The following is a 72,089-nucleotide window of genomic DNA, read 5'->3' as shown; positions in this document are numbered from 1 at the left end:
CTTATGTGGAATTGGACATTCTGCATAAGTTTAAATAGATTGTATTGTATTGGGTCTGAACCTCTAAAATCGTAAGTTTTTTTTTCCTTGTCCTTTTGAAAATGTTTCTGTTAAGGACAATATGCAATTTGGGATATTTTTTCTATGTATTGGGTATTTTAAAAGCAAACTGATTTGTATGAATAATGTTCACTTATGAAACATCTACTTGGATATGATAATTGTTTAAATTATGAACTTATTGGGACAAATTCCTTAATGCTATCAATATAAGGTTATGATAAATATTTGTTTAGAATTTATGTTCTTGCATTTTTTTCTCCTGTAACCGATTTCTAAGATCAGAGCAATAGTCAATAGAAATCGTTAATGCAATTCAATTATGTCATGCCTCACTGTTTCCAGCCTGAATACATGTAATCATTGTATACTAAATACTTGGGCAAATAAGTATTTAGCCTGGTCATCTGTCTGTTCCTGGACAATTAATAGAGGTCTATAAGACCAAAACTGATTTCTAACACCTCTTGTCTCCCTTTAACTTGCTAACCTGAGACTCTCAGTTCTTCTCTTCTAAGGGCAACTTCTGCCTCCTGAAAGAAACACTCAGTGCAGATGTGCTTTTTTTTTTTTTTTTTTTTTTTTTTTTTTTTTTTTAATCTCCTGTAGGAAACTATCTGAGGAGACCCCAGTCTCTGTCCTGAGTTCGAGCAGGAGGGAAACTGGAAAAACTACACCACAGGGCTGAACTGGCCCCCTCAGCGTCCTGCTCCCTGGTAGGAATTTGGGTTCTGGCCCTGTTTCCCTTTATCTCAGGATAGCCTGAATACCTCAGGGGCCGGTATGCTATGCTGATACTGTGCACCCTCTCTGACTTCTTTCATCCCTCCCCCATAAAGAGTGGAGAAAAACTAGGAAGGAAAAGATTCAGGATCTTTGCTTAGTAAGGAACTTACTTTCTTCTTTTCAAAAACAAGCAAACAAACAAAAAACAAAACAAAACAAAACAAAACAAAACAAAACCAGCACAGTTTTCCCAAGATTTCCAAGACCTTAAACTGTATTCTTATTTTGATCTGCAGCCCTGACAATTGGGGATACACCCATCCCTAGACCCTGCCTCACAAAAGAGCAGTGGCTCATTAAGTCTATTAGATATTAAGACCTCTTGCCTCCCCTGACTTCTGAGTCCACACCCTTTAATTCCCAACCCCAGGAGGAATTAGGGGTGAAAGGGCTAGGCTACAAATAATCTTTTCTCTCAGCATTTTCTCCTATTTCTCTTTGATAGTTAGATGGGCCATCAGACAAGCAGCCCACAGAATGGACTTGATGCATTTCTTGCTAAAGGCCCATTCCCTTGAATGTCACCATCTCCATCCTGGATGACACCCCACTTTTAATCTGTTCCCGAGATCTGTTTTCTCTAGGCTTCAAACTTTGGATTCTCAGCCGCCCTTCAGCCTGGAGAACATTGATTGGACAACTGACTGGGGACAACTGATTGGGGACAACTGACCGGGACACTCTCTAAATGCCCTGCTGCCATCCTCCACACCTTACGCCTCACCTCCTGGCATGAAACCCCAAATCTGTACAACCCTTGTCAGTTCAAAGCAGTTAAGAGGAGATCATCACCCCTTTTCCCTCATGTATCTGGAGGTGACAGTTTGAGGGGGGAACAAAAAAGAGGAGACCCTGCTACTCTGAAGATCTTTGGAGAAAATCTTCAACCTTGCCTCAAATGAGGGACACTGCCCCAAATTTTCTTTAAATGAATTTAAGCCTTAACTGTTTGAATGGGGAAGTGATGGGGTTGAGGTCCCTTTAAGAAACCCCCTCCATGGCTGACCTTTGATTTACAAATCCTGGTCATCAGGCCTATCCCAGCCCCCACCGGATCTGAGCCAACTTGGGACATCACCCACAAGCCCCTTTAGATATAAAAGAGCCTGGAGCCCTTCCCTCCCCAAACATGTTATCCTTCCAGCCATGTGAGGGTTCCTGTTCGCCCAGCAACTACCTCTGGCCCTGGCATCTTTTTACCTCTGCCCTTACTTCTTCTTCTTCTTTTTTTTTAAAATTAATTTTATAATTATAACATATTTTTTTTTGACAGTACACATGCATAGGTAATTTTTTTACAACATTATCCCTTGTACTCCCTTCTGTTCCGAATTTTTCCCCTCCTTCCCTCTACCCCCTCCCCTAGATGGCAGGCATTCCCATACTTATTAAATATCATATAGTATATCCTAGGTACAATATATATATGCAGAACCGAATTTTGTTGTTGTTGTTGTTGTTGCAAAGGAAAAATTGTATTCAGAAGGTAAAAATAATCTGGGAAGAAAAACAAAAAAATGCTCACAGTTTACACTCATTTCCCAGTGTTCCTTTTCTGGGTGTAGCTGATTCTGTCCATCATTGATCAATTGGAAATAGATTAGCTCTTCTCTATGTTGAAGATATCCACTTCCATCAGAATATATCCTCATACAGTATCATTGTTGAAGTGTATAATGATCTCCTAGTTCTGCTCGTTTCATTCAGCATCAGTTGATGTAAGACTCTCCAAGCCTCTCTGTATTCCTCCTGTTGGTCATTTCTTACAGAACAATAATATTCAATAACATTCATATACCATAACTTATCCAACCATTCTCCAATTGATGGATATCCATTCATTTTCCAGTTTCTAGCCACTACAAAAAGGGCTGCCACAAACATTTTGGCACATATAGGTCCCTTTCCCTTCTTTAGTATTTCCTTGGGATATAAGCCCAGTAGTAGCACTGCTGGGTCAAAGGGTATGCACAGTTTGATAACTTTTTGGGCATAATTCCAGATTGCTCTCCAGAATGGTTGGATTCTTTCACAACACCACCAACAATGCATCAGTGTCCAGTTTTCCCACAGCCCCTCCAACATTCATCATTATTTGTTCCTGTCATCTTAGCCAATCTGACAGGTGTGTAGTGGTATCTCAGAGTTGTCTTAATTTGCATTTCTTTGATCAATAGTAATTTGGAACACTCTTTCATATGAGTGGAAATTGTTTCAATTTCATCATCTGAAAATTGCCTGTTCATATCCTTTGACCATTTATCCATTGGAGAATGGCTTGATTTCTTATAAATTAAAGTCAATTCTCTGTATATTTTGGAGATGAGGCCTTTATCAGAACCTTTAACTGTAAAAATGTATTCCCAATTTGTTACTTCCCTTCTAATCTTGTTTGCATTAATTTTGTTTGTACAAAAGCTTTTTAATTTGATATAATCAAAATTTTCTATTTTGTGATCAATAATGATCTCTAGTTCTCCTTTGGACACAAATTCCTTCCTCCTCCACAAGACTGAGAAGTAAACTATCCTATGTTCCTCTATTCTATTTATGATCTCATTCTTTATGCCTAAAGTATGGACCCATTTTGATCTTATCTTGGTATATGGTGTTAAGTGTGGGTCCATATCTAATTTTTGCCATACTAATTTCCAGTTTTCCCAGCAGTTTTTGTCAAATAATGAATTCTTATCCCAAAAGTTGGGATCTTTGGGTTTGTCAAACACTAGATTGCTATTTTTATTCACTATCTTGTCCTGTGAACCTAACCTATTCCACTGATCAACTAGTCTATTTCTTAGCCAATACCAAATGGTTTTGGTGACTGCTGCTTTATAATATAGTTCTAGATCAGGTACAGCTAGGCCACCTTCATTTGATTTTTTTTCATTAATTCCTTTGAAATTCTTGACCTTTTGTTCTTCCATATGAATTTTGTTGTTATTTTTTCTAGGTCATTAAAATAGTTTCTTGGGAGTCTGGTATAGCACTAAATAAATAGATTAGTTTAGGGAGTATTGTCATCTTGATTATATTTGCTTGGCCTATCCAAGAGCACTCAATGTCTTTCCAATTATTTAAATCTGACTTTATTTTTGTGGCAAGTGTTTTGTAATTTTGCTCATATAATTCCTGACTTTCCTTTGGTAGATATATTCCCAAATATTTTATACTATCGACAGTTATTTTGAATTGAATTTCTCTTTGTATCTCTTGCTATTGGATTGTGTTGGAAATGTATAAAAATGCTGAGGATTTATGTGGCTTTATTTTGTATCCTGCAACTTTGCTAAAGTTCTGAATTATTTCTAATAGTTTTTTAGCAGAGTCTTTGGGGTTCTCTAAGTATACCATCATGTCATCTGCAAAGAGTGATAGTTTGATTTCCTCATTACCTACTCTAATTCTTTGAATCTCTTTCTCGGCTCTTATTGCCAAGGCTAGCATTTCTAGTACTATATTGAATAGTAATAGTGATAGTGGGCAACCTTGTTTCACTCCTGATCTTATAGGGAAAGGTTCCAGTTTATTGCCATTACATATGATGTTTACTGACCGTTTTAAATATATGCTCCTTATTATTTTAAGGAATAGTCCATTTATTCCTATACTCTCAAGTGTTTTTAGCAGGAATGGATGTTGGATTTTAACAAATGCTTTTTCTGCATCTATTGAGATGATCATATGGTTTTTGTTAATTTGGTTATTGATATAATCGATTATGCTAATAGTTTTCCTAATATTGAACCAGCCCTGCATTCCTGGTATAAATCCCACTTGGTCATAGTGTATTATCCTGGGGATGATTTTCTGTAGTCTTTTTTGCTAATATTTTATTTAAGATTTTAGCATCAATATTCATCAGGGAGATTGGTTTATAATTTTCTTTCTCAGTTTTCAATATAGTATTGGAGTTAGTTGTTCTTTAAATGTTTGGTAGAATTCACATGTAAATCAATCTGGTGCTGGGGATTTTTTCTTAGGGAGTTCGTTAATAGCTTGTTCTATTTCTTTTTCTGAAATGGAACTATTTAGACTATTTACTTCTTCCTCTGTTAATCTGGGCAAGCTGTATTTTTGAAGGTATTCTTCCATTTTATTTAAGTTATTGAATTTATTGGCATAAAGTTGAACAAAATAGCTCCTAACTATTGTTCTAATTTCCTCTTCATTAGTGGTGAGTTCTCCCTTTTCATTTTCAAGACTAACAATTTGCTTTTCCTCTTTCCTTTTTTAAATCAGATTTACTAAGGGTTTGTCTATTTTGTTGTTTTTTTCATAGAACCAACTCTTAGTTTTATTAATTAATTCAATAGTTTTTTTACTTTCAATTTTATTAATCTCACCTTTTATTTTTAGAATTTCAAGTTTCGTGTTTGTCTGGGGATTTTTAATTTGTTCCTTTTCTAGCAATTTTAGTTGTAAGCCCAATTCGTTGACCTTCTCTTTCTCTATTTTATGTAAGTAGGCCTCTGGAGATATAAAACTTCCCCTTATTACTGCTTTGGTTGTATCTCACACATTTTGGTATGATGTCTCATTATTGTTATTTTCTTGGGTGAAGTTATTAATTATGTCTATGATTTGTTGTTTTACCCAATCATTCTTTAGTATAAGATTATTTAGTTTCCAATTATTTCCTGGTCTATTTTCCCCTGGCTTTTTATTAAATGTAATTTTAATTGCATTGTGGTCTGAAAAGGATGTATTTACTGTTTCTGCCTTACTGCATTTGATTTTGAAGTTTCTATGTCCTAGTATATGATCAGTTTTTGTATAAGTTCCATGAACTGCTGAGAAGAAAGTATACTCCTTTCTGTCTCCATTTAGCTTTTGCCAAAGTGTTAGGATTACTAAGTGAGAACTCAGGTTGTCTGGACAGTGACAAGGTGAGAATTCAGGTTTTCTGGACAATTAACAAGGTGAGAACTCAGGTTGACTTGATAGAAGGAGCAAGCTCATTGGCTGAAGTGGTTCTTCCCAGAAGCCCTTGCATTATCCCACGCCCATTCTCTGGGAGGATAAAATGCAACAGTGGGCCTGGAAAGTTAGTCTACATGGAGAAGGATAAGAGCTGGAGGAGATTCAAGGAGAGGACTCTGCACTACATCTGGCTTGACGGGGCTCTCTGCAGGAAGGAAGTCACTTCTAAGGACAAGAGTTAACAGCAACTACATGGAGACAACGGTTCGCTACAGGAAGAAGAATCTGTCTGAGAGATTTGAGTAGACACAGCAGATCTCTTCCCAGAGAGCAATCCGGCAGCTTCTGGAGACGACAGCTCGCTACATTTGGCGCCCAACGTGGGGCAAGGACTTTTGCTTATCCTGACAAGAGGAGCTAGACCAGACCTTCGCAATTTGGCGCCCGAACAGGGACAGACACGGTCCTGATTCCAGTGGAAAAGCCTCCCATCCAGATCTCAGTCTCTCTGACCCAGAACTGTGAGTAACGAGGAAACTTTGTTAAAGATTAAGTGAGCGTGCTAATAGATAAATAAGGAACTTAACTTGTTAAGGACTAAACCAGGAATCTCTTATAGTGAAATGGGGCAAACACCTTCTGTTCAAGTAAAATGTTTAGAGAGCATCATCAAGGTTATGAAAAGCCAAGGATTGATTATAATTTTAGAGGAGATTACTGAACTTTTAAGAACTGTGAAGGTCATATGTCCTTGTTTTTCTCTGGAAGAAGAATTGGATCCAGATGAATGGGAATTAGTAGGAAAGCAATTAGGTGAACACTACAATTCCAGGCCAAACTCAATTTCCAAAGATACAATTCATATATACAATGTAATCCAATTGGCTTTAAACAATGTTATTCTGAAGGAAGAGATGAAGGAGCAAAATGGGGAAGTGTCAACTAAACTAGGTGAAAAGGATGAATCAGATAACAATGAAGTTAAGTACAATTTTGAGCAACAGCAACAGGAGCACCTCCCATCTCCTCCCTCAATTAATCCTTCAGGGGTGGAGCAAGAAGGAGGAGAGGAAGAGGCAGAAACACAAACAGAATTGTCTGTGAAGCAGTCTAAGCCTATGACAAGATTAGAAAAAGCATTGGTTAAAGCTAAGAGAGAAGGACAGGATATAAGTGATTTTATACATGCATATCCTGTGATTGAAGATATTGACTCTGTAGGCCATAAAAGGAGAAAATATACACCTTTAGATTTGAATAAAATTAAAGATTTGAAAAAAGGTTGTACCCTTTATGGGGCTACATCAGCTTATGTCAAAATGTTACTAGATGGTTTGTCTTATGAAGTCCTAACCCCAAATGATTGGAAATCCATAGCAAGGACATGCCTGGAACCTGGAGAAAATTTATTATGGCTTGCGGAATTTCATGAATTATGTAAAATTCAAGTCAGATGCAATTTGGAAATAGGAGTTAACACACAATTCACTTTTGAGCACTTAGCTGGTGAAGGTCAGTATGGAGAGAATTCGGAACAGATTAATTATACCATGACAATATATGAGCAAATTGCTAAGGCTGCAATAAAAGCTTGGGGTGTCCTTCCTGGACAGAAAGATCGTGGAGAGGCTTTCACTAAAATACAGCAAGGTCCCAATGAACCTTTTGCAGATTTTGTGGGACGTTTGCAAACTGCTGTCAAAAGAACTATTGGAGAAAATGCAGCTACAGAAATAATGACCAGACATCTGGCTAAGGAAAATGGCAATGAGATTTGCAAAAGAATTATATGGGGATTAGACAAAGATGCTCCTTTAGAGGAGATCATAAGACGCCGTGCTACAGTGGGAACAAATGCTTTTTACACCCGGACAATGATGAACGTGGAAAGACAGGGTCCCTCCTGGCAAGGGACTTCTAGAGAAACTCGGAGATGTTTTCAATGTGGAAAAATTGGACATCTAAGAGCTCAGTGTAGGTATGGAGATACAGTGAGAAGACAGGGTGAAAGAAGACCTAAAACCCCATGTCCAAAATGCAACAGAGGACTCCATTGGGCATCAGAGTGTAGAATAATTCAGGGAAATGGGATGAGGGGCCCAGGTCCAGGGCCCCAGGCAAAAAAGACTTGGGGCATGATGGCAGCTGATGTTATACCCAAAGAGTCTTTAGAAGGTCAGGACTCTGATTTGATCAACCAGCAGAAAAGCAATCACATGGCAGAACGGGATTACCTGATAAGTGAGCCAAAAGGCAATCAGATTGCAAAAATGGATTACACTTGGGGAGAATACAGGCCTTTTAAACCAACAGGGCTGTGTCCAGTGCAAACAACTCCAATGTAATTGCCAGATGATGAGAAGAGACCCAGAAAGTGGTGAATGGAAGGGACCAGATAGGTTAACTGCCTGGGGGAGAGAGTTTGCTTATATTTCTTCAGATGGAGAAGGAATCAGATGGGTGCCAACGAGTTGTATTCGCCTTGTCCATCAAAGAGAGACAGAAAAAGAGAAAAATCTCAAAATAAAGGAGAAGATCTAAGAAACATCTTACACCGAAAGAGCATGGCTAATAAAAAGACTGTTAAAGAACTTTAAAACCAGCAGGAATCATTGGACTTCCTCACACAAGATGAGACTAATGGACAATGGACTTATGGACATTTATAAATTTTCAATTTATGATTATTTGATTATGTTATATACTTCTAGCATGTGTTATGTTACTGTGTTACTATGTGCTTATGTAATTTATGTATTTATCTGTAATACTTCCCATATTGACGGATTTATGTTTCAAGGTCATTTATGTAATTATCTGTAATACTTCCCATATTGATGGATTTATGTTTCAAGGTCATGACTGTCCTATGTTCTAAATCAAAAGAAAGGGGGAGATGTTAGGATTACTAAGTGAGAACTCAGGTTGTCTGGACAATTACAAGGTGAGAACTCAGGTTGACTTGATAGAAGGAGCAAGCTCATTGGCTGAAGTGGTTCTTCCCAGAAGCCCTTGCATTATCCCACGCCCATTCTCTGGGAGGATAAAATGCAACAGTGGGCCTGGAAAGTTAGTCTACATGGAGAAGGATAAGAGCTGGAGGAGATTCAAGGAGAGGACTCTGCACTACATCTGGCTTGACGGGGCTCTCTGCAGGAAGGAAGTCACTTCTAAGGACAAGAGTTAACAGCAACTACATGGAGACAACGATTCGCTACAGGAAGAAGAATCTGTCTGAGAGATTTGAGTAGACACAGCAGATCTCTTCCCAGAGAGCAATCCGGCAGCTTCTGGAGACGACAGCTCGCTACACCAAAGATCTATCATATCAAACTTTTCTAGTATTCTATTTACCTCTTTGACTTCTTTCTTATTTATTTTGTGGTTTGATTTATCTAATTCTGAGAGTGCAAGGTTGAGATCTCCCACTATTATAGTTTTGCTGTCTATTTCTTTTTGCAGCTCTCTTAATTTCTCTTTTAAGAATTTAGATGCTGCACCACTTGGCGCGTATATGCTTAATATTGATACTGCTTCATTATCTATGCTACCCTTTAGCAGGATATAATGCCCTTCCTTATCTCTTTTAATTAGATCAATTTTTGTTTTTGTTTGATCTGAGATGAGGATGGCTACCCCTGCTTTTTTGGCTTCACCTAAAGCATAGTATATTCTGCTCCACCCTTTTAATTTTATATGTATCACCCTGTTTCGGGTGTGTTTCCTATAAACAACCTATAGTAGGATTCTGGCTTTTAATCCAGTTTGCTAACTGCTTCCTCTTTATGAGGGAGTTTACCTCATTCATATTTATGGTTAGAATGACTAATTCTATATTGCTTGCCATCCTGTTAACCCCTGCTTATGCTTTTCTCCTTTCCTTCTCTCTTACCCCCCTACCCAGTATTAAACACTACTTGCTTTTCACAGCCCTCCCTTTTTAAAGTATCCCTCCCCCACCTTAAAGTTCTTCTTCCTATTTTACCCCTTTTTCTCACAATTTTTGTATTGTATTAGTTTACTCCTTCCCTCTCACTTTTCAATGAAGTGGAAGAAGTTTCACCATAAATAGAATATGTCTATTGATACACACTATGTTCATCCCCCTCCTTTCTTTCTCTCAGATATAATAGGTTACCTTTGCCTCTTCATGGGATGTAGTACCACCACTTTACCCTTTTATATGATATAATTTCCTTTCCACCTCTAGTTTCTAGGGCAAATTATACATGTGTTCTTTACATATCTTTATGGCAGAAATATAGTTCTCAAGATTTCTATTTACCTTTTTAGAAATCTCTTGAGTTCTTTATTTGAAGATCAAACATTTTGTATAGGTCTGATTTTTTTCATCAAGAATAGATGGAATTCATTTATTTCGTTAAATGTCCATCTTCTTCCCTGGAAAACAATGCTCATTTTTGCTGGGTAAGTTATTCTTGGCTGCATACCAAGTTCCTTAGCCTTTTGGAATATCATATTCCAGGCCCTTTGTTCTTTTAATGTGGACGCTTCTAGATCCTGGGTTATCCTTATTGTGGCTCCTCCATATCTGAATTGCTTTTTTTCAGTAGCTTCCAGTATTTTTTCCTTCATCTGATGGTTCTTGAGCTTGGCCAGTATATTTCTTGGCGTTTTGATTTTAGGTTCCCTTTCAGTAGGTGATCGATGAATTTTTTTCAATGTCTATTTTACCCTCTGTTTCCGGGCAGTTCTGTCTGGGCAGTTCTCTTTGATAATTTCCTGGAAAATAGTGTCCAGGCTCTTTTTTTTCCTGACATTTTTCAGGGAGTCCGATTATTCTCAAATTGTCTCTCGTGGATCTGTTTTCCAGGTCTGTTGTCTTTCCAATAAGGTACTTGACATTCTTTTCAATTGTTTTGTTTTTCTGGTTTTGCTTGACTACTTCTTGGTTTCTCCTTGAGTCATTCATTTCTACTTGTTCGAGTCTAATTTTCAATGATGTAGTTTCTTCACTTACTTTTTTTATATCTTTTTGTAATTGTCCAATTGAGTTTTTAAATGAGTTTTTTTCTTCTATGGAATTTTTTTCCATTTCATCCATTTTATTTTTTAGAGAGCTGTTTTCTTTTTCCAGATCACTAATCCTGTTTTCCTTGGAGTTGTTTACCTTTTCTAATTCACTAATTTTATTTCTCAATGATTTGTTTTCTTTATCCACTCTGTCTTTAAATGCATGGAATGACTTCTCCAGGTTCTCTTGCCAAGCTTCCCTTTCCTTTTCCAATTTCTCTTCTAGTTCTCTTGTGAGAGCCTTTTTGATTTCCTCTATGAGATTCTTTTGTATTGAGGAGCAGATCATATCCCCCTTAGGGGATTCCTCTGGAGACAATCTGCTTTTAGTCTCCTCAGTATTTGAAGTCTGCTCTCTCTCCATACAGAAGCTGTCAATGGTTAGAGCCCTTTTAAATTTTTTGTTCATTTTGTCAGAGCGGGAATCAAAGAAAACAAATTGACAAGAGAAACAATTGGTCTGTTTTTTGGGGGGGCTGGGGCTAGATGGTGTTACCAAGCTTACTCTACAGACTGAGGGAGACAGCAGCAAGGCACTAACAGGACAGCGATGGCTATGATCTGCCCTCTGAGGCCCTAAGAATGCGATGAGTCACTCCGGGTGGGGGTGGGGGTGAATGGGTCCCTAGAGACACTAGCTTTCTGGGGTTTTATTATTTACTTCCGGTGTTTACACCTTCGCTGCTCCTGGCTTGCTGCCAAGCTGGAACATCCACACTGGGGTAAAAGTCTTTTCGAAGAAACGGAAGAGATTGCACTCCTCCCCACTCTGGTCCGGGCTGTGTGAGCTGCCTGTCTCACTCTCACTGCCTGCCTTCAGTCTGCGCCCAGTCTGTTCAACCCTCTCTTGAGCAAAAACAGACCTTCTCTGGTGAATTTCAAGGATGTCTCCTGTTGGTGATTTTTTGTGGGTTTCTTTTCTGGTCAAGCATTAATTTTGAGGCTTGTCATGAAGTAAGTCCTGTGAGAAAATGCAGAGCTCAAGCAGCTGTCTGCCTCCATGCTGCCATCTTGGCTGGAAGTCCTGCCCTTACTTCTAAACCCCTACAATAAACCTTTTTTATCAATCTAGGTTTTCGGGCCTATAAATTCCTTTTACAGGGGACTCTGTGCCATCACATGACTATCTTTGTGCCGATCCAAGAGGGGGTTCCCCCTTCCCTAACTCATCATAATGACCTTTTTAAAAATACTCATCCATTGTAAAATTATTTCTTTTTATTATAAGTTTCAAATTGTTCTCTCCCTCCCCTCTGAAACAGAAAAGGCCACCATTTCATATTGAGTGTGTGTGTATGTGAAATCATACTATATATATATGTGTGTGTGTGTGTGTGTGTGTGTGTGTGTGTGAATGTGTATGTGTGTATATATATACATATATATATATATATATATGCATACTTCTATTTTTCAGTTCTTTCTCTGGAGGTAGATAGGTTCATTCATAGGTCATTCAGATCATAATTGATTTGAATATTAACAATACTCAGAATAACTTAGTTTTTCATAGATTTTTTTTTTCAACAAGATTGCTGTTACTATTTACAACATTTTCCTGGTTCTGTTCATTTTGATCTCCATTATTTTATGCAAAACATTCCATGCTTTTCTAAAAATCAACTTGCTCATGGTTTCTTACAGCACAGTAGTAATTATAATAATCATATACCACAATTTTGTTAGCTCTTCCCCAATTAGCTGATGGGCTTCCCCTCAATTTATAATTCTTTGTCACCACAAAGAGAGCTACTATAAATATATTTGAACACATGGGTTCTTTCTCTTTTTCCCTGATCATTTTGGGAAGTATACCCAATAGTGGTATTGCTGGAGTAAGAAATATACACAATTTTATAACTTTTGGGGGGGCATAATTCCAGATTGCTCTCAAAAAAAATCACTTCAGTGTTCCATCAGAGTATTAGTGTCCCAATTTTTTCACATCCTATCCAATATTTGTTATTTTCCCCTTCCATCATTTTAGCCAATCTGATATCTATGAGGTATCTCAACTTTGTTTAACTTGCATTTTTCTAATCAATGATTTAGATAATTTTTAATAAAATTATACATAGCTTTGATTTCTTCATCTAAAAACTGCCTTATTCATATCCTTTGACCATTTATTAATTGGAGAATGACTTACAAATTACAAATAAGACAAAGTTCTTTCTATTTTGAAATGAGATTTTTATCTGAAAAAGCACAAGGCTCTCATAGAAGAAATTTAAAAGGCTCTTACAAGAGAGCTAGAAGAAAAGTGGGGAAAGGAAAGGGGAGTTTTGCAAGAGGGACTGAATAAGTCATCCTACTCATTAAAAGATAGAATGAATAAAGAAATCAACTCCCTGAAAAACAGAATTAATGAATTGGAAAAATAGCTCTCTAAAAAATAAAATTGGCGAAATGGAAAAAAATTCCATAGAACAAAACAATCCATTTAAAAACTCAATTGGACAATTACAAAAAGAAATAAAAAAGTAAATGAAGAAAATAATTCATTAAAAATCAGAATTGAACAAATGGAAACGAATGTCTTGAGGAGACACCAAGAATCAGTCAAGCAAAACCAAAAAAAATGAAAAAATAGGGGGAAAAAATTTAAATACTTACTTGGGAAAACAACAGACCTGGAAAATAGATCTAGGAGAGATTATCTGAGGATTATTGGACTTCCTTAAAATTATTATTAAAAAAAGAGCCTAGACACTATTTTTCAGGAAATCATCAAAGAGAACTGCTTAGATGTTATAGAAACAGATGTTATTGAAAGAAATCATCAATCACCTACTGAAAGAGATCCCAAAATCAAAATTCCAAGAAATATAATGGGTAAATTCCAGAACTATTAGACCAAGTAAAAAATATTACAAGCAACCAGAAAAAAAAAAAAACAGTTCAAATACAAAGGAGCCACAATAAGTATTACTCAGGATCTAGCAGCATCTACATTAAAGGATTGAAGGGCCTGTAATCTGATATTCCAAAAGGCTAAGGAACTAGGTATGCAACCAAGAATAACTTACCTGGCCAAAATGAGCATTTTTTTTTTCAGAGAAGATGGACCTTCAATGAAATAGGTAAATTCCATCTATTTCTGATGAAAACAAAAACAAAAACCTAGAACTAAAGAAAAAGTTTGACCTCCAAATATAGGACTCAAAAGAAACATAAAAAGAAATCTTGGGAACTATATTTCTGTTATGACTATACATAAAGAGTACATGTATAATTTGGTTTTACTGTTATAATATAAAAAAAGAAGCTAGAGTTGAAAGGAAATTGTACCAGAAAAAGGGAAAATCTCATGAAGAGGCAATATCAAAAAAATATCTGAGGGAAAGATAGGAGGGGGATGAACATAATGTGTATCTTACTCTCATCAGAATTGGCTTACAGAGAAAAATATTAGATATTCGATTTATGGTGAAACTTCTCCCACCTCAGAAATTGTAAGGAAAAGGTTTAAGAAAAGGGGATGGATTCTAAGGTGGGAGGAGGGATCCTAAAGAGGGAGGGGTGCATAAGGCAAGTGATGCTCACAAGTTTAATACTGGAGAGGGGAATAAGGGGGAAAGAAAAAAGAAAAACATAATCTGGAGTTAACAAGATGGCAGGAATTAGTAATTTTAACCATAAATGTGAATGGGGTAAACTCCCCCATAAAGCAGAGGCAGATAGCAGACTGGATTAAAAGTCAGAAACTTACAATATGTTGTTTACAGGAAACACATTTGAAGAAAGGTAATACATACAGAGTAAAGGTAAAAAGGTAGAGCAGAATCTATTATGCTTCAGGTAAAGTAAAAAAAGCATCCTGATCTCAGATCAAGTAAAAGCAAAAATTGATCTAATTAAAAGAGATAAGGAAGGGCACTATTTTTTTTGCTAAAGAGTAACATAGATAATGAAGCAATATCAATATTAAACATATATGCACCAAGTAGTTTAGCATCTAAATTCTTTTTTTTTTTTTTTTCCCTGAGTCTGGGGTTAAGTGACTTGCCCAGAGTCATACAGCTGGGACGTGTTAAGTGTCTGAGACCAGATTTGAACTCAGGTCCTCCTGAATTCAAGGCTGGTGTTCTATCCACTGTGCCACCTAGCTGCCCTGCATCTAAATTCTTAAAGGAGAAGTTAAGAGAGCTGGAAAAAGAAATAGACAGCAAAACTATAATAGTGGGAGATCTCAAACTTGCTCTCTCAGAACTAGATAAATCAAACCACAAAATAAATAAGAAAGAAGTTAAAGGTGTAAATAGAATACTAGAAAAGTTAGGTATGATAGATCTTTAGAGAAAACTAAATGGAGACAGAAACGAATATACTTTCTTTTTGGCAGTTCATGGAACCTATACAAAAATTGATCATATATTAGGACATAAAGACCTCAAATTCAAATGCAGAAAATGACCCCCAGTCAAACACTAAAGTTGAAATTCTAAAAATAAAAGGAGAGAATAACAAAATTGAAAGTAAAAAAAAAATTGAGCTAATAAATAAAACTAAAGAATTGGTTCTATGAAAAAACCAATAAAATAGATAAGCCCTTGGTAAATTTGATCAGAATAAGGAACGAAGAAAATCAAATTGTTAGTCTAAAAAAGGAAAAGGGAGAACTTGCCACTAATGAAGAGGAAATTAGAGCAATAATTAGGAGTTATTTTGCCCAACTTTATGCCAATAAATTCGATAACTTAAATAAAATGGATGAATAGCTTAAAAATATATACTGCTAAGATTAATAGAGGAAGAAGTAAATTGGTTAAACAGTTCCACTTTAGATAAATAGAACAAGCTATTAATCAACTCCCTAAGAAAAAATTCCCAGGACCAGATGATTTACATGTGAATTTTACCAAACATTTAAAGAACAATGAACTCGAATGCTATGTAAACTATTTTTAAAAATAGGGATTGAAGGAGTACTACCAAATTCCTTTTATGACACCGACATAATATTGATACCTAAACTAGATAGGTTGAAAACAGAGAAAGGAAATTTTTTTTTTCCTCAGAGAAAGAAAATTATAGACCAATCTCCCTAATGAATATTGATGCAAAAATCTTAAATAAAACATTAACAAAAAGATTACAGAAAATCATCTCCAAGATAATACACTATGACCAAGTACAATTTATACCAGGAATGCAGGGCTGGTTCAATATTAGGAAAACTATTAGCATAATTGATTAAATCAATAATCAAATTAACAAAAACCACATGATCATCTCAATAGATGGAGAAAAAGCATTTGATAAAATCCAATATCCATGGACTTTTCCTTAAAACAGTCAGTAGCATCTTTTTATAACCATCCAGAAGCATCATATGTCATGGGGATAAACTAGAATCACTCCCAATAGATCAGGAGTGAAACAAGGTTGCCCACTATCACCATTACTATTCAATATTGTATTAGAAATGCTAGCTTCAGCAATAAGAGTTGAGGAAGAGATTAAAGGGATCAGAGTAGGTAATGAGGAAACCAAATTATCACTCTTTGCAGATGATATGATGGTATACTTGGAGAACCCCAGAGATTCTACTAAACCACTATTCTTTTTTTTTTTTTTTTTTTTTTAATATTTTAATAGTTTTTATTTACCAGATATATGCATGGGTAATTTTACAACATTGACAATTGCCAAACCTTTTGTTCTAATTTTTCCCCTCCTTCTTCCCCCCCCCCCCAAGATGGCAGGTTGACCAATATGTGTTAAATACATTAAAGTATAAATTAAATACAATATATGTGTACATGTCCAAACAGTTGTTTGTTGTACACAAAGAATCAAACTTTGAAATAGTGTACAATTAGCCTGTGAAGGAAATAAAAAATACAGGCGGACAAAAACAGAGGGACTGGGAATTCCATGTAGTGGTTCATAGTTATCCCCTACAGTTCTTTTGCTGGGTGTAGCTGGTTGAGTTCATTACTGCTCTTTTGGAACTGATTTAGTTCATCTCATTGTTGAAGATGGCCACATCCATCAGAATTGATCATCATATAGTATTGTTGTTGAAGTATACAATGATCTCTTGGTCCTGCTCATTTCACTCAGCATCAGTTCATGTAAGTCTCTCCAGGCCTTTCTGAAATCATCCTGTTGGTCATTTCTTACAGAACAATAATATTCCATAATATTCATATACCACAATTTATTCAGCCAATCTCCAATTGATGGGCATCCATTCAATTTCCAGTTTCTGGCCACCACAAAGAGGGCTGCCACAAACATTCTTGCAATACAGGTCCCTTTCCCTTTTTTAAGATCTCTTTGGGATATAAGCCCAGTAGTAACACTGCTGGGTCAAAGGGTATGCACAGTTTGATAACTTTTGGAGCATAGTTCCAAATTTCCCTCCAGAATGGCTGGATGTATTCACAATTCCACCAACAATGTATCAGTGTCCCTGTTTTCCCACATCCCCTCCAACATTCTGAATTATCTTTCCCTGTCATTCTAGCCAATCTGACAGGTGTGTGGTGGTATCTCAGAATTGTCTTAATCTGCATTTCTCTGATTAATAGTGACTTGGGGCATCTTTTCATATGACCAGAAATAGTTTTAATTTCATCTGAGAATTGTCTGTTCATATCCTTTGACCATTTTATCAATTGGAGATTGGCTTTATTTCTTATAAATTAGAAGAAATTAGACTATAAATTAGAGTCAATTCTCTACATATTTTGGAAATGAGGCCTTTATTGGAACCTTTGACTGTAAAAATGTTTTCCCAGTTTATTGTTTCCCTTCTAATCTTATCTGCATTAGTTTTGTTTGTACAAAAACTTTTCAATTTAATATAATCAAAGCTTTCTATTTTGTGATCAATAATGATCTCTAGTTCTTCTTTGATCATGAATTCATTTCTTTTCCACAGGTCTGAGAGGTAAACTATCCTATGTTTCTCTAATTTATTTATAATCTCATTTTTTATTCGTAGGTCATGAACCCATTTTGACCTGACCTTGGTGTACGGTGTTAAGTGTGGATCAATGTCTAGTTTCTGCCATATTAATTTCCAATTTTCCCAGCAATTTTTGTCAAACATTGAGTTCTTATCCCAAAGGCTGGGGTCCTTGGGTTTGTCAAACACTGTTATTAGAGTTATTGATTATTTTGTCCTTTGGACCTAATCTATTCCACTTATCAACTTGTCTATTTCTTAGCCAATACCAATGGTTTTGGTAACTGCTGCTGTATAATATAATTTTAGATCTGGTATCACTAGGCCACCTTCATTTGATTTTTTTTTTCATTAATTCCCTTGAAATTCTTGATCTTTTGTTTTTCCATATGAACTTTGTTGTTTTTTTTTTTTAGGTCATTAAAATAGTTTTTTGGGAGTCTGATTGATATAGCGCTAAATAAATAGATTAGTTTAGGTAGTATTGTCATCTTTATTATTTTTGCTCGCCCTATCTAAGAGCACTTAATATTTTTCCAATTGGTTAGATTAGACTTAATTTGTGTGGAAAGTGTTTTGTAGGTTTGTTCATATAGTTTCTGATTTTCCCTTGGCAGATAGATTCCTAAATATTTTATACTATCTGTAGTTACTTTAAATGGAATTTCTCTTTGTAACTCTAACTGTTGGATTTTGTTAGTGACATATAAGAATGCTGATGGTTTATGTGGGCTTATTTTGTATACTTTGCTAAAGGTGTGGATTATTTCTAATAACTTTTTAGTACATTCTTTGGGGTTCTCTAAGGTAAACACTATTCTTTAACAAAGTTGCAGAATGCAAAGTAAATTCACATAAATCCTCAGCATTTTTATACATCACCAACACAATCCAGCAGCAAGATATACAAAGAGAAATGCCATTTAAAATAAATGTCAATAGTATAAAATATTTGGGAATCTATCTGCCAAAAGAAAGTCAGGAACTATATGAGCAAAACTACAAAATACTTTCCACACAAATAAAGTCAGATCTAAACAACTAGGAAAATATTAAGTGCTCTTGGATAGGCTGAGTGGATATAATAAAGATGACAATACTACCTAAACCAATCTATTTATTTAGTTCTATACCCAAGAAACTATTTTTAATGATCTAGAAAAAAAATTAGCAACAAAATTCATCTGGAAGAACAAAAGGTCAAGAATTTCAAGGGAATTAATGAAAAAAAAAATCAAATGAATGTGGCCTAGCTGTACTAGATCTAAAGCTTTATTATAAAGCAGCATTCACTAAAACCACTTGGTATTGGCTAAGAAATAGACTAGTTGATCAGTGGAATAGGTTAGGTTCACAGAACAAAATAGTTAATCTATAGCAATCTAGTGTTTGACAAACCCAAAGATCCCAATTTTTGGGCCTGCCAGATATCTCATGACACCAGTCTGTGGACTCCAACCTTTTGGGGTCCCTTTTGAATCTCAACATTTGTTGACTCCATACTGGCTTCCTCTAGCTTGATTCCCCAGTTTTTTTTCTCCTTCAATCCTATAAATGGGATACCCCAAGCAATTGAGAGAAGGTTTTCTGGGTCATTGTGAGCTCCATGCTCAACAAATTTTCCTTGACTGGGGATGCCCAGTCTTGGAAATTCTTGCAATTTTTGGCAAAGTTCCTAGGAACTGTTGCCACTTTCCACCTTCTCTGGGATGCCAATTTTGGCAAAGAATAACTTTCAGAAAAGATGGGACAGGCCTCTTTCATGTCATTTTTATCTGTGTCTGGGTCTCTGTGCAGAATGTCTGTGTCATGTTTGTTCTATGAGCTAGATTTTGCTACGTGGAAAGATTTAAAACACAGTCAGCAAGAAAAAAACTTCTATACTGTAGTAAGAACATTGGAAAAGATTTCTTAACATCCTTGTCTCTCATCGTAAAAGGGGAAAAAGCCTGACTTTTTCCTATGGATCTCAGCTTTGGTCAAGCTGGGGGTAACAGAAATAAAGTTACCTAATTAAAATTAAAATAACATCTTAGCAGATTCTCAAAGTTTTAAGAGGAATTATTAGGAAGTCTAGCAATTATTCATTTTAAGATGGCAAGAAAAATTCCCGAAACATTAGGGATAATTCCATGAATCTACCCTATTCTGAAAGGAAAAAAGAAACAAAAACTAGGTAAGTAACAACTTTACTAACTCTTCCTTGATTCCTCTCTTGTCTGGAATACCCTTCTGCTCCCTTGGGAAAGCACCCCAAAAGGTATTAAGGCACCTCATCCACTACATTCTGGGGAGTCCTGAGTGCATCTCAGTTGTGGGGATTGATAACAAGATCAATATCAGTTCAAATCCCTCTATTTGCTAACTCCTCTCATATCAATTCAGATTAAGAAAACAATGTTAAAGAACTTAAGGTAACTCAAATTCTGCCCCACCTGTGAGGCAGTATGTGCCAGTCAGCCTCTGTGTTTGGTAAGCCCATCTTACTGTTTCAGTTGCAGAAATGTATTAGCTACGTAATTTATGGCAAATTATTTCATCTTTCCAGTTTTCTGATATGTAAAGAGAAATAATTGTTGTTGTGAAGATCACATTATTACAAAAGTGCTTAGCATAAAACATACTATATGAATGTTAACTGCTTTATTGGATATAATTGCTTCATATCTGATAACTTTATATGGGTTTTTAGATATTACCAACATATAATGGCTATGCTGAGGTAAATGATTTCTCTTTGTGCATAAAGTAATTTGGAAGCAAATTCAACTAAATTAAGACCTTCCCAAGACTTGGAGGATAGTGCATAGAGTAAAGAGTCTCTTTTTTCTTCCTTCTCTCCTTTCCTGAATGCAGCAGGGATACATGGATGAAGGGGTGAGAAGGATAAAAAGAAAATACACTCAGTTCAGTGACTGTTATTTGAGATATTATAGTAAATGCAATTTTAAAGGAGCTCTAATTAAAGCTCACTAAAGGGATATGTAAATTGTAATCTTTTTGCATTGATAGTGTTAACAGAATTTGGGAACTTAGGATAACAAAAAAGCAGTTTGCTGCTACTTTAAAAAGACAGGCGACAAAATGTTTGTGGCAGCCCTTTTTGTAGTGGCTAGAAACTGGAAAATGAATCAATGCCCATCAATTGAAGAATGGTTGGGTAAATCGTGGTATATGAATGTTACGGAATATTATTGTTCTGTAAGAAATGACCAGCAGGATGAATACAGAGAGGCTTGGACTTACATGAATTGATGCTAAGTGAAATGAGCAAAACTAGGAGATACATAACGAAACTCTATGAGGATGTATTCTGATGGAAGTGGATATCTGCAACAAAGAGAAGATCTAATTGAGTTCCAATTGATCAATGATGGACAGAATCAGCTATACCTAGAAAAGGAACACTGGGAAATGAGTGTAAACTGTGAGCATTTTTTTTGTCTTTCTCCCCAGGTTATTTTTACCTTCTAAATCCAATTCTCCCTGTGCAACAAGAGAACTGTTCAGTGCTACATACATATATTGTATCTAGGATATACTATAACATATTTAACATGTATAAGATGGCTTGCCATCTAGAGGAGAGGGTGGAGGGAGGAAAGGGAAAAGTCGGAACAGAAGTGAGTGCAAGCGATAATGTAAAAAATTACCCAAGCATATGTACTGTCAACAAAAAGTTATAATTAAACAAAAAAAATAAATAAAAAGAAAAGAAAAAGAAAAGAAAAAGTTTTAAGTAAAAAAAAAAAAAAAAAGACAGGAGACAAACAACCAGCTTTTGAGTTATCTAGGGCCCTGTCAATTAAAAAAAAAAAAAGGTACTTTCCTGGCTCACAAAAGAGAAATAGTTTGTGTGAATTGGAACACAAATAAATGGCAATTCAGTTTGTCTAGAATATTTAATTAGGTTTTAGAGAATCTCATGAACTAATTTTAAGTCAATTTTAAAATCTGCTCTATCTCAATTTTAAGAATTTTCTTGTTTTCTCCCTAAAACAAAAGGGAAACTTATTTAAGGGAATAGAAATCCTCCTGAATACTTCCAAAGCTGCAACAGCTTGAGGACAGAATAAAACAGTTTGCTGCTGCTTGAAAAACTTTAGCAACAAACAGCCTGATTTTGAGTTATCAAAGAGTCAAAATTTTGAGAGTCCTGTCAACTAAAAGAAAGTAGAAAGTTTGTTTAGTCTTGTTTAGTTCCATTTTATAATGCTTTGTAAATGTAACCTAGGAAATTATGTATTTTCACCTTTACTAGAAAATTAAGAGGAAATTACAATAAGACTATTTGGCTATTACTTAGGAAAATTCTAAAATTGTTAATTAAGTTATTTGGAGTTATTGTCATCATGTTAAACCTAAAATTGGTGATTACTGTGTGTAGAGCAAGAGGGATTAGGTGAAAGCCTTATCAGTTTACCTTCTAGTATGAGCTATACAATAGCTTTTTCTCACTTCACAGAGTGGGGAGAGGTATCAAATAGCACAGCCTATGAAACACTAAAAATAGTTGAGGTGAGCAACAGCAAGCTCAGCCCCTTCTCTGGGGTCTCAGTCAATTTCTCTTAATTTGTAAACTTGCTAGTTTTCTTGAAGCTATCAGGGTAAGCAAGGTCATCAGCCCTGAGAAATGAGTCTCTTTAGGATGTATAGTTCTCATATGCTTAGTAAGAATCTATAAGTTTATTTAATGATTGATCCTTTGCACCAGGATAAGTTTATACATATAAAACTTGTTAAAATCTCCTATGTGTGGTAAATTTTTTCCCCCTGAGGCAATCGGGGTGACTTGCCCAGGGTCACACAGGTAGGAAGTATTAAGTGTCTGAGACCAGATTTGAACTCAGGTCCTCCTGAATTCAAGGCTGGTGCTCTATCCACTGCGCCACCTAGCTACCATCTAGCTGCCCCCTAGTCCTAACTTTTAAAAATAATGTATCTAGGGGCCTGACCATGGCACCTTTAATCCCCCAACTCCCCAACTTTGACACTCTCATATAGCTCCCAAGAACAACTCCTTGCTAAAGAAAGGGACTATACCCTTTCTCCTGGGTGATTTCAAACACTTTCAGGCCAACTTCTAATCCCAGAGATTAGTCAGTGAAAATTTTTCTTTAGCCTACACAAAGCTACTCACTTGGGAAAAAATGGTCTCCAATCTCTTGTGAAATCTATTTTCACAATAGATCATAATTGGTCATAAGCTAGGAAAAACAATTAAACAGATTTGTCAGGCCCGCCCAGTTTGTGCCCAAGTAAATCTTGAAAGAGCTATTAACCACCTCATCCTGAAGCCTGTTCAGAGGAATACATACCTGGGGGAGACTGACAGATTTTATACATGTCCCCTTTCAAGGGCTTCACACTGCTTTTGGTTTTTGTTGTCACCTTTATTAATTGAGTAAAAGCCTTCCCTTGTAAGACAGAAAAGGTTCAGAGGTTTTTGCTAAAGGAGATCAAACCCATTTAAGATTAATTATTATCTCCACTCTGCATATCATCCTCTCTACCTAATGCTTAATGCCTCTTAAACATTATGGTGCTTACACCCTAGGCCACTTAAGCACTCCTTTCTCTGTGTATAATGCCACTATTCTACCCATTGCCACAACTCCTTTGAGTAGACAAAAGCAGGAATTTTGGGAAAATGTTCTTTGGTATTTATCTTAGGAAAAGCTATCTGGATGAGAGACATTCATCTACCTCCCAAATCTTCCTTTTAGTGGGGTTCCTGGTTATTGTCCCTGGTAACCACCATACTAACTCCACTTTTAATTATTCCTTTTTTTTTTTTTTTTTTTTTTTTGCTTATATTTGGTCTCTACATTTTTAACCTACTTGTAAGATTTGTTTCCTCCAGATTCCAAGCTATGAAGTTCCAACTACTTGTTCAACCTGAACATCATTGGTTAATTAATTCTGATCCCCCTGGATGCTGCTGCCACCATCTTCAAGTCACATGCCTATCTTACTTAGTCTGGATGCCACTAGGCAGGGACAGCTCTACACACCTTATCAGTATGAAGCAGCTCCAGAAGATGAGAACTCTGTTCCTTTGTCCCTAATGAATTTGGGGTTTAAAGTGCTTGAAAGGGGAAAAATGAATAGAATAGCTTCTAGGGGGAAATACAGCAATAATTTGATCTTAGAGTACTTCTGTTCTAACAATTTGTCAATGATTCTAAAATCTTTTGGCTTTAGAATCAGTGGTGTCTCCCAACTCCCCCTGCTCTCCCTCCGCCTTACAATGCTGTTGTTCTAACAATCTGTCAATGATTCTTAAGTCTTCTGGCCTTAGAATAATCCTACAAACATTACTGACTTACATATAATCTGTTGGTCAGGAATAACCAAGTTCCTGAGACAATAGTGAATAGATCAATTTCAAACCTATCTGTAAAACATAACATTAGCAAATAAATAACATGAAGCTCTGGTCTAACCTTGTCCTAAAAATTTATTTTCTTTCTCTTGGTTCTTTACTAAATTCTAAAGCACTTAGCTTGTTTTAAATGGAGTTACAATTACAATAAACTTTGTCCCTTGATTTGGAGATGGGTTGAAGCCTGTCAATTCTTTTGAGACACCTTGTGATACCGGTCTGTAACCCCAACCTTTTGGAGTTCCTTCTGAACCTCAGTATGTGTACAAATTCCTTTTAATTTAATGGAATCTAAATTATCCATTTTATATCTCACAGTGCTTTACTTTCTATTGTTTATTCATAAATTCTCCTATTCATATAAGAAATGTTTCTTTTTTATGATATCTCCCTTCATATCCAGCTAATATATCTATTTTGACCTTAACTTGGTAAATTATGTAAGATATTGATTTATGTAAAATTTCTGCTAGAATGTTTTTTCTAGCAATTTTTATCAAATAACAAATTCTTATTCCCAGAATTTAAATATTTGCATTTGTCAAATTTGAGTTTGTTATAATCATTTACTACTATGTATTGTGTCTACTCTGTTCCACTGATATATCTTTCAATTTCTCCCCAGCACCAGATTGTTTTGATAATTATCACTTTATAATATAGTTTAAAATCTGGCACTGCTAAAGCTTCCTTTACATTAATTCCTTTGATATGCTTTTTTCTTCCAAATGAATTATGTCATTTTTCTAGTTCAATAAAATAATTTTTAGAAATTCAATTGGTATGGAATTGAATAAGTAATTTTGGTAGAAGTGTCATTTTTAAAAAATGGATTTATATATTTAATATTGAGTTAATATATTTTATAAATATTTAATTTTTCCCCCAGTTACACTCAAAACAATTTTTTTTGACATTTGTTTTTAAAATTTTTGAGTTCTATGTTCTCTCTCTTATCCTCACCCACAATTAAGAAACTTCATGTGACGTTATGCAAAACATTTCCATAAAAGTCAAGTTGTGGGAAAACAAACAAACAAAAAAAACCATTGGGGCAATTAGGTGGTGCAGTGGATAGAGCACCAGAGGGCCTGAGTTCAAGTCTGGCCTCAAATACTTAACACTTCCTAGCTATGTGACCCTGGGCAACTCAAACCCAATTGCCTCAGCAAAAAACCAAAACAAACACATAGAGTTCTCATCCTAAGGAAAAGAAAAATCCTTAAGAAAAACTAAATTAAAAAAAAAAAGGGACCCCACTACCCACTGATTATACTGTTTTTGGACTTCATCTCATCACCTACTCAGAGAAATAAAATACAATGGAACAGCCAGATAATGAATACATTTAATGCATAAAGATACATATTGTCCAAAAGGATTGGGAATCCAACCCTCCCACCCCCCCAAAAAAAGTGTTACAAAATAGGCTTTTAAAGAAAGGTAGGGGCACGGGATGGGGGTGGGGAGCCAAGATGAGGGAGAGCAGACACGACTCTCTGTGACCTCCTCTGACCTTTTCTCAAACCAATAGCAGATTAAGCCTCTAAGACTGATTTTGAAGTCAAAGAACCCACAAATATTTGGAGTATAACACATTTGTAGAAGTTACCTTGGAAGAATTTCAGAACAGGTCTATTTCAAAAAGGCAAGGGGACAGTCTGCCAAGCCCAGACCACAGCATGGGGAGACTTGGACAAGAAACTGGGGCTGGAAGTCAGAGTAACTTCCATGCACCTGGGAATCTTATGTGAGCCTCTTAGGCCACTCTGTTCTGATTGCAAGCAAGTTGTTTGGCAGATCTGCATTTTGTAAAAGGCAAATTGTAAACCACTGAGCCCTGGAAGAAGACTGGACCTAGCCACCCTTACCCACCATTGGAAATCAATCAGCAGAACTGCCCCAGGGCAAATTAAAGCAGCTGTCTCTCCTTTGAAATGAACAGATCTCAAGCCTTAAAAAATGATAAAAAAAACCAAAAAGAATTCTCACTATAGATAGCATTTATGGAGAAAGAGAAGAATAGACCTCACATCCTGAGGTTCCTAAAGGAAAGCAACTCCAGATGAAGCCTCAAAGAGAGACATGACCTAGTCCCCACTTCAAAAGGCTTTCTTTGAAGATTTCATAAAGGATCTTAAAAGAGAGTTAGAAGAAAAATGGGGAAATTAAATGAGATCATTGCAAGAAGGAATGGGAAAAAACATATAGTGCCCTACAAAAGAGATATGAAAAAGACATCAATTCACTGAAAAACAAAATTTGTGAAATGGAAAAAGAAACCAATGAACAAAAAAATACAATTGGCCAACAGCAAAAGGAGCTAAAAAAGGTAACTGAAGAAAATAATCCCCCCAAAATTAGAATTGAACAAATGGAAGTAAATGACTCAATAAGACTTCAAAAATCAGTCAACTAAAAACAAACAAAAAAAATGGAAAAAAATATAAGAAAATATGAAACATCTCCTAGGAAAAACAACTGACCTGGAAAATAGATCTAGGAAAGACAATCTAAGCATTATTGGACTTCCTGAAAGCCATGATGAAAAAATAGAACCTAGACATTATCTTACAGGATAAAAGAAAACTTATTAGGTAAAATAACCATTGAAAGAATTCACTGATCACTTCTTGAAAGAGACCCCAAAATTAAATCCTCAAGGAATATCATGAGTAAATTTCAGAACTATCGCACCAAGGAAAAGATATTGCAAGCAGCCAAGAATAAACGATTTAAATTTGGAGGAGCCACAATTAGGATTACCCAGAACCTAGCGGCTTCCACATGAAAGGATAGAAGGACCTGGAATTTGATATTCCAGGAAAAAAAAAAGAGAGAGAGAGAGAAAGAGAAAATGCTTCAATCTATATTCAGACACAATCAGTTCCTTCTCTGCATAAGGATAAGATTTTTCATCATAAGTCCTTCAGAATAGTCATGGATAATTGTATTACTGAGAATTACAAAGTCAAGTCATTTACAACTGGTTATCCCAGATCATTGCTATTACTTTGGAGATAGTACATTTCACTTTGTTTGAGTTCATGGAAGACTTTCCAGATTTTTTTTTTTCCTAAGAGCAACCTGCTCATCATTTCCATAGAACAACAATATAGAATTGTCATTTTTATTATTAGTTTTGCCTATCCATGAAGATTTTTTCCAATTGTTTTCTGACTTTATTTGTATAAAATATGTCTTAAAATTTTGTTCATGTAGATCCTGGGCAGATATATACTCCTAGTATTTTATGCTTTTGAAGATTACTTTAAATGGGGATATCTCTTATTATCTCTTCTTTTGGGTTTTGTTGGTGATATATATATATATATATATATATATATACATATATATGCTAATGATTTGTGTGAATTTATTTTATATCTTGTTTCTTTGATAAAATTATTTTTTTTCAGATAATACACAATGATGGAGGGGATGTAGGAAAACAGGGACACTGATATATTGTTGGTGGAATTGTGAATACATCCTGCCATTCTGGACAGCAATTTGGAACTATGCTCAAAAAGTTATCAAACTGTGCATATCCTTTGACCCAGCAGTGTTACTACTGGGCTTATATCCCAAAGAGATCTTAAAAAAGGGAAAGGGACCTGTATGTGCAAGAATGTTTGTGACAGCCCTCTTTGTAATGTCCAGAAACTGGAAACTAAGTGGATGCCCAACAATTGAAGAATGGCTGAATAGATTGTGTGATATATGAATAGTATGGAAGATTATTGTTCTGTAAGAAATGACCAACAGGATGATTTCAGAAAGGCCTGGAGAGACATACATGATCTGATGCTAAGTGAAATGAGCAAGACCAGGAGATCGTTGTATACTTCGACAACAATACTATATGATGATCAATTCTGATGGATGAGGCCATTTTCAACAATGAGATGAAGCAAATCAGTTCCAAAAGAGCAGTAATGAACTGAACCAGCTACACCCAGTGAATGAACTCTGAGAGATGACTATGAACCACTACATGGAATTCCCAGTCCCTCTGTTTTTGTCCGCCCAATTCTTTTTGTACAGCAAAACAACTGTTTGGACATGTACACATATGTTGTATTTAATTTATATGTTAACATATTTAACATGTATTGGTCAACCTGCCATCTGGGGGGGGGAGGAGGGGAAATTAGAACAAAAGGCTTGGCAATTGTCAATGATGTAAAATTACCCATGCACATATCTGGTAAATAAAAAGTATTTTTAAAAAATTAGTTTTTCAATGAGGTTTTTAGTTGAATCTCTAGGATTTTCCAAGTATATGATCATATCTAGCTGCAAAGAGATAGTTTATTACCACATCGTCATCTATTCTGATTGCTTCAATTTCTTTTTCTTTTCTAATTGCTATTGCTAGCATTTTTAATAAAATATTGGTAATAAGTTAGAAGCCTTAAGGGATCAATAAGAACAGAAGTGAACAAGGATGCCCATTATCTCCAATATTTTCAGTATTTATTAAAAATGCTAACAATAGCAATAAAATATTTCTTATCATTTTTAAGTAAAAATCCATTTATACCTGTTTTTCAAAGATTTTTAATGAATATTGTATTTCGTCAAAAGCCTTTTCTGCACTTGTTGATTATAATCATATGTTTTTGTTACTTTTGTATAAACAATTATGGTTTTGTCATGTTAAATTGTTCCTACATTCTTGCTATAAATCATACTTGGTCACAATGTATAATCTTTGTTGTATCATGTTGTAGTCTCCTAATTAATATTTTATTTAGGACTTTAGCATCTATATTCATTAGTAAGGATGGTTTATAATATTCTTTCTCTGTTTTTGGTCTTCTTGGTTTAGATATCAGCACCATATTTGTTTCACAAAAGAGTTTGGCTGGTCTCTCTTTTTTTTTTTTGTCTAGTATTCCAAATAATTTATTTAATATGGAATTAATATTGATTTTTAAATGTTTGGTATAATTCATTTGTAAATCTCTCTGGTCCTGATGATTTTTTTTCTTAGAAAATTTTCTAAAATAGTTTTATGAAGATAAACTATTTCCTCTTCTGTTAATCTAGGCAGTTTATATTTTTTTGTAAGTATTTTTACATTCCACTAAAATTGTTAAATTTGTTGGGGTATAGTTAGGCAAAATAACTTCTAGTAAATTGCTTAGATTTCATCTTTATTAATGATAAATTTGCTCTTTTCATTTTGATTATAGTGATGTAAACTATCTTTCCTTGTCAGGAAGAAGCCCATCTGGCTATTATCAAATAATTCCCAGATTATCCTGACTGAAAAGAATGATTGTGATGAAGGAATTCTTTATCAACACTCATTGTCCATCTTCCTGAGTCTGATTATCTTCAAACAACCTTTTGAGATATTGATTAGTATCTGGTCTGCTGGTACATTCCATCTGGCTCCTTGATTCCCCCACCTTCAAGTTCCATTCACTTCCTCTCCTCCTAGATCCCTCTTCTTTCTTGAGTTCATGGCTTTATGCTTGGAAAACTTCCAAGGCTATATTTCCCCTATAAAAAATCAGTTTGTGATAATAATTTTTGCTAACTTCTTTCTAAGATTAAGCCCACTATGAGATTATTTACTCTCCTTCCTCATATTGCCTTCCCTCTTATAGTGTTTTTCTCTTTAAGAAATTAGGTTAGTCTAATAATATGCTCTCCCAACTCTTATTTCATATTTGCCACTTCTAGCTACTATTTACCTATTTTGCCTGCCTTTTGCCAAAGAGAATTGCCATTGTAAATTTGTCACATGTTTATTTCAAAATTGATACCTTGACCCCATCAGTAATAATTTAATTTTTTTCTCTTTTTAAAAATTCCTATTAACCAATGGTTTTTCTGTTTTGCATAAAAACAACTCCTAGTTTCATTTATTAATTTAATGGTTTTCTTACATTCAATTTTATTAATCTCACCTTTAATTTTTAGGATTTCCAATTTGGAGTTTAATTAGGGATTTAAAATTTGTTCTTTTTCTAGGTTTTTTTTTTAATGGCATATCTTATTCACTGATTTCTCCATTTGATGTAAGTAAAATATATATAAATTTTCCTTTGATTACTGTCTTTACTGCATTCTAATTTTGGCATATTTTATTGTCTCTATAATTTGATGTTTAATCCATTCCTGCTTTAATATTAGATTACTTAGTTTCTCATTAATTTTGAATTTGTTTCCATGGTCCCCTTATTAAAAAAAAATTTACTGCTTCATGCTCTAAAAATGTTGCATTTAATATTTTTTTCTCTGCATTTAGCTATAAAGTTTTTATGCCCTAATATTTATCTGTTTTTCTTTCTTTCTTTCTTTTTTTATTATGGCTTTTTATTTACAAGATATATGCATGGGTAAGTTTTCAGCATTGACCCTTGCAAAACCTGTTCCAATTTTTCCCCTCCTTTCCCCCACCCCCTCCTCTAGATGGCAGGTAGACCCATACATGTTAAATATGTTAAAGTATATGATGTTAAATACAATATATGTTTACATATCCATAGAGTTATTTTGCTGCACAAGAAAAATCAGACTTAGACATAAGGTAAAAATAACCTGAGAAGAAATTAAAAATGCAAGCAGACAAAAACAGAGGGAATGGAAATGCTATGTTGTGGTTCATAATCATTTCCTATAGTTCTTTCATTGGGTGTAGCTGATTCATTATTGAACAAATGGAACTGATTTGCTTCATCTCATTGTTGAAGAGAGCCATGTCCATCAGAATTGATCATCATATAGAATTGTTGTTGAAGTATATAAATGATATGGTCTATTTTTCTAAAGATATTATGTATCATTGAAGGAAAAAAAAAAAAAAAAGGAAGAGTGGCAATCATGATCTTCATGGTGAATGGGACCAGGTGAAGATTTTTCAGAAGCTATAGGCCCTTAGGCCTAAGTTTCAGGAAGTCACGTGATCCCTATTCTCAGAGGGTGTAGGGCAAAAAAAGTCAAACTCTAAGGCCAAGTTTTAGGAAGTTATGTGTCCCACAGGAAGTAAACAGCATTGGGAACCACTAGTTTTTGGTTACTTCCTTTTCAGTCCATCCAATGAACCCAAGTGTTCTGCTATATAATTCACTCCGTTTCCAGCCCAGAGCCACATGCCACACTGAGATGGTCAATTGATATGCTTGGACCTCTTCATGCAAGGACCGAATAAATGCTTTCTGTTTGTATCTGAAGATGCCTCTGAACAGTCAATTTGGTAAGGCGGTCTAATGCCCCATCCCACACAATTTATGGGAGCTCATCCAGGATCACATGATTTCTCAGAGAGACAGTTGGGGGTTTTGATACAAGTAAAGGCAGCAGTTGAAAGATTTTCTTCAATCATCCTCAAGGACTCTCAGCTTCCCTCTCTGTGAAGCATCTGCCAAAAGTGTTGGAGACACTTGATAAAAATCATAAAGCAAAAGTAAATTCTCTGAAGAAGCCTGCGGGCAAGGAGACAGTCAGGGAATTTAAGTGTGCCTAATCCAGAAGTAACACTGTCTGTGCCTTTGGACTGTCCTTAGCCTGAAGGGGATGTTGGGATCACCTAGTAAGCCAAAAAAAAGTCTTGATAAAACAGCAACAAAGCAGGGGTGCTCTGGATGACTGCTGGATGGGGGTGACTTTTCCAGGTTTGGGGATTCGAGTTGAGAGGCTTTGTGTTCATGAGACTGGAGCTACTCTTCTCAGATTACTGAATCTCAAACCATGAAATTAGAGCTTCTCTCCTCAGAAGGGAAAGGGGAAAGCACAGTCCAAACCCAAATCTTTGGAGCTAAAATCTAAAATACCACCAGAGAGTGCACTTAATGATATATTGCTTATTTTTTTTGTCTGGTAAAGGGATAGTATTCTTCATTGTAATTTTTGTCTGTGTCTTGTTTATGTCTTTGTGTAGAATGTCTGTGTCATGTCTATTATGTGAGCTAGATTTTGTTATCTGGAAAGATTTAAAACGCAGCGAGCAAGAAGAGAAACTTCTACATTGCAGTTAGAACACTGGGAAAGATTTCTTAACACCCTTGACTCCCGCCTTAAAAGGGGAAAAAGTCTGACTTTTTCCTGTGGACCCCAGCACTGGGTAAGCTGGGGGCAATAGAAATAGAAATTAGCTAATTTTTGAGAACAATGATTGGGGAGTTTGGCAATTGGACATTTTAAGATTGCAAAAGTGCTTAGCATAAAACAAATGCTATATGAACTTATTGGATTTAATTGCTTCATATTTGATAACTTTATATGGATTTTTAGACGTGACAATGCCAATGTTGAAACAGATGATTTTTGTGTGTGTAATCTGGAAGCAAATTCAATTAAATTAAGGCTTCCATGAGGAGAATAGTGCATACAATAAAGAGAAAGAGAATAAACTCACTCAGTTCAGTGAAATTTGTTATTTGAGATATGATAGTAAAAGTGGTTTTATGTAAATTGTAATTCCTTTGCACTATGTTAACAGAAGATTTAAGAGTTTGGGAATTTTAGGGAAAACAGAAAAGCGCTTGACTGCTTTTAAAACCTGGCAGCAAATAGCCTAGTCTGAAAACCTTTTCTGATTCACAGAGGAACAAGAAAAAGATTTGTGTGGACGACAAAGACAATCAAAAGGTAATGGTTTGTTTCTTTCTAAAATTGTAGAACTGAGATTTTACTTGTAACTAAATATTTATATCTGGGAAAAATTTTTTTTATCTGATTAAGTTGGCATTTTAAAAGCATGGAAACCTGAGAATATGCAGCTCTGAATTGGGGGGAGTAAAAGAGAACAAAGAAAGCAGATGTCATTCAAAGAAAGTAATTAGATAGGAAATGAAGAGGAGTATTTTCCTGGAATTCTTCTTAAATTGTAAGTTGATTAGACTTCTTAAAACTATTTTGTGAGTAAGATTATTTAGCTTGAAAAATAACTTGAGTTACAAACTTTGTTAAACAGGAGCAATTTCAAGTGATTGGCTTTTACATCAGGAATGCCCTTAGATATTAAAATGAGTTGTCAATTTTATATGATGAATCTCTTACTATTACAGTTACATGAGATGATCACTATTAACAGGTATGTGCTAGAATTGTGAATTTGTTTACTTTAAGCACAAGATCTTAGAAACTTGTGTGCAAATATTGAAACATAGATTATTAAAACAAAGTTCTGGTAATTCACCTTAAAAGATCACATGTTTGTATCCCCTAATTAGATGAAGTATGTTGCTTTCTAAAGTGTATTTTGGGTAATTTGTAAAAATTACCCAAAGCTTTTAAATTGGACTTTATGCTTTAAAATTTTGTCAGTTCTTTTGGACATATGTATAAATTATGAAATGTGGTCCAAAGTTATTTAGATGTTAGCTATTTTGTGAATCTTAAAGTTTTCTTTTTAAGACCAGATTGTTTGTAATGACAAGAAAGATTGATTTGCAAAAGCAATTGATAGTTTCAATGGAACATCTAATTGGAATATCACAAAGTAAAGTATTAATTTTTTAAATAACTTATTAATTGGTGTGTAGATTAAAATTGGAAACAACTATAAAATTACATAAGATTCCTATTCACTTTGTGATAAGCTATAGTATACTTATTTGGCTATCACTTAAGAAAATTGTGAAATTGCTAATTAAGTAGGGGTTATTGTCATAATATTGAAACCTAAAATTATTAAGAATTATTGATGTGATAGGTTGTTAAAAAGAGGGAGAAAAAGAGGGAGACAGGGGTAGAATGGATACTAGGAGTGGTAGATATGAGGTAGAGTAGGAGAGCATAGAAAGGAGTCTTATAAATTAATGATGGAAAGAAAGGATAAGTTCTCTCTGGAAGCTATATGGAAAGAGAGAGGATTTTTGACCACCAGAACATTCCTGCATGAAATATGCATGGGAATAATTACTGTAAGCTGTCCATGGACGTAGAGAGGTTTCTGTTATATTTCGTAAAGGACAACAAAAAGGGATTCACTTTAGGCCAAGGGAAACAGGCTTACAGGCTTGTGCTACTGCTAGTTTGTCCCTGACCATAGCACTTTTAATTCCCCAACTCCTGACTCCTGCATTTCCTCATATAACTCTCAGGCAAGTAAATTCTGAAAGAGTTGTTAACCTTCTCCCTCTCTTCCCCCCCATCCTGAAACCTATCTGGAGAAGAGATACATACTTAGAGGAGGATTGGCAGAAAGATTTTGCACATATACCCCCTAACCGAGGCTTCAAACTGCTTTTGATTTTCATTAACTTCTGTACTAATTGGATAAAAGCCTTCCCTTGTAAGACTGAAAAGGCTGTAGAGTTTTTGCTAAAGCAAATCATACTCAAGACCACAGTGTTCCACCCATTACACCCACTCCTTTGAGGAAACAAAAGCATGAATTTGGGGGAAATGTTCTTTGGAATTTATTCTAGGAAAAGCTGTCTGAATGAGAGACATTCATGATAGCCTCATCTCCCCACCCCAAGTCTTTCTCTGAGTGGAGTCTCTAGTAACCCCTATACTAATTCCACTTTTATTTTTTGCTCATATTTAGTTCTTGCATTTTTAATCAACATGTGAGAGTTTCTTCCAGATTCCAAATCAGGAAATTCCAACTACTTGATCAACCTGAAGTCATCTGATACCTGATAATGACATCCTGCACCCCCCAGATACTGCTGATGCTGCTTACAAGTCACTTGTCTCCAGTCCTCAGTCTGGAGCCTACTAGGCAAGGCCAGCTTTATCAGCCTGAAGCAGTTCCAGAAGATGAGACATTTGCACCTTTGTCCCAAATTAATTTGGATCTGGACTGCTTAAGGTGGGAATGATGGGATAATGGCCCTAAGGCCACCAGACCTTGACAGTGCTATAGTTCCATGGATGCCAATTAAATTGGCAGATGCCAATCTGTTGATCTATGATGACAGGATTTCCAGCCCAGATAGTGGGAGTTGGTGGAAGCACAGTCTGTGATTCCTGTTCATTGCTGTAAGCTCTATTATCCTATCACCAGGTTGCTTATGCACTTAATTACTAAAATAATTCAAAGATTTCTTAGCTAAAATGGTTCCTGAAAGTTTCCACTGATAGGCAGGAGTTGGTTCTAAATGGTAGAGGGTGGGTTACAGTTGATAATGAAGAGAGGAATGAGCCTGAAGACCTAGATAACAAGGATATCCCAGTGGAAGAAATGTATCAGAATTGGTGTGAGAAATCTTCAAAAATATGAAATAAGGAGCGGGGAGTAAATAGGACCAGGTAAAGATTTCTTAGAGGCTGACCTTTTTTGTAGTGGCAAGGAACTGGAAATTGAATGGATGTCCATCAGTTGAAGAATGGCTGAATAAGTTATGATATATGAATGTTATAGAATATTATTGCTTTATAAGAAATTATTTCAGATGATTCAGAATTTTAGATTCAGATAAGATGATTTTAGAAAGGTCTGGAGATACTTATATGAACTGATGCTAAATGAAGTGAGTAGAACTAAAAGAACATTGTACACAGCAATAACAAGATTATATGATGATCAAATCTGATAGATGAGGCTCTTTTCAAAAGCAAGGTGATTCAGGTTAGTTTCAATGGATTTGTGGAGAGAGTCATCTGCACCTAGAGAGGACTGTAGAGGTTGAGTGTGGATCACAACATAATATTTTCACTTTTTTGTTTTTGTTGTTTGATTGCTTTTTTTTTTCCTCATTTTTTTTCTGTTTTAATCTGATTTTTCTTGTGCAGCATGATAATTGTGGAAATATGTGTGGAATTGCACATAGCAAGATAACTGTATAAATATGCATACATATATTGAATTTAAGATATAATTTAATATGTATTGGATTACCTGCCATCTAGGGGAGGAGAGGAAAATTTGGAATACAAAGTTTTGCAAGGGTCACTGTTGAAAAATTACCCATGCATATGTTTTATAAATATAAAGCTTTAATTTAAAAAAAAGAGAAAAAAGAATTGCACATGTTTAACACATATTATATTATTTGCCATGAGTCAATGTATTAAAAAAAAGAAATGTCAAACTAGACACATCAGAAATATCTTAAACTCAACAAGTTCAAAACAGAATTCATTTTCTTATCCACCAAATCCTCCACCCTTCTTAATATTCTGTTTTTCTGGGCACCATCATCCTCACAGTGACCCAAAATCTCAAGTAAAGTGTCTTTCTAAACTCCTCATTTATATCTCCATATCCAATTAGACTCAGATGCTTTGATGCTAATTTCCTACATAAAGTTGCCTAGACCTCCTAGGAGGATTGGGTCACAGCATGCTGTCTCTTAGGATGATCTGATGAACTGAATTTGCTTCGTTTGGTTTCCAGGGACTATGCATGTTGTGGAGTAACCTTGGAATCCTGAAAAGCTATTATTTTGTTGCTTTAATATACTCTCTCTTTGTCCATATAGTATTCCTCTTTTACTTAGAACTCACTTGAGTAGCAGATCTGAGCAGCTGAACTGGGGAAGTGCTCTTTATATTTAATAGGTGCATTAATATCAACATTGATACTGTACTGAGCACTTGAGTTAAGCTATCGTGGTCCATGAGCTCTACTCTAGTATTATTCCTTGGTCCTTTGAAGCAGCTCCTCCAGCTTCAAGCACAAATCCAGAGACTTTCTCTCCTTTGTGTTGGCAGGAAATTGGGAGTAGCACATAGTTTTTCTGTATCATCCAACTAGCTATAAGTGTATATTAACCTAATACATTCAAAATGTTGCCATTGGTAAAACCTCAAAGTTCTATAACTACACAATGAAAGGGCCTCAGGTTTTAACTGTAATTTTTCTGCCTTTTTTTTTTTCATTTGAAGAATAATTTTTAACTATCCAGAAGTAGAATCGATTGCTTTGGGAAATAGCTCCCTCTTATTGTAGATCTATAAAAAAAGAGATCTTGATGACCATTTGTCAACTATGTTGTAATAGGAATTTTTTTCAGGTGAAGGTTGGACTAGGTCAATAGTTCTTAACATTTTGATGAAGTATAACACTATTGTGGTTAGTTGCTTACATTCTTAAGTGAAGGAAATACTAAATTTCAGGACCATGCTTAAGTGTGGAACCCAGAAAAACGAAAAGATGTTTTCTTAATCTTTCACAATTTGACCAGAACTGGCTGACTTTAGAAACCACTTTGACTCACAATGATAAAAAATTTGGAGGTCATAAAACAAAATTATTGATGCAGATGTTGCTTGCAAAAGAATGTAAACTTTTATTTTAGTAACTTTGCTATACTTAAAAAATCTTTTTATATTCTGTATTGGGAATGGAATAAAGAGAGGTTCAGAGATTTTCACTGCAACTGCCTCTCTATCTCCTTGTATTTTTATTGTCCTTTCACATAATACAATCTATTCTGATCAGAATTAGATCCCCAGCAGCCACTAGCAGGTGCCTCCTATAACAAGTAGCATCTGCTTTTCAAAATTGTTGTGAGAATCAAATTAGATATTTCTAAAGTGGTTAGCCTGGTCTGGCAAATAGTAAGCCTTTATAAATGCTTATTCCCTCCTTCTTTTCATTACCAAATAAGATGGTTACTTAGGTTCCTTTCAACTCTGATAGTCTATAAGTTTCATTCTGATACAGCTTTAATTAGGAATTCTTGCCCTTGGAGCCACTTTGGCTAGCAGGATTCTACTGAGGGAGGAGGGGTAGAAACTGGATCTCAAACACAAGATTCTATGGGCAAGAAATCTGAGAATTCTGATATGGGAAGAGAGAAGGATGGTGGGAAAAGCTCACCTATGATGCTAGAAAGTTTCACTATCCCACTTTGATTGGCATGTCCTGACATTACAACTGATCCTATACAAGCCCAGTGAAGAATGTGGCATGAGTTCCCAGATCCAGTGACAACAAAGATACAACACAACTCATTTGGTCTGATTTGATTGTTGACCAGAAAAGAGGACCTTCAAAGAGTATATTGTAGTATGACTGATGACACCAGTCCCCAACTCTTCAGTCCCTTAGAAAAAGTAAGTGGGAAGCAAGAGGTGGGGAAGCAGACTCTGAGAGAGGGGCCCAATGCTAGTGAGGAATGCAAGGATGAACATGAGCTATTTTAAGCAGCCATGGGACCTTGAGGCCAGGAGAAAATGGACTAAGTTGAGAGAAAATGGGTTTATGGGCCCTCTCATAAACCAGCATTGGGAGAAGGTAAAACAAGACCATACCCAAGACATAGAGAAGCATCACCCTCACTCACCCATATTGGGGAAATATAGGAGATCAGGTCCTTAACAGAAGCTCTTGGTTTTGTGGAGAGGCAGAACATAAATGAGTTAAGAATTTGCACAAAGGATGATATGATGGTATACTTAGAGAACCCCAAAGACTCTGCTAAAAAGCTATTAGAAATAATTCAGAACTTTAGCAAAGTTGCAGGATACAAAATAAATCTACATAAATCCTCAGCATTTTTATACATTTCCAACACAATCCAATAACAAGAGATACAAAGAGAAATTCAATTCAAAATAACAGTCGATAGTATAAAATATTTGGGAATATATCTACCAAAGGAAAGTCAGGAATTATATGAGCAAAACTACAAAACACTTGCCACAAAAATAAAGTCAGATTTAAATAACTGGAAAGGCATTAAGTGCTCTTGGATAGGCCAAGCAAATATAATCAAGATGACAATACTCCCTAAACTAATCTATTTATTTAGTGCTATACCAATCAGACTTCCAAGAAACTATTTTAATGACCTAGAAAAAATAACAACAAAATTCATATGGAAGAACAAAAGGTTGAGAATTTCAAAGGAAGTAATGAAAAAAACATCAAATGAAGGTGGCCTAACTGTACCTGATCTAGAACTATATTATAAAGCAGCAGTCACCAAAACCATTTGGTATTGGCTAAGAAATAGACTAGTTGATCAGTGGAATAGGTTAGGTTCACAGGACAAGATAGTGAATAAAAATAGCTATCTAGTGTTTGACAAACCCAAAGATCCCAACTTTTGGGATAAGAATTCATTATATGACAAAAACTGCTGGGAAAACTGGAAATTAGTATGGCAGAAACTAGGCATGGACCCACATTTAACACCACATACTAAGATGAGATCAAAATGGGTCCATGATTTAGGCATAAAGAATGAGATCATAAATAAATTAGAGGAACATAGGATAGTTTACCTCTCAGACTTGTGGAGGAGGAAGGAATTTGTGACCAAAGGAGAACTAGAGATCATTATTGATCACAAAATAGAAAATTTTGATTACATCAAATTAAAAAGCTTTTGTACAAACAAAACTAATGCAAACAAGATTAGAAGGGAAATAACAAATTGGGAATACATTTTTACAGTTAAAGGTTCTGATAAAGGCCTCATCTCCAAAATATACAGAGAATTGACTTTAATTTATAAGAAATCAAGCCATTCTCCAATGGATAAATGGTCAAAGGATATGAACAGACAATTTTCAGATGATGAAATTAAAACTATTTCCACTCATATGAAAGAGTGTTCCAAATCACTATTGATCAGAGAAAGCAAATTAAGACAACTCTGAGATACCACTACACACCTATCAGATTGGCTAAGATGACAGGAACAAATTACGATGAATGTTGGAGGGGATGTGGGAAAACTGGGACACTGATACATTGTTGGTGGAGTTGTGAAAGAATCCAACCATTCTGGAGAGCAATCTGGAATTATGCCCAAAAAGTTATCAAACTGTGCATACCCTTTGATCCAGCAGTGCTACTACTGGGCTTATATCCCAAGGAAATACTAAAGAGTGGAAAGGGACCTGTATGTGCCAAAATGTTTGTGGCAGCCCTTTTTGTAGTGGCTAGAAACTGGAAAATGAATCAATGCCCATCAGTTGGAGAATGGTTGGGTAAATTATGGTATATGAATGTTATGGAATATTATTGTTCTGTAAGAAATGACCAACAGGATGAATACAGAGAGGCTTGGAGTGACTTACATCAACTGATGCTGAGTGAAATGTGCAGAACTAGGAGATCATTATACACTTCAACAACAATACTATATGAGGATGTATTCTGATGGACGTGGATATCTTCAACATAGAGAAGAGCTAATCCAATTCCAATTGATCAATGATGGACAGAATCAGCTATACCCAGAGAAGTAACACTGGGAAATGAGTATAAACTGTTAGCATCTTTTGTTTTTCTCCCCAGGTTATTTTTACCTTCCGAATCCAATTCTTCCTTTGCAACAACAACAACATCAAAATTCAGTTCTGCACATATATATTGTACCTAGGATATACTATAACATATTTAATATGTATGGGAATGTCTGCCATCTAGGGGAGGTGGTGGAGGGAAGGAGGGGAAAAATTCAGAAAAGAAAGGCATACAAAGGATAATGTTGTAAAAAATTACCTATGCATATGTACTGTCAAAAAATGTTATAATTATAAAATTAATATAAAAAAAAAAGAATTTGCACAAAGCCTTGTAAAAATTCAAGCTGTTCCTCACTCTTTTCTCTATCAGAGAATTGCTCAGTGGAGACAGAGCCCTATTTCCCATGGCTTTGTCTTGTGAAATCTTAGTCTTTCCATCTTCCTATTCTAGTTTTCATTTCTTAGAAAAAGGAAGAGACGAAAGGAGATTGATTTTCTCAGGTCTAGGGCCTTGATGCTTAGAGAATTCTCTAGAGAGGAGAAAGCAGGAGAGAGACAGAAAAGTTATCTTCAAATTCCCAGCAGAGAAAACTTGGGGTGGAGAACTCTGGTGGAATTAAGACAGTTCTAAAATCTAAGCTAGGAGATGTCATGATCAGAATCAATATAGATTTAAAAAATCTATATTTGGACTGGTAGCAGGACAGTTTATTCATGTTCCATGTGTTTAGTTTGTACTCTAAGAGCCCATTAGCAGACCTGGGCAGGAACAGGGTCACCTCTAGATTCTCCTATAAACAGTTTCTTTCACTGGAAACATCACTTTGAGCACCCATATTTGGGTCAGAAAGTTTTTGTACAGTCTCTTTATATAGTGGAGAACTTTTTTTTCAGCCTTCCAAAGTGTCCATCTGCTCATTACTCCATCTAATCCTCTGACCAATATTTAGTTGCAGTAATATGGTCCCCTTAATTCCCTGGAGCTATTTTGTAAAAAAGCAAGTTGTTCAGTCTTTCAGTAATTTTATATGAGTTAGCTTTTCATCAGTCAGTAAATTTGTGAGTCTATCGAATTCCAGGGCTTCTCAAGAGAACTCAGTCTCCTTGTGGAAGTCTAGACGAGAAGTGATGAGAGCCTATATGAGGGTAGTGGCAGAGTCAGATGAGAAAAGAGGGGAATTAGATGTCCATGAAGATAAAATTGACAGGCTGGTAACAGACTGGATGGTAAGAGTGAGGAGTTGAAAATAACATTCAAGTTTCAAACCTTGGTAACTGTAAAAATACTAAAAGGGAAATAAACAGTTGAAGATGTGAGACTGGAGATCAGGAAAAAAAATAGATCATTTGTAATAAATCATTTATATGGAGATGATAATTGAATTCATGGGAACTGATTGATCACTAAGAGAAGTAGTAGAGAAGAAAAGACAGCTTTGCTCTTCACTCTCTCCCAGGTAGTGAGTTTGAGCTAGAAGATTCATCAAGAGAAACTTAAGGAGTAATCAGAAAGGCATGAGGAGAAAGCAATATCATGAAAAACTAGAGAGAACTTATCAAGGGAAGAGAGAGATTAACAATGTTAAAGGCTGCAGGGAGGGGAAAATAATTGAAAACAAATTCATTTAGATTTGACATTGATAAATTTGGAGGGAGAAGTTAGGTAGAATAATGAATATCAAGCCAAATTACAATTTAAGAAAGAGAAAATTAAAGGGTGGCATCTGTTTTAGATGGTCTTCTCAAGAAGCTTAGCCACAAATGGGAGGAGAGATTTGATATAATAGCTAATGGACATGGATGGAACCATGTTTGGAACTAGTTTGAGGGGATGTGGGCATATTTGCAGTTAGTAGGTAAATAGACAGTAAGATGGGAAGAGATTGAAGAATAAATGAATGGAAGTGATAGGGGCAGTAATCTGCTGGAAAAGATGGGATGGAATAGGAAAAATATTTTCCCTTAAAAATCCTTTTTGGTTTGGGTGTGCTTGTAAGTAACTGATAAATTACTATGAAGATGTGACTCATTCTCTTACTATCTCCTTCCAGAGATAGAAAATTAATAAACCAACTTCCAAAAAGTTGCTTGTATTCTCCAAATATGCAACATGAGTTGGAAATGTTTTTCTTTGTAGACATATGGTACAAGTTTCATTCTTTTTAGTAACATTTGAAGCCATTTTTGTCCAATAAAATATTCCTCTTACCAGGTTTGGGGTCTTTTCTTGATCCATGTGGCCATCATATGCTTTGGTCAATGAGAGAGTTAATAAATATTAAACAGTTAACTATATATGAGGCACTGTATTATGAACTGATAATATAAATCCAAAGAGAAAGATAGTCCCTGTTTTCAGAGAACATATACAAGGAATCTGAAAAGGATTTGGGTGTGGGGATGATATAGGTGAATTCCATAGCTGGAGTGAGCTTCCAGGATGAAGAGGTTTCCAGGGCATGACAAAGAATGCCTGGAGTGCAGCCTGGAAAGGAATGAATGGACAGCTGGGTAGCATCAACTGCTTTTTGGTTCCATGTATGGGATCAGTCACTGTCCAGAACAACACTCCATTGCGGTGTTAACTTCTGCCATTCTCTGACAGTAGATTGCTTTCAACTGTCAGCAGCTTAAAATGTAGTGAATCATTATCATGCTTTTTGGCTTCTATTACTTTTTTTTTCTCCTTCATCAACCATCTGTTCTTGTTATCAGTCATCCAAAACCAACTATGATAATGAAAATTAATTCAATCAAGGTTCATGCATTTAGCATGCATCTGATGAAAGTCTCAAGTTCTCAACCACATTTATATCCTGATACAATTGCTCTTTCAACCTTATCACAACTCTAATGTTGTATGACATTATGAACAAAGTATCAGAAATAATTGGCCAATGTTGCCATTCCTCTTTCGTATACAGTGTCCAACCAGGCACTTGTCACGAAGTTAGTGGATTACTATCAGTACATCTTTGGAATTTTTCTCCTTATTTATAGTCTTAGAACTTTACAATGATGGCTCAATTCAAAACCCCAAACTCAAGTTTATGGAGAGAGTAACAAGAATCATTATCAATATAGAGATAAAACAAAGCTGGTTCAGTCAATAGTTTGCCCTATAGAGGTTTAGGAATTGCTGTCATTGCCTTCATGACCCTACTCCCACCCAGATGCCAGGAGGAGCATATTCCAGTTCAAGTGCATTTTTGCCCACTTTAGCCCTTCTAGGACCATATCTCCCTAGAAACACACAATCCACTTGCATGACAGCCCAGGGAGGCCCCTTTAGAGCTATAGCTACCTCTAGCTAAAGGCTCCTGGGTGATAAGTTAGGTGAACTTTGTAGAATGCTGGAGGTCTGTTTCTGTTCTAAATCTAGGATGCATTCCAGTGTCAGCTGTAATCAAACAGAAAATCCAGGGCTTGATGAGAAAGCAAAGCAAATGTGACAGTATGAGCATGGCCAGATGCTTTATAACTTCTTAGAATTTTAGATTTATCTGTACAATAAGGATGATAATACTTGCATTACTAACCTTAGAAGATTACTGAAGTCTATATAAATGTAAGTTATTACTGTTATTATCCTGACCTAGCTTAGACCCTGAAGTGAGTCAGGACTCCCCTCTGTGCCTCCTAACTACAAATAGGGGCACCTATTAGCTGAAAACTTATGTAGTGCCATAGAGCTTAATGGTAAAGGGCTTGTCACATTTTATTCTAAAAAGAGAAAAATTGTGTTCAGCCTGTTCCTCTCCTCCCTTTTGCCTTGCCATGAATCACATCTCAAGAGCTGGAAAAGAGTAAAGGGCATAAAGTCTGGCACTTAACTAAGCAGGAATCCTAACAATCCTAAAAAATAGTCATCTTGCTTTTGTTTGAAAGCTTCTAATGATGGGAACTCATTACTGTCTAAAGCAGCCCTTTCTATTTTTGAATTTGGAAATTTTCCATAAAATTTAAAAGCTACCTCTCTTTATTTCTTCCTTCTTGCTCCTAGTCCTGTCTCCAGACTAAACAAAATAAAGATTATTCTCTCTTTCATATGATGGCCTTATAATACTAGAAGACAGATTTCATGTCCTTTCTAAAATCTCATGGTCTGCTACACATTTCAAGTTTCTTCATACAATTATCGTATGAATCACTCTAGTCCTTTCACTATCTGGTAATCTCTAACAGACTGTAGCTTTTTCATTTTCCTTCCTAAAAGATAGTTCTCATCTCACACAATGATCTAGATTTGAGTTCAGAGTAAAATGGAACTATTGTTTCCTCATTGTGAATACTGTGCTTCTATCAGATGAGTTTAAGATCCCCTCAGTTTTTATAGTGGTTTCCTATACCACTATAGGTATAGGAAACCACTATAAAAACTGAGGGGATCTTAAACTCTTTAGGGAAGAAACTGCCTGAATCAATGTAGATCAATACCTAGATCAATACCTAATCTGTAACTTGGGGAAAATGAAAGGTGAAATTATTTGACCAGGGTCATATAGCTTCTATATGCCAGAAATGAGACTTGAACTCAGGTTTTCCTGAATCAGAGGCAGCTTCTCATATGTAATAGAATATATAATTATAGAGTGGAAGCAACTAAGTTACTTACAGTGGTGATAGTGATGACCTTGGGAGCCGAGAAGACTTAAATTCAAATCCTGCCCCATCTTAACAGTTGTGTAATTGAGCAAGTTATTTTTCTTTGTCTCAGTTTCCTTACTTGTAAAATGGGGATAATGATCCCCTATCTTACAGGGTTTTTTATGAGGATCAAATTACATGTAAAATATTTTATAAACCTTAAAGCATCACATAAATGTTTATAAATATCATTATTATAGATTAAAATGTACTTCCTCACTACATTCTTAAGGTGTGGGTAGTTAAAATATTATTATTATTATTATTAGAAAAAGAAATAGGCTGAGAGAGCTTAAGGAACTATATCCCAGGGTTTCTAAATGTGTCAGGAAGAATTCTAATCCAGGTTTTCCAATCTCAATCTAGTGTCCTTTCTCCTATGTAAATGTTATTTTTATTATTTATGTTTCAAAAGTATTTTATTTTTCCAAATATATACAAAAGTAGTTTTCAACATTCACCTTTGCAAAACCTTGTTTTCCCTTTCTCTCTTTCTCCCCCTTCACTCCTCCCCAAGACAGCAAGCAATCTGATATAGGTTAAATATGTTCAATTCTTCTAATCATATTTCCATATTTGTCATGCTGCACAAGAAAAATTAGATCAAGCAAGATGATTTCAAAAAGGCCTAGAGACTTGCATGATCTGATGTTAAGTGAAATTAGCAGAACCAAGAGAACACTGTACACAATAATAAAGATTATGGGGTGATCAACTCTATTGGATTTGGCTCTTTTCAACAATGAGGTGGAGGCCAATTCCAATAGATTTGTGATGGAGTCATCTGCATCTAAAAAGAGTACTATGGGGACTGAAGGTAGATCACAACATAATTTTTTGTTTTTGCTCGCTTTTTTCTCTTTCCCTTTCCCCCTTTTTGATTTTTCTTATGTAGCATGATAAATGTAGGAATATGTTTAGAAGAAAAAAGAAAAAAAGAAAAATCCAATCAAAAAGAAAAAAAAACCTCAGGAAAGAAAAAAAAAAAGCAACGACAAAAGGTGAAAATGTTATGTTTTGATAGATTCAGTCTCCAAAGTTCTCTCTCTAAATGCAGATGACACTTTTTATCCCAAGTCTAGTGGAATTGCTTTGAATTGCCTCACTGTTGAAAAGAGCGAAGTCCATCAAAATTGATCATTGCATAATTTTGTTACTGTGTACAATATGCTCTTGATTCTGATCACTTACCATCAGTTCATGTAAACTCTTCCAGGCTTTTCTGAAATCATCTTGCTCACGATTTCTTATTTCATCATATATTCATTATATATCATAATTTATTCAGCCATTTTCCAACTAAGACGCATCCACATAATTTCCAGTTCCTTGCTACAACAGAAAGGGCTGCTATAAACATTTTTTGCACATGGAGATCCTTCCCCCTATTTTAGGATCACTTTGGGATACAGACCCAGTACAGACACTGTGGGATCAAAGGATGTGCAGGGTTTAATAGCCCTTTGGGCACAATTCCAAATTGTTTACAAATCCATCAACAATGCCTTAGTGTACCAGTTTTCCCACATCCCCTCCAACATTCATCGTTATCTTTTCCTGTTATCTTGGTCAATCTGAGATATGTGAAGTGGTACCTCAGAATTTTCTAAATTTGTATCTCATTAATCAATAGTGATTTAGAGCATTTTTTTTTCACATAACAAGAAATGGCTTTAATGTCTTCATCTGAAAATTGTCTATTCATATCCTTTGAATATTTATCAATTGGGGAATGGCTTGTATTATGAATTTGAGTCAATTATATATTTTGGAAATGAAGCCTTTATGAGAAACAATTTTTCTTCCAGCTTTCTGCTTCTCTTCTAACCTTGGCTGTATTGGTTTTGTTTGTCCAAAAATCTATTACAATATTGAATAGTGATAAAATGAACAACCCAATCTTATTAGGAATGCTTCTGGCTTATCCCTATTACATATAATACTTGCTGATGGCTTTAGACAGATGCTCCTTATCCTTTTAAGGAAAACTCCATTTATTCCTATGCTCTCTAGTGTCTTAATAAGAATGGGTGTTGTATTTTATCAAATGCCTTTTCTGCATCTATTGAGATATTCATATGATTTCTGTCATTATGCTGATAGTTTTCCTGATGTTGAACCTATCCTGCATTCTTGGCATAAATCCCACTTAGTCATAGTATATTATCTTGGTGATAACTTACTATAATTTGTTAATATTTTACTTTAAGATTTTTGCATCGATATACATTAGGAAAATTGGTCAATTTTATTTCTCTGTTTTGGCCCTTCCTAGCTTAGGTTTCAGTACCATATTTATGTCATAGAAGGAATTTGGCAGGATTCCTTCTTTACCTACTTTTCCATATAGTTTACATAATATTGGAGTTAATTGTTCTGGTAGAAAATTCATCTGTAAATCCCTATCAATTTCTTTTTCTAAAATGAGACTATTTCAGTAATTTATTTCCTTATCTGTTAATCTGGGCAATCTAAATTTTTGTGAATGTGCATCTATATTATGTATGTGTGTGTTAGACTGTCAGATTTATTGGCATACAATTGGGCAAAATAGCTCCTCATTATTGCCTTAAATTTCCTCTTTATTAGTGTGAAGTTCACTCTTTTCATTTTTGATACTGATAATTTGGTTTTCTTCTTTCCTATTTCTAATCAAATTAACCAAAGGTTTATCTAATTCTTTTTTGTTTTTTTTTTTTTCATAAAACCAACTCTTAGTTTGATTTATTAGTTCAATAGTTTTACTTTCAATTGAAATATTAGCATAAATGAATTCAAAATCTCTAATTTGGTATTTAATTGGAGGTTTTAAAAATTTGTTCTTTTTCTACCTTTTTTTCAGTTGTATGACTAATTTGTTGATCTTGTCTTTATTTTATTCATGTAAGCATCTCAAGATATAAAATTTCCCCAAAATCTGCTTTGGCTCATTCCACAAATTTTGGTATGTTGTCTCATTATTGTCATTCTCTTGGATTAAACTAATGTTTCTATGATTTGTTGTTTGACCTACTTATTTTTTAGGATTAGATTAGTTTCCAATTAATTTTTGGTCTATTTTTCCATGGCCTTTTAATGCATCATGATCTGAAAATGATGCATTTAGTCTTTCTGCATTTAATTGTAAGGTTTTTATGCCCTAATACATGGTCAACTTTTGTGTAGTGCCATGTACCACTGAGAAAATAGTAAATTCCTTTTTATTCCCATTCATTTTTTCTCCAAAGATCTATTATACCCAACTTTTCTAAAATTCTATTCACCTCCTCAACTTCTTTCTTTGATTAGATTAGTTCTGATAGAGGGAGGTTGAGATCCCTCAGTAGTCCAGTTTTGCTGTTTATTTCTTCTTGCTTAATTTCTACTTAGCACTGATACTACTTCATTACCTATCTATTTATTACCCTTTAGCAAGTTTCCTTCTTTCTCTCTTTTAATTGGATCTATTTTTCCTTTTGCCTGGTCTGAGATTAGGATTGCTATTGCTGCTTTTTTTTTTTTTTTTTTTTTTTTTACATCAACCGAAGCATAATATATTCTTGCTCTAGTCTTTTACCTTTACTCTGTATATATCTTTCTACCTCAAATATTTTTTGTAAACAACATATTGTAGAATTCTAGTTTTTAATCCACTCTGCTATCTACTTTCATTTCCCATGCATAGTTAAGATTACTCTGTATCTAGAAGGCAAATAATCCAATATATTAAACATGTGCAGTTCTTCTATACATATTTTCACGATTATCATGCTGCACAAGAAAAATCAAATCAAAAAGGAAAAAAAAATAAGACAAAATGCAAGCAAACAGCAATAAAAATGGTGAAAATACCATGTTGTGATTTACACTCAGTTTCCACAGTCCTCTCTCTGGGTGCAGATGGCTCTCTTCATCACAAGGCCATTGGAACTGGCCTCACTGTTGAAAAGAATCACATCTGTCAGAATTGACCGTCATATAATCTTGCTGTTGCTGTGTACAATGTTCTGCTGGCTCTACTCACTTCACTTAGCATCAGTTCATGTAAGTCTCTCTGAAATCATCCTGCTGATTGTTTCTTAGAGAACAATACTATTTCATAAGATTCATATACCATAATTTATTCAGCCATTCTCCAACTGATGATCTGCTTTTTTCAGCCCTCCCTTTCTTACCTCTTTCTACTTCCGCTCTTCTTTCTATTAGCTTCCCCTGTCCTTTCCCCTTTCCCCTCCTTCCCTATAGGATGAGACAAATTTCTATATCAAACTAAGTATTCCCTCGTGGAGTCAAATCTAATGAGATTAACATTCAAACAATGCTCATCCCTCTCCCTTCATTTCTTTACTGTAAAAGGTCTTTTATACCTTTTAATGTAAGGTAATTTACCCCATTTTACTTCCTCTTTCCTCTTCTCCCAGTACAATCCTTTTTCCACCCTTAATTTCTTTTTATATCATCACAAAGTTAACTTACACTGACACACTCAAAGTATACCCCTTCTAACTGATTGACAAAGAAAGATAAGTTTTCAAGAGTTACAAGTATCATTTTCCTATGTAGGGATGAAGTCATTTTAACTTTTTTTAAAAAAGTTTTTTTTCTCTTTATGCTTCTCTTTGAAGATCAAATTTTCTGTTTAACTCTGGTCTTTCCATCTCCTAAAAGATAGTGCTTAAATTTGCTGGTAGTTGATTCTTAGTTGTAATCCAAATTCCTTTGCCTTCTGGAATATCATATGCCATGCTCTCTGATCCTTTCAAGTGTAAGCTGCTAGAACTTGAGTAATCCTGATTGTGGCTTCTCAATATGAGAATCCTTCCCTCCCCCCCCCTTCACTGCTTGTAGCATTTTCTCCTTGATCTGATAATTCTGGAATTTAGCTAAAATATTCCTTGGAGTTTTCATTTTGGGATCTTCAGGAGGTAATTGGCAGATTCTTTTAATGATCATTTTACCTTCTCCTTCTAGGATATCATGGTTTCTTGAAAGATGTTGTTCAAGTTAGTTTTTTTTTTTTAATTGTTGTTGTTTGTTTTGTTTTAATCATGGGGTTTTTAGGTAGTCCAATAATTCTTAGATTATCTCTCCTGAATCTGTTTTCCAGGTCAGTTGTTTTCCTAATAAGATATTTTACATTTTCTTCTGTTTTTTCATTTTTCTATCTTTGGTTAGTTTTTTTTTTTTTTTTTTTTTTTTTTTTTTTTTTTTTACTTCCATTTGCAATTACCTAATTGTACTTTTAAAGGATTTGTTTTTGTTCAGTGGATTTGTTTTTTATTTCATCAATTTTATTTTTAAGTTGTTTTTTTCCCCCACTTAATCAAATTTAATTTTTTAAGAAGTTTTTTCTGTCTCTCTTTTAAGAGTCTTTTTGAGCTCTCCTAAGAGAGCTTTTTGTGGTTGAAACCAGTTTTCAAGTCTCTGAGGCTTGACCTATAGGCATTTTGCCATTGATGTCCTCTTCTAGATTTGTGTTCTGATCTTCCCTGTTTTCATAGTAGCTCTCTTTGGTCAGGGCTCTTTTTGCTTTTTTGCTCATTTTAAAAAGTTGAGCTCTGCTCCTAGAGCACAGGCGTAATTGTCACAAGCTTCTTTTGTAAAAAGGAGAGAGAGAAGGGCCTCTCACTGGTGCTGCAGGCTTCTTCACTATGCTGGGTTGGCCTGGCCAAGTCTCTCCTGATATGCTGGGATTCAGGAGCTCACAATTTGCCTTCCATGGTTGCCTTGGAGATCTCACAGTTGGCCTGCTGATTCACTGGTGTTCTGAACACTTGCTAGATTCCCTGTGCTATCTGTGCTTGGTCTCATTCCTCCTTGCCCAATTAAGACAGACCTTTCCTGAAGTCCTTCAAAGATATTTTTTTTCTCCTCCAAATTTATTTTATTTAAAGAAATAACAGGCAAAAAGAAAAAAAGAAAAGCAATTCAAAATACAACGAAACAAAACAGGAGAATATTATCACATGCCCAGCAGAACATTGAGAAAGAATCAAAATATATAACAAAATACCAATTTAAGAATATGTAATATTCTTGATGGTTTTCTGGAGGTCTTGGGAGCAGCCTTCATTTCAGCCAAGTAATCACCACAAGAATAGCCAGGAGTTAAAGTCCAAAAGTCTTTATTGTCTCCTAAAGCTCAGCTAGCTTTCTCATGGCCTTCAGAGGAGACTTGGTTTCAGTGGAGAAAATGCAGGAGGACAGGCTAGTTACCAAAAGGCTGATGAAGACGGAAATGAATCTCTCTGCGTCTGAGGGGCTGAGCGCCCGTATCCAGTCCTCTTGTCTTCTCTGGCTCTGGCTCTGAGCCTCTCGGTCCCCCAGGAGAGCCATCAAGAGCCTGACTAAAGATGGAATGAATCTCATCCAGTCCTTGATGGCTGTTATATATTCCATTATCATAGGTGTGAATCTTGTAGAACTATATTAAGTACTAAGTACATGTATTGAACTAGAGAACTATTAAGCACCATGCTAAACTAGATAACCATTGTCTTATCAATCCCATTGACTTAGCACTTTGTTAGATTCCTTGTTTCAAGTTCAGATTTCTGGCTCATAACAAGAACATACAATTCTTTTTAAATTTTTAAAATTAAGAACACACACACACATTTAAGCTAAAAACTATTTCTGCCACTCCAAAATTTGTTCAGAGGCTTGAACTAGCATTGATTTTGAGGCAATGTTCTACCTACTCTCAGCCATTTTAGCTCTGTATTCTTATTTTTTAATCATTTAAATTCTGGTATAAGATCCATTTGCATGGGAATTTCCTTATTAGTGGAGATTACTCAGTGCTCCCCACTCATATAAGGGGTAGAACTGGTAAGAAGAAACACATTTCCAGAATCATTTTAGGTGCCTGAAGGGACAAAATTACTAAGCAGCAGCAGATATGGAGAGGTGTCAGCACCTTAATCACGTTCCCCTCCCTTGCTTGCCACACTAAAGACTTTTGAGAATTTCCCTTGCATGAGATCTGGTACTTTTTTGGTTGAGCTATGTCTCAATTTGAGGTTTTGCTCCAAGTGGGGGAGCTTAGTCACTTATTTATTTTTATGATATTATCATCTGCATACCTGATTTCTATTTGCCATCAATCTGAATAAATTACTTTATTTGCTGTGTTTATTGCAGAATATTTGTTGGGAATTTGTCAACTCTTAGATAAGTTTGGGGCTTCCTCCATTAAAGGATAGAAATCAGAAACTCAAAAATTATTTCCCCATGACCATTAACATTAACAGTCAATAGGGGGAGGTAAGCATAATATCTTTTCTCTGAGAACAGTTAGCCAGCTTTTGGCTCCAACTACCTGGCTCTTCTCTAGGTAAGAACCAATCTCCCTAGGAGAAGGGGTGAGTGGAAGAGACTCTAGAGATACCTATTCCTGCTTTCCTGTGAGCCACATTCTAGGTAAACCCATGTGGATACACATAATATACATGAGCAACACAAAACAGTCGCCCCCTTATAATTACATATTACTGTTGTTTCATTGAACTTGTATTTCATTAAAATCTTGTTGGTGTTTGTTTTTTTTCCCCCCTCTTTCAGTGGAAGGTGGTCTATTGACATTTCTATTAAGGATGCTGATGGATGGGAGCGGTCGGGAGTGTAGTAGTAAGAAGGGTTATGTTTCTAGATCAAGAAAGGTGTATATCAATAAAAGTGATATACCTTCTCTAAGACCACCTTTCCTTCTTGCTCAGTCCTGGGAATAGCTACAACTCCCTACCCCTCATATTCCAAGGTATATGAGTGAATGATGTTTCCATCCAGACTCCTATCTGAACAAGTTTGAGAAGTGTTAAGTAGCATTTCTTAAATCTGAACAATTTAACTTCTTTTGAGGAAATAGCATGCAAAAGCAAAATAACAAACAACACATAGTGGACTGATTTAGGATTGAAGGCTTAAGTTCACACTGAAATACTTGAAAAACTGTGAGTTATTCAAGAAAAAGAGCATGTGTGCTGCTGTTTTACAACCATAAATGAGAGACTGTGAACTACAAAAAAAGGGGGAGTATAAGACTATAGATTAATTAGGAGCTTCCAAATCAAAAAGATATTTGAATAAGACTGACTTCATCACAGCGACTTAGTAACTGTTGAACAAGAAAGGGAACATAAACTAGTGTTTCTTACCAAAGTTCTTGAACTAGCAGAATCTTTCTGGATTTTGAAATAAATATTTCAGTCCCACACCAACCCCATGGCACAGCACCATGAGAAATATAGAAAATTTTTAGGGAAGGAACACTTTAAGGGGATTGCTCCACAATTTCATATAATCTTGGCTAAGATCTTACCAAGTCCACTGGAGGTTTAAGATTCTTCATTTAAGATCCTTCATTTTCATTGTCAAAGGCCAATGCAGGACAGGAACTTTGACCTAAGGGGTTAGCATCAATCTCTATGGAGGACTAGAAATTTAAAAGGTAAGACTGTGGGTGAGTCATTAAAAACTTAAAAAAAACCTTTTATGATTTACAAAGTATTTTGCTCTCAATAGTACTGAGCAATATGTAGAACATGGACTGTTATGGAAGGATAACAGCCTTAAAGAGATGAGATGACTTGCCCAGTGGCACAATGAAATGTTGAGACTTCACATGATCCAATCTCCTAACTCTGACTGATTTTTTTCCATTATGATAGGATGCAGCAGTCTTGGGCCTCAATCACATCAACTTCCTTGAGCATCAGCTCCTTCTTAAAATGGATCTTTGCCTTCTGCCCAAATTTCTAAATTTAGCTAATCTTGGAGCTTCAACACAATAGCCTTTCTGGAACAAGGGTTTTCCTTGATGATGTCTTTTGTCCAGCCAATCTATGACATAAAGAAACATCAGTTTCCCCTACCCTGGAGATTGTGGTGGTCTCTGGGGACCTGGACTCATTTTTCTGCTGGGGAGTTTAAAGTCCTGTTGCAGAAGTTAGAGAATGGGAAAGATGGAATGAGAATTTAAAAAAAAAAAAACCTCTCAAGAGCATATTTCTATATTCTATTATCTATGATCTTAAAAATCTAGAAACCTTTAGGAGCCTCAGGTTGTGACCAGGCCATTTAGTTCATATCCAACTACGCTGGATTTCCTTTCTATCTTATCTTTACTGAGATTAGCATTGCTTGGCCATTTGTTGGAGCTCAACTCTGGGCTCTGAACACAAGACCACTTCTTTCTATTTTTAGCAGAACTTGCTATATAGTTCTCCACTCAGGTTAACTACTAGGGTCTACTATGATTAGACTTTGTATTCACATTTAAAGACCAACTGGCAGGTCCCTCAGTCCTGCTCAAATGCTTTTTACTTGTGTTTCACAAGCATGGTGTACAACTTTCTGATTTTCCCTAGGTTTCCAGGGCCTTCTTTTTCATAAAATGTACTTTTAAAAATGCATTTCAATCATCTTTTTGATACAGATGGGACAGGTTCAGAGAGGGGAAGGGCTGTTCTAGACTATAGGCCTCCTAAAATAAGTCTATTGTCCTTTAAATATACTATTAAAGGTGAACTAAAGCTGCCAACTGACTTCTCCAAAGATGAGAAACTTATTACTGAAGCAGCTTATTCTATTTTTATAGCCAATCAGAATTTTACTCTGTAATTCACTATTCTCTCCTCAGATGACTTCCTTCTGTGTAACAGTCCTACGATATTGACAGAAATCATGTTAACCTTAAGTCTTTGTTTTTCTAGATTGAATACTCTCATGCCTTCATTCACATAAACTGATGATACCAAGGCCCCTGAATTAACTTGTCAAAGGTGAAGTTGGTGCCATCTGGTGGCCATTAGGCAAAGCTGTGAAGCCTTTCCAACTTTGAAACCCAGGGCCTATCTATATATATTCATGGAAGCCCCATAACACCTGGGTAGAAACATAACAAGGCTAGCCAGTAGGGATCTTCTACACATCTGGTCTGGCAAAGGGTCTGAATCCAATGGTCCACTGTAACAGGGCATTCTGACTGACAGGCAAGGAATAATACAAATAATGGGAGAGAAAGCTAGCAGATAATAGTCCTAAAGAGCTGTGGAAATGGGTCTCCCTTGGAAAAAGGTTACTTGTTTCTTTGCAAGCATCAATTCATGGTAGAACTGGGGAATTACTGGGAATGTTGTTAGTCTGAGACCCGTATATTGTGTACATGGGCAGATGAGATGGTTGCATCACTCATTAAAGACCCAAGGATAAACTATCACTGTCATAACAAAGCATTACCATACCAAATTTCTTGCTTTTCTTTGTTTTCCTCTAACCCATTCTCCACCCAGGAGGAACTGGGACTCCACTCTACAAAGCTTCTTTATTTCCCTGGGGAATATAAGATAACTCATCCCTAGATGCATTCAAATTGATGGTAATCTTTCAGGGAGGATACAAAAAGAAAGGATTTCTGTACTAGGTAGAAATCTTAACACAGTTCCTTATACTTAAGATATTTGAGAACCATTTGTTAAATTGATTTAAGAAGTTGGACTATGTGATGAGACCTCTTCAGGCTCTTCTTTTTCCAAACATGTTTTGTTATTGCATCATATATGAATTTTGAAAGACACTCCTATTTCTAACTTCTCTGTGTGGAAAATTTCCTTTCTTCTTCCCCATCCCACTCTTCATCTATTCTTGTTTTTTGGAGAGTCTGTATGCTCCTAGATGTATCTGATAGGACATGTGGAGAATGCTGGATAGGGCTGAGAAATTTTCTTTATGAAATGCTCATTCTTGGGTCTGAGATTGAATCCTTAACTCTGGCATTATCAATGACATAATATAACCTAACCAAACAAGCTTGCTTGTAACAATTAACTTTCTGTTTGTTCTAGATTGGGGGAGAGGGGAAAAGAGGGGTTGGAAAATTCTTTTTTCTCTCTTTTTAGCTACGAACTTCAAATTCTAATTCCACATGTTTCCTTCCTTTTTTCCTTCCTTCCTTTTCTCTTTCCTTCCCTCTCTTTTTTGCTAAGTTTATAATTCATATAGCACTATAAAATTTATAAGATGCTTTTCATCTAAACATCTTGTGACAAAGATTTTATCACTTACCAGCATGAAAGGTTAAATTACTCATTCAGGGTTTCATACCACAGAAGTAGCAGAGCTGGCAGAACTTGAGGTTTTTGGACTCCACAATCAGTATTCATGCTGCCTTCATCTAGGCACTGTGGAAATGACTGTATGCCATTCCTTTGTTCCTACTGCTTCACAGATCACTCACTCATCATGCCAAATTATTTGGACAATATCTCCTAGTCTATACTATAATGAGCTTAATATGAAACTTTCCCAAAATTTGGACTATAAATATATCAAGCCAGTGTCAGACTTTGGCACTCTAATCTCTGACTTCCCCATACCCACTAAACATAGGGAAGACAGGAAACTTACTTCCTTTCTTCTTTCTCGCTGTACCTTAACACTGTCAAACAGAGACAACAACCATTTCACAAAAGCTCCATTAGTGGATTTATTTGTACTGTAAGGAAGGGAACGGAAATGTCTTGTCTTTTGCCGCAGGGTTTCCACGTGCCTGACGTAGCCAGCGGACAGCAAACCTTATCACCTAGGGTGGGTTCAACAGAGGGGTCCCCTGGTCTGTCACATGGCCACACAATAGGCAGGAATGATTAAGGGTTTTATTCCATGCGTTGTCTGTCAGAGGCAGGGGCATGTACAAGTCAACACACGTTGCAAATGAGAGTTTACATCTGTTCAAACACAGTAGAGATTTCTTTTTTCTTTTGTTCAGAAATGCCCCACATAGAGGAGACATAAGAGAAAAACCAGGCAGGCCTTCAAATACAGAACAAGGCCAGAAGATATGAAAACCTGAAACACAAACAGGTTCTGGTGAAAAGACATGACTTTGGGAGACAAGCTATGTTCAAATTAAAATCCAATTGAACATTAAATTCCTTCCAAAATGGAAATTGTTCAGTAATGTAGCTTAACAAGCCAGGGTCCTCTAATCTAAGGACATTGTATTCAAAATACTGATGCTGAGTCAAGTCCAAAGTTCTCTAAAATTTGGATTTAGTGGTCGTGGTGTTGAAGGGGAATTAGAAAAATGGGGCTAAGTAATATATGACTTTTACTGCTGCTCCTCTGTCCTTGGCCTGTGCTAGGACATCAGTTGTCATTAAGTCAGAGACTTAGGGCCTAGCCTCTTGACCCCTCTGTAGGAGAAGCGAATAACTGAATATTCTCACTTCTCAGCATTCTCCACTATAAACCCACAGAGGCAAGAACATGCATATTGCCAAGATTCCTGGGTTTGTAACAGGTGTTCTGGGAGCCAAGCAGAGGGGCTAATTTTGGTGCTAAAGAGATAAGAAAGATTTGGACTTCTTTTTTGTTCTGTTTGAATACAAAAATTATTGAAAAGAAAAGGGACAGACCCAAGACAACTAGCTGAACTTGCTGTTGGCTTTTCTGATTCTAATATTCCAAATATAAGCGTTACAGGTCTCAAGTTCATCTACAAAAAAGATAATAAAAATAAAACAAAATGGCACCTTCAACAGAATAGAACAAAATCTTACAACACAGCCTCATGGAAGCAGAGGCCCAACAGTGCTAGCTCCAAGAGTGACACAAAAGAAGATTCCAAGTCTTCACTCCACCCAAAAAGTAAACAGAAAGCTAAATATGACTGTTCTGTATTCTCTGAATAAGTTAAACTTCAATTCTTCTCCAATGTGTCCACACAAAGAACAGGGTCCTCTGCCAGTGGAAGGGAAAAACAGGAAAGGGGAGGCTACCCAAAAATAAAAACAGAAGTGGTAGGAAAAAGGGAGGAAGAGAAGAAGAGTATACAAGCTAAAAGAAAGAGAAAGAAAAAAAAATGGGAAGGAGAGAAAGAGGGAGAGGGAAGTGAGAGAGGAGAAAGGAAAAAGAGAGGGGGAGAGGACAGAAAGATAAAAGGAAATAATATAAGATATAAGAGATAGGGAGGAAAAGAGAAAGGGGTAGAAGAGATAAAGAATGAGAGTGCACAGGCAAAAGCTGTTTATGGTCACAGAAGTAATCAAGTTCCTTAAGGGGATTAAAATATGCAAATCAGTGCTTTGCAAATTCTCCCCTCTTCAGTGCCTCATCAAGGCAGTGGAAAAAATGTCTTTTGAACAAATCCAGAAGAGTTCCAGAGGGTCAGTCAGGATGGGAAGCTGGTCTGAAGGGCCCAAGGGTTGCTAGTCCTCAATGATGATGGGTTCCTCATTCACTGGCAGGGGCTGCTGCCTGAGCTGTAGGGATTGGCTTGGTCGAAGGATGATGGGCTTGTAAGGGCGACGGGCAGCTCGCTTTGTTTCAGAAGATGAAAGCAACTTTCTTATTTTCCTACAAATGCAGAACAAACAGCCACAATATTTATTAAGTAAATCCCCCTACAAAAGAAAGGCTGTTTTTCAAAATTCTGGTCTTTCCTGAGGACTGGAGTCCTTCAGGACTGGAAGAAGAAAAGTAAGTTAGTCTTTTGAAGACCGTAGCTTTAAAAAATAATAACAGCAGCTCCCACTTGTGTAATGCTTCATGGCTTACAAAGAGTTTTCTTCATGATTCTGTGACAGAGAGAGTGATATTATCTATATTGATGGGGCACTGAGGATTCAGAAAGGTCAGTATGTATGACAGCCAGGACTTGAACACATTTCTTCTAATTTGAAATCTAGCGTCATTTCTACTATATATTGTTGCCTCTCTGAAGAACATCTTTGATGGTCAAACTGATCAGAGCAGATTGTAACAATCTTATTTCAGATCAACCATCAGCTGATTTGGAAATGCTGGCCTCAAATCCTTTTCAAAGTCTTGGAGGTAAAGTCTACAGGTTAATTCAGATCTTTATTTTTATCTTTTTAAATTTACTTTTCTAGTCTATAGAGCACTCATACAATCCTACTATTCAGGGTTCCCAGAGGAAAGGCTCAAGGTAGGGGAAGGAGAAAAGGAATAGGGATTGGACAAGGTTTTTCTTTGGGATATAAACTGAAATCCTTTGTATCGAAAGACTTCATTCAGCGGAAATGCAGAAAGGCCCATTTATCCCCACAAATACTATTTTCAATAATGTTTATAAGGTAATAGAAAATAACCCACTCCATTCATAAATTATAAATAATGAGAATGGAGGGCCCCATTTGGAACTGAAGTAAGCCCCCTGTCCTACCTGGTTTCTTCTGTGGCCATGTAAAACACATCATCTGGAGCATCAATCCAATTCATCCTCCTCCTTTTCACTGGAGGTAGGGATCCACCACGAATTAATCTGACTTTTGTTGGGTAGGATTTCCCATTGAGTAGCAAGTTTCGGCTTGGTCCCTGACATAATACATAAGAGATTATAACTATGTAGCCAATGATCAGTTTGCACTTGTAGATGACATATATAAAGGAGAAAAGGAGTGACTGACTGTTCTTGACTGTTCCAGACACAATTTTACCATATGGCTAAATGAAGCATCTTAACCATAACTGACTTCAGAGGTTGAAGACAGAGTAGGAAAGCATCACCTCAGAAGTTGATGAAGGAAACAAAGCAGTCATAAAAATTACTTCTTCACCCCATCCTTTTCTTCCTTCACTCACATATAAAAGAAAGATTTTAAGTAGTTTCCAGGATATCAGGATAACTTATAATTCTTCTTTGAGATCTAGTTAAGCCTAAGAGAAATCTGATCCTTATAATTTCAGGAGGTTTGCCATGCTTTAAGAAATGGTATCCCTCTCATTATAGTGTAGTCACTGAGGGAGGGAAATGTACATGAAAGGCAGGGGATACAGATGTACTTCCAAACAAGAAAATCCAAATTTTGCCGCTTTACAGTATCTTGCTGTACATTATATGAATGCTGCTGGCAACTTTTAAGTTATACTATACTTTCCAGGACATTCTTCTTATCAAATATTTATCAAATTGTGATTACAAGGACATCCAATAATTTTTTTTTATACAACTAAGTCAAAAGGGAATGTTTTTTCATGTCAACAGCACAACTTAACTGTCTTCCCTTTAATCAAGGAAATAAAAGCACTTCTTTCTCCAACCCCAACTATGTCACAGATTTTCAGAATCAATGTTAACCTGGAAAACAGGGTTTAACATAATACTGATATTGTAAAGAAAATATTTTTAGGTTATATCAGGAAAGGAAAGCTTTTATTGTCCCTGATTTCTGATTAGGGTTAAGTGGACAGCTCTATGCCTCGATCCACCCGTATTTGCCCGTGTTTGCTGTTCCCTTGGCATACCCTACACTGTGTTCTGGTTGGCATCTCAAGAATGTTCCCCAAACCAAAGAAGCATATTTTTAACTCGGCCAAGAGTTAGGGTGTGGCTCTTTTAAACCCAAAAGACTTCAGAGCATTAGTCGCCAGATTTAAAAAAAAAAAAAAAGCCAGTTCCCTTCAGAAGCAGAGATAGCAAAATGGTTTGTAATGAAGCCTTTTCACTCACTTCCCATTCAAATTCCACAATGGTTTTAAGTCTAACAGCTTATCTAGCTCATGGGGCTTTTTTTTGACTGTGAAATAATATACACAATAGGAGGAGGTAGGGAGAGATAGTTGTGTAGTAGGAGGAGGTAGGGAGAGATAGTTGTGTAGTAGATGATCATTCAAAGCCATTAGTCATAGATCATGGAAAATGATATCGTGACTTGGGTAGTTGGAGGTGGGGGAAATTTCAGAGTCCCATGATCACATAGGTAAATACCAAAACACAGTGATAACGGACAGAGCTTAAGTCTGAACAGCATCTCTGGTACTATTTTACAATGCCATAGACTGATTATTTACTTCTGTTCTCTGCTCATATTTTTACTCAATGAAGATCTATTCTCAGCAGACATCTTCCCACATCAATTAACCTGGAGCCTGGTTTGTATCCTAATCCTAAAGCCTAAAGGCTCAATACTAATAGCTAACTTGTCTTATCCCCTATGTTATCTATGGAAACACAAAATGTTCCATTCAAAGGAGAATTCCTAAATAAACTCTTAAAAGTGATATCTCTATATGTCTGGAACAGGCAGATAAACAGAAAAGCTACCCAAGCCTCTTTGAAAGGGTACACAATTAAGAGGTATGTGATAAAGAAGGCTTTCACAGAAGCTATTTAGACACAGGCAGAGTTTTCTCTCTCTTACCATTTGTCTGGTTGGTCCATGGTTAGCCAGTCCTAACAAACAGGAAAGAGAATACAGCTTGTAAGATATCAAAATTCTTCCATGACAAAAATTATACAGAATAAAAAAAAATTGCAATATTTTAAATTTATGCTTCTTTCCTTGACTAGCAAACCCCTTGCATGGGGCACCATGAATTAAGGTAATCAACTTGATTATATGATGGAGAGCCAGGTTTTCAAGGTTTTCAATGGGAAAAATCACTGTCTCTGAGGCACACATTTTGGGTCTAGGTGATGTAAGGGTAACAAACTTAAGGAAAAAAGAATACTACTTTCAAGCTACAGCCAAATTCCTGCATATTTGAGACAAGCTGAATTGGTATTAGTCTTGGATGGAAAAAAAAAGGGAAACTATGATCCTATCCAGTTAATGGCAAAGTAAACTTCTGATCAAGCTAGACTCTCAGATTTTCAGGATGGCACAACTTCTCTCCATTATCAGGTAAGGAAATTACTCTAGGGCCTAGCTTTTGGCTCATTCAGATGATAGAAAAGTTCTGACAGTCATATTTCTTTGCTTCTGGGAATCAATAGTTGCCTTTCTGCACTGTCTGTTCCTTCGATTCCAGGGTACACTTTACAGAACATAGGGAGGGGAGTTTACAGAGTAATAGAGCAACCATAAGCAAATAAATAAATACCAAAAATAAACAGCAGAGAATGAGCATGAGTTCTTGTAAATTGATCTACATAAAGATGACTGACTTCTTTCCTAAGGCCCAGGCAAATTAGCCCTTAATAAAGTTTTAATAATCAACTTTGAAATGTAAAGTTCTTGAAGGCATAAGTACCCAATGATTTCACATTGGGGAATTCTGAACTGAACTTACTTTTTGGGGGGGCCATTTTCATCTTGATACTCAAGTACCACCCACACATCCTATGGGCTACCGTGAACTCCATTATTTTTGACTAAAGGTAGATGTCCCCACGTCTGCCAAACAGGCCCTGCCCTTCCTTCCTTTGCCATAAAAGGAGAGGGAAGATGAGGGGAAGCCAGGGTATTAACCAGAGTTCTGGCTCATAATAATCTCTTGCCCACAACTTCCCAGGATTATAGATGGCTCATTACTCATAACTAACTTGTCTTATCATCCTTTATGTTATCTATGTCAACACAAAATGTTCTATTCAAAAGAGAATTCCCTGAAAGAAACCTGAAACTTGGTTTGGGGAAGTAGATTGCTAACATTCAATGTATACATTAGCATACAAGTGGATGTTGTAACTGCAGGTGGCCAAATCCTACCAATATACTTATGTTAGGGACAGAAAGTACAAGGCCTGGAGGAGAAAGGGACTCTATGGCACTAAAGAATAGGGTTCTGAATTGTCAATAGTGGGGACAACAGAGTTTGAACCTTCTCAATTAATGGAGTAGGAATTTCTCTATTTGATGCCCTAAGATTTAAACTGTTGAACTACAAAGTGAGCTTCTCTGAAAAGTAGGTAGAATTGGCCAAAAGACCATCCCAAGATGAATGTAGAAAGAGTCGGGGTAAGATGGAGAGTGAGGATGGCTACTGGGAAAATTTAAAAGCTACAGCAACTTTTACAGAACATAGATAGATAACACATTAATGCTGAATATCCTGTATTTAATCTTACTTTTATTTTGCCTAAAAAAAAAAATTCATGAGTCCCTGAAGAATTAAATATAGAAAAAATGAATACTTCAATGTAAGATATAACATTCATTGGCTATCATACACACTCCTTACGGCTTCCCTCAGCAGTGGTCTCACTGCTGGGAAAAGAATATCTGTCTGTGTTAGTTTTTTCCTGGCTCTCACTTACCCTAAGATAGATTATAATGAAGCAGTTTTGAAACCTAAACTGGTTGATCACAAGGGTCAGTCATACTGTGCCTCATTCTTTAGCTTGTAGGCATTGAGATAGGAAGAGAATGGTTTTCTTTAGTCCTTAGTGATTTGCTGTATTCTGTTTTCTTCTACATATCTTATGGGATCATAAGATTTAAAGTTGGAAGGAATCATTTAATATATATAAAAAAATCTAATTTTATAAATAAGGAAACTGAAGCCCAGAAGAATAAAATATCATTGTTTGAAGTCATTTAATGAGTGACAGTATAGGATTTGAAACCTAAATGCTAAATATAGTGTCTAACTATACCAAGATTCGGAAAATAAAGAATGAGTCCTCTTCTGGAAAAAATTAGGGGATAAATTAGGTTTATCAGTGTCACTTTAGACTATACCTAGGAAGGGATCTTTGGAAGGATGTTTTTTTTCCCATTGGCCCTTTGGGCAATTTAATAGAAAAGAGTGAATGCAAAACAAGCATGATAATGTAATTGTAAATTACTTACCTAAGTATGTTCCTATCAAATTGGCATATAGGCAAAGGAAAAGGAAAAAAAAAAAAAGCTCAATGTTACCCAAAGGATCTGTGACTAGTAGGGAACAAAGTTCAATGTCCCAATGGAGTCAGTTACAGAGAAGCAGAATGAAAGCCACTTTCACTCCATGCGAAGGGAGGTGATCATAAGTAAATACATACCAGTAGCTTACTTGAGAAAGACTAGATTTAATTATTGATTTATTTCAAGATAAAAATCTATTAATCAGGATCCATCAATATGTCTATTTTCACAAAGCATTCATTAGGCATTAGAAAATGAGGAAATAGCTGCCAAAGAAGAGTTCGCACAAGGTTGAACAAATTAAGTCTTTTAAGGAAGTGAGAAATATTAACACTCTGAAAAATGAAAAGCAAACTACCTCTGACTTTGGTCACATTGATTCCTCTAGGAGAGATTTCATCCATAGAAAATTTTCAGCTTTTGGCCCTTAGAGACACTGGAATGAATATTTTCACCGAACACCAAAATAGCAAGCTTTGACATTATCCAGTTTCCAACTATTCTGAAAAAGGCCAGGTCCAATCATATACAAGAGACTCCAGGATCTATCTGTAGGATTTGGGACTCAGAACCTCAGGCTTTCCAACTCTTGGCATTAAAAAAACAAAAAAACAAAAAAAATCCAGAGAATCTGAAGACAATGGTGTGACATTGAAGGGAGGGTGGGGAGAAGAAAAAAAAGGATTGGGACTTCTCTCTTTCATTTCTGTTAGCTAACTAGTGTGACTCTAAGGATCACTCTGATGATGCTCAGTTAGTATAGGAAGCTCAGCTGGGATAAAGGACTCAGAGACAAGTTTTAAAAGCAGGTAACAACAACATGTATCTTTTACTAGCTCTTTTGGGATTAAAAACTTTAATAAGAGAAGGATAGCAGAACTATATTTTAGGCCAGATCTCTTACTAAATTAACATGCTCCTGTTCCTAGGTATATTCACTTTCAAAGTCCATCACGCAAACCTGGCTGGGCTGGCAAGACCAGGAAAAGACCCCAAAACAACTTTCTATCTCAGGGTAAAGAGTACATATGGCACAGTGTAGTTCAGCTCTGTTCCCTTATCTCTCCTTTATTCCTATATTTCTATCCATCCAGAAATTAATTCCTACCTAACAATTCTCTGCGAAGGCAGAGCACCAGCACACCAGCACACGAAACAATATTCAAGGATCAAGGTTAGGGGAGATTAAAAACTAGTAAGTTAGAAAGTCATATTGAAAAAATTTAAATCAGATTAAATGATTCTGGTTAAAATACTTTGTAAAATGAAATAATAAACAATCTGTCCTAAAGATAGTTCAAATGAGAAATGGAAGCTCATTATCATTATGGAAAATAATGACTACTAAATCATGAGACAACATTTATATAATCTTCAAAAAAGTTAAAGGCTATCAAATGTTTTAGGGACTTGATTCTATAGGGCATCTGAAGATGTCTCAAAAGATTATTTTAAAACATCAAAGAGCCACTCTCCCCAGTGAAGTCAAACACAGTTTAATTAAACTTTGTAAGACAAATCATACAAAATCAACTTCTCACACTGTGGATTTCTGTCTCCATAAACAACCTGTTTGGTGTTTCATGGAGAGCAGTTACTGTGTCTCAGCAAGCCTGTACTTATCTAGAATCCGAACCAAGACAGAGTGATGAAAATAGATTACATTGCTTTATCAAAAATGCCTACAGAACATTTTTCTGGGACCAGCTATAAAAGTCAGATCATATGTGGAGCTTCCCTTCTGATGGGAAGAGTATTCAGTGACCTCATAGTAGGAAAGGAGACTGAAGATGACATCCCAGGAATTACCAGAAGAAATATTGCCAGCCTCATTTCTATTAACAAAAAACTCCATTATAGTCTCTGAGAAGTTATCTCTGTTTCTACTGTCGATCATTCCTAGGGATACCAGAGATTTTATACACATACATACCCTTCTCTCTGGAATGATATAGATTATATATATTTTTTCCTGGAAATGATATAGATTACACACACACACACACACACACACACTCTCACATTAACTATATCTATATGTCCTGATGTGTGTATATAACCTATATATCTATCTCCAGGAGGCTGAATTTAACTACCTGAATTTTAGACAAGTAAATTAAGCTACTGCTCTGCTATGTTGGGGGAAATATCCTATCAAATCTAAACTCTTCTAGAAACTTTAAGAAGACTGAAATTCTATTCCAGAAATCAAGTGCTGAACCAGCATGGTTCTTGCTCTCACTATTATCAGTTTTCCCCAAGCTTTCTAGGAAGTTTTCTGTAGCCTCTGCCCTTCTATAGTCTGTTCTCAGATGTTTCTAGGCACAAATAATTAAGATGGGAACCAGACTCATGATTATTCCTGATTAGCAGGTCCTATTGAATCACTTGTAAAAGCAGAATTTATCATTTAATTGGAAAGAGGAAATTCAGAGTAGATTCAAGTTAAGTGGCAGCATAGACCAAAATCTTACACTCAATACCAAAATACGGTCAAAATGGATACATGATCTGAACCTAATGAGTGATATTATAAGCAAATTTGGAGAGCAAAGGGATAGTTTACAAATCAGATCTTTGGAGAAGGAGGAATTTATAACCAAAAAAGAACTAGAGAACATTATGAAATGCAAAAAGGAACAACTTTGACTACATTAAATTTAAAAATTTTTGCACAAATGAAACCAATGTGGCCAAGATTAGAAAGGAAGCAGAAAGCTGGGGGAAAAATTTTTTTAAAGCCAGTATTCCTGAAAAAGGCCTCATTTCTAAAATGCATAAAGAACTGAGTCAAATTTATAAGAATGTAAGTCCCCAATTGATAAATGGTCAAAGAATATAAACAGATAAAGAAGTTAAAATCATCTATAGTCTATTGATGACAGAAATGCAAATTAAAACAACTCTGAGGTACAACTGGTAAGATGACAATAAATGTTGGAGGGGATATGGAATTGTGAATTAATCCAACCATTCTGGAGAACAATATGGAACTATGCCCAAACAATTATCAAATTATGCATACCCTATGATTTAGCAATGTCATTATTGACTCTGTATTCCAAAAAAATCATAAAAGAGGGAACAGAATTCACATGTGCAAAAATGTTTGTAGCAGCTATTTTTTGGGGTGACAAAGAACTGGAAAATGAGCAGATGCCCATGAACTGGGGAATAGCTGAATAAATTTTGGCATAAAAAAGTAATGGAATATCATTGTTTTATAAAATATGATGAACAGGCTGATTTTAGAAAAGCCAGGAAAGATTTACATGAACTAATGCTGAATGACACAAGCAGAATGAGAAAAACATTGTACACAGCAATAGCAAGTTTGTGCAATAAACAACTACAAAAGACAGTTTAGTGATTCAAGGAAATCCCAATAAACTTTGGATGGAAAACACCATCTGCATCCAGAGAGAGGATTATGGATACTGACTATGAATCAATACATTCTATGTTCACTCCCCTCCCCTTTTTCTTTTGTCCCCCTCCCCTTATGGTTTTCCTTTTGTTCTGATTTTTTTCTCCCAACATGATTCACAAGGAAATATGTAAAAAAAAAAATGCATGTACATGTATAAGCAGATGTAAAATTTTTTAAAACATACTGGAGAAAACAAAAAAATTTAAAAATTAAAAGGCTAAAGTTTAGAGGTAATCAATCCATGGGTTGTAAGGGATTGTAAGGGCTATAGATCCTTTGTAAGGGACATAGGTCCCTGTGGATCAATAAATAGCAAGACGTTTTTAGAATCATGTCTTTAGAATCAAATATAAACTAACTCTGTTTAGTTTTTAAAGCCCTTCACAACCTGTCTGTTTTAAATATTCCATATATGGTGAAATATCTCATAGAGTACATACTATATAATATAGTCAGATTGGCCTTTCTATTCCCCACAAATGACATTCCATCTCTTACCTAAATGCTTTTACACTGGCCATCCCTCCATGCGAATACACTCCTATCTCACCTCATTCTGTTAAAATTTTTTATTTCTCTAAATGATAGTGTAGAGAGAACCAGGCCTTGAATCAGGAAGACTTGAGTTCAAATCCAGCCTCAGACATACAGCACTTGCTAGCTTTGTGACCCTGGACAAGTCACTTAATTCCATTGCCTTGCAAATAAATAAATAAATAAATAAATAAATAAAATATATAAAATTCTTTACTTCCAATCTAGATTCAACTCAGATAACCATGTTCTATTTTTGATCCCTTACCTCAACTATCTAGATGACTTAGAGAATATAGAGGATTTGGCCTGAAGTTAAGAAAACTTCAGTTCAAATCTAGCTTCAAGGATTTACTCACTGTATGAATCTGGGCAAATTACTTAATTTCTGTTTGCCTTAATTTCCTAAAGTATAAAATGGGGATAGCACCTCTCCCAAAGTTGTTGTGGAATTCAAATGAAATCATGTTTGCAAAGTGCCTAGCTGAATTAATGCTTATTTCCAATCTTTATTTCTTAGTATTTTTTTCATCTTTTATTCCTAGTGCTTTCCCTCTCTAAATTGCCATTTATTTTGTATTCTGTGTATATTTATACATATTTTTATACCCATAATAGATTTAGCTCCTTGAATGCAAGAAATGTTTCCCTTTTGGTTTTGTATCCCTAACATCTCACACTTTCTAGCATATAGCAGATGCTTAATAAATATTTGTTGATGATTAATTGCCAGTAAACATGGTATGACAATGGTCAATTAAAGATAAGTTTTAGTCATAAATTCTTAACACCTCTAGTACCTTGTTCTATGAGCCCTGTACCAACAGCGATTGAAATAGCAGGTTGAAGATAGGGATTAGGTGTTCTCTAGTCCTACATATAATGATACCTAGAGAAGGGAGCATATCCTTTTGTGACTTTAAAAAACAAAACAAAACAAAACAACAAAAAACCCATTGATGTCCCATTGCAAATAGGTAGCTTATGAATTACCTCAAAGATATCTCAGTTATCTGACTAGTTTGGGGGTTTTTCTAGGAAAAAGTATACCAACCATAACATAGTTTAATCATTCTCACTGAGGTGTTAACTCTTCCAATATTTTGTCATTCTAAAGTACTTTATTTTGGCCTTCAAATCTATTAGGTACTTGAGTTTCTATATCACCTGACTCCTATACTAGTTTTTGTCTTACCCCTACACTGGATACTCCTTTTATTCCCTTTAACTTAAGGTAGAGACAAAGGTTAGGTATGTGGAGGTTTTTTATTGTCCACTCATGTCTGACTTTTTATGTACCCATTTGGGGTTTTCTTGGCAAAGATCCTGAAGAGTTTTGCCATTTTATTCTCTAGTTTATTTTATAGATTAAAAAACTGAGGCAAATTAAATGTCTTTCCCAAGGTCACACAACTAATAACTGTCCAATTCTCAAACAATTGGATTTAACCTCACAAAGATATGGTATGTCTTCCTAACTTCAGGCCCAGCATTGTATCAATTGTGCCATCTAGTTGCCCAGGTATTTGGATCATGTTGTCATTTATTAATTAATTATTTATTAAAAAGAAATTAAGTCAAGTAAAGCAGAATATTGTCAAATTATAGAGCTCAAAAATTGGGGCCCATGATTCTTCAGATTTAGACAGTGATCCATAGAATTTCCTGGGCTACCTAACCCCTTCCAGTATCAGTTTATTGTCATTACTGAAACAATTGCTATTTTACCTGGAAAAATACAACTTTTTCTGTTCAAAGCTGTTATCTCTTCCACTAAACATCATTATTTCCAGGTCATTAGTCTGCTTTATTTTCAAGGCTTCACCTTCAATATCCCCCCCTCGTTGGGAAAAACTGAATTTTAAAACTATCCAATTTTCTGTAGAAAATTGAGGGAAATAGCATTTCTTCTATAAGACAAATTTTGGTTAGTCAGAGAAAAAAAATCACTTATTTTTTTCTCAATAGTATTTTATTTTTCCAAATACATATAAAGATTGTTTTTAACATTCCATTTTTGTTATTCCAAATTTGTCTCCCTCTCTCCCTTATCTCACCCTTCCCCAAGATAGCAAGCAATCTGATATAGATTAAAATAATATGTAATTATTTTAAACGTATTTCCATATTTGTCATGTTTTGCAAGAAAAAACAGATCAAAAGGGAAAAAAACCACAAGAAAGAAAAAACAAACAAAAAATGTGAAAATACTGTGCTTCATCCATATTCAGTCTCCATAGTTTTCTTTCTGGATATGATTGGTATTTCCATCCCAAGGCTTCCTTTGTTGAGAAGAGCCAAGTCCATCATAGTTGATCATCACATAATCTTTATTGTTACTGTATACAATGTTCTCCTGGTTCTGCTCACATCATTCAGCATCAGTTCGTGTAAGTGAAAAGATCATATTTAAATTATGAGTATAATGATCTCTGAGGAGAGTTATGTATAGTGGCTTTGGCCCCTATGATTCCTGAAGATTTGGATGCAGGTTCTACCATTAGCTAGCTGTATGATATTGGATAAGCCATAGTATTATAAATTTTTATTAGAAAAGAACCCTGAAGATGATACTGCCCAACCTCATTTTATAGATGAGGAAACTGAGCCTCAAAGAATCTTTGGCCAAGGTCACAGGTGATAGGTAGCACATTTAGTATTAAAACCTAACCTTGGTCTTATGGTTCCAGATTTGGTCTTTTTTCCATTATGTCAGTGTACCAGTCCCAGACTCTTCAAATTTCCTCATATGTAAAAGAGAGTTGGATTAGAAACTAAAGTGTGATATCCTATGGTTTTTTCTCATGATAAAGCTTACAATCTCTAATGAAAAAGTTTTATATACACTATACAGCTTTTACACAGTAAAGTTGATTTTATCCTTAATCTGATAATGAGAAACTTTGAGAGAAATAGGGGGAAAAATCTACATAATTCTAATCTTATGTAAACTTTAGTAGATTGTTTGAAAAAAAATTTTTTTCCCCAAAAAACCTAAAACGTCTTTAGACGTTAGAGGGGAGATAGGAATGTATTAGCATGGAGGGATGGCCAATGTAAAAGCATTTAGGTAAGAGATGGAATGTCATTTGTGGTGGAATAGAAAGGCCAATCTGACTATATTATACAGTATGTACTCTATGAGATATTTCACCATATATGGAATATTAAAAACAGACCAGGTTGTGAAGGGCTTTAAAAGCTAAACAGAGTTAGTTTATATTTGATTCTAAAGACATGAGGGGACCACCAGTGCAGTTTACTGAAAAGGTTAATATACATGTTCAGATCTGAGTTTAAGGAAATCCACTTTGGCAGCAAGATGAAAGATGTCCTAGAGTAGGGAAAGAGAAGACCAATTAAAAGGAGTCAAGATTAATTCTAGGTTGTATACCTGGAAAACTAGAAAGATGATAGTGCCTTTGACAGAAAAGGGTTCAATTAAGGAGTTTTGGTTTTGAAGTTGAGACAGTTTGAGATGCTTATGAGATATTCAGTTTTTAGGTAATTGATGAAGTAGGACAGGAGCTTTAGTAGGAAAAAAGCTGGGGCTAGATATATAAATGTGGGAGTTACTGTTAAAGAAAAGATATCTGAAATCATAGTTGCTAATGAGATCATCAAATAAAAGAAGAGAAAGAACTAAGGACTGAGCCCTATGTATACCAGGGAACAACATGATGAGCATCTTAGCAAAGGATTCTGAAAAAAAGTGATCAGATAGGAGAAAATGGTATCATGAAAACCCAAAAAGAAAACATTTAGAAGAAAGTAGTCAAGTGTTATAAAATACTGCAGAAAAGTCAAGAGGAATGAAAATTGAAAAAAAGACCATCAGATCTAGCATTAGATCATAGATTAGATCATAAATATGATCACTGGAAACTTTGGAGAGAACCCTTTCAATTGTCCATGTGCTAGGACTAAAGTAATCGAGGGGAAAGGCAATGAATGCAGACATCTCCTGCTCCTCCTCCACTTCCTTCTTCCCCAATAATTTGGTTAAGAAAAGGAGGAGAGAGCAAGGATAATTATTTGAGAAGATGATATGATCTAATGAAGGATGAAGGAGACTTAGCCATGTTTACAGATAGCAGGGAAAGATTAGTGGGTGAAAGCTACCAGAAAATAAAGGAGGACATATATAATGAAACTGATCTTGGTAGTAGTTGTTCAGACTCTTTACAGCAGTAAAGAAAATGGGCCTCTATTTTGCAGAATGTAAGATAAGGTCTTCAGATGAGAGGGGAAAAGGAGGGGAAAGTGTAGAAGCTTGAGAAGATAAGATTTGGAATGGTTCTGTGGTTTAAAAAAAAAAAAAAAAAAAAAAAAGCTAATCTATTAGGGAAGAATAAAAGGACTGCCTTGCTATAGAGTAAGGATTCAGCTGAGGATAGAGGATATTCATTTTTTGTGAATTCAGTCTGTACAGTTGCCTCACTTTTTTCAACATAAACAGAAACAGAGAAGCAGATTGTAGAAGTAATTCAAGGCTGAGGGTGATCCTTGGCAAGATATAAGGGGCAAAGGATAGGAGAGTAGGTGATAGTATGGTATTGAGTTGGTTAACTACAAGGTTAAAATTGGGAAAATAGGAAAGTCAAGCTATAGTAGGGATAATGGTCTCAGAAGACAACAGCCTGAGGAAAAGGAAAAATGGAAGCCATGATGTGGATAAAGAATGAC

At 35.6% G+C, this 72,089-nt stretch overlaps 1 protein-coding gene and 1 long non-coding RNA gene across 10 annotated transcripts in view; one reads left to right on the top strand and one right to left on the bottom strand.

Annotated features, from left to right (window-relative positions):
• Positions 1 to 31,427: 31,427 nt before the first annotated feature.
• On the top strand, positions 31,428 to 34,881 carry LOC141556461 (uncharacterized). Its single transcript, XR_012486537.1, has 3 exons — positions 31,428 to 32,187; positions 32,670 to 32,714; positions 34,660 to 34,881. It is a non-coding gene; the product is annotated as an uncharacterized LOC141556461 (long non-coding RNA).
• A 21,428-nt stretch (positions 34,882 to 56,309) lies between these two features.
• LOC141556459 (metastasis-associated protein MTA1) overlaps positions 56,310 to 72,089 on the bottom strand; it is a 610,678-nt gene continuing 594,898 nt past the window's right edge. For all 9 annotated transcript variants that reach the window (XM_074290601.1, XM_074290600.1, XM_074290604.1 and 6 more), the window contains 3 exons: positions 61,013 to 61,044; positions 59,035 to 59,186; positions 56,310 to 58,205 (listed from right to left, as the gene is read on the bottom strand). In XM_074290601.1, the coding sequence (XP_074146702.1) occupies positions 58,058 to 58,205; positions 59,035 to 59,186; positions 61,013 to 61,044 (332 nt within the window). In that variant the 3' untranslated portion in view covers positions 56,310 to 58,057. The remainder of the gene's footprint in view (positions 58,206 to 59,034; positions 59,187 to 61,012; positions 61,045 to 72,089) is intronic.

This window comes from Sminthopsis crassicaudata, chromosome 2, assembly GCF_048593235.1.
Source record: "Sminthopsis crassicaudata isolate SCR6 chromosome 2, ASM4859323v1, whole genome shotgun sequence".
NCBI lineage: Eukaryota > Metazoa > Chordata > Mammalia > Dasyuromorphia > Dasyuridae > Sminthopsis > Sminthopsis crassicaudata.
Note: the sequence above shows the minus strand (reverse complement) of the source record. Positions and strands in the feature narration are given on the sequence as shown.